The sequence below is a fragment of the Sinohyriopsis cumingii genome, chromosome 5, assembly GCF_028554795.1.
Source record: "Sinohyriopsis cumingii isolate HCF-2022 chromosome 5, ASM2855479v2, whole genome shotgun sequence".
NCBI lineage: Eukaryota > Metazoa > Mollusca > Bivalvia > Unionida > Unionidae > Sinohyriopsis > Sinohyriopsis cumingii.
In genome coordinates, this window is record NC_142965.1 from 72886804 (window position 1) to 72958892 (window position 72089).

The following is a 72089-nucleotide window of genomic DNA, read 5'->3' on the forward strand; positions in this document are numbered from 1 at the left end:
ACCCAATAATTTATCAAACAATTTATTTTACGAAATGACGACCCACATTTTCGACAATACAATTTAATTCAGTATCAATTAATATTTTAATTAGGGACAGCTTATGAGTAATGAAAGCATTTTCAGAGGCCTTTATCTGGTGGGAAATTCACACCCTGTAGCAGTTTTATTGGAGATGAGAAAGGAGTGGTGGGGAAGGCGTTGGGTATTCTGTCAAAGTCAACTTAGAAAAACAATACGAAGCGAAATAAGACATAATAGAGAAACACATTCCAGGTAAAATAACATGTATCTATTATGGATGATTATATGTAATTTTGTACTTGTCAGGTATGTTTATGTGTGGAGTTCAACCGTGTACAACATTATATGAGGTAAAGTGAAGATCACCTAATGAACGTATTCTCTTTTAATAATTACATCGTTATCATTGTCCACTTCACTCAGAGAGCGACCAAACTGAGATCAAATTTGTAAATAAATGTATTATTTGAATAATATAACAATAGTCTTTGTGACAATTACCAATTTTATTCTACGTGAAATTATAAAGAAAGAAAGTGTAAAACGAAATCGAATTATAAAAACTCGTTTGAAGTCAGATGGTTAAAATTTATTACATTCAATACTTAAAAATCACAAATCTTTACTTCATTAAAATAGACGACTGGAAGTCATCTCAAAGTTTTACCCAAAAAATTCAATTAATATGAAATATATCACACATTCTAAGATCAGAAAAGATAATGAAACACATGTTGCAGGAAGAACATTCACAAAAGGACATTTTTGGAATAATTGTAAGCAGGATAAAATCAAGTTCTGCGTTTAATATAGCGCATGTTTCGGCTCAACAAAGGCGCATAAGTTTGCATCAAGTTTATGAATTCATTGCTAATTAATAAAATATTTTCCTGGTTTAAATAAAACAATGTTATGGATATATCAGGTTTGGGGCGATTCGATCTAGTCCGTTATTTACTCTTGTCTTTATTTTCAGCAGAACATATTGATTTAAATGATAAAAAAGACATAAAACCTAAACGAAAGTGTTAAAAGGATCTCTAGTGGTGACAGTGATAGCACTCACATCACATTTGTGAATGGCACAGTGTTATTCTATATTAGATTTGACTAGGCATCTAGTTCTCAATTGCATTTGGATGCTGAATAGTAACACTATTTATTCGGGCGTCTCGTCTAACGACCAAACTTGCAAGCAAATCAATTAAGTAGCCATGCCACATTTTCTCACTTATTGATATACTGGGATTATTTTATATGATTAGACTTGCTATACTCGCTAAGAAAAGGTAGAAAGAAAATTCTCAGACGATGAGCTGAAGCTAGGAAAAGAACAAGAAATAAAATTAAAAAAGAAAACTCTGTAATAACAATTTGGTGAACATTCTATGTTTAAACCTGTTATTTGTGATTTCTTGAAAGTGATAGTCTTGTTATTTGTGGACAAGGAAATAAAAAGCTACAAATGGAGTCAGTATATTAATCCTACTTAAAAATAAAGTATTCTACAATATGTAATTCCACATCAAATGTATAAAGCACACAAAAAACCATTGCAAAAACAAAATCAAGAAAAACACACCAAAATTGAATTAGAATTGTAAAACAAGGAGCTAGTTAACGTATAATTATCGCTTGTCTACACCAATATTAGGCCACTCGGTATTAGCTGCTTTTAACCCTTCAAATTCAGATTTTGACCAGTAATATTTGGCATTCGGTGTTCCGTCTAATGACACATACACATAGTTTAAGTACAAATAAAAAATAATATAAATAAAAATTAACCAATTTCAGTATAAGAGCATTACAATGTAACATTTAAAAAGCTCAATATTTCGATTTAAAAAAAAAAAAAAAAAAAAGAAAAAAAAAAAAAAAAGCAAGTACTATTTTTATGAATTAATTACACACTAACAGCAATGAAGTTAAATGCTTCCACAACCGGAGAGAAACTTTTAGAACTTCCAAATTACATTACATGATATGTTCACTGATTCAGTTTTCTACACTGCTCTTTCTTGCAATACCTCATTTCTGTCTCCCTTTCCGAAATACACATCTTGTCCCCTTAGAAATCCTATACTGACGTGACTCCTTTTGCTGAATTCTTTTATAAAACAATTATTCACAGATGAATTTGCTTACATAATGTATACACAGTGTCTACTGAACTCGTTTGATATCAAACAGTGAACGATGAATACAAATGTCGCTTTTAATCTGCATAATGAAATGTTTGTGTTTTTAAATGTGAAAAAAAACATGTTGTCGTTTAGGACCATTGAACAGTTGTTAACAGTTTAGAAATTTTTTGTTGTATCTTATATTTGTGAAGCTTTTAAACATACGCCGAAATAAATGGAAAAAATATAAATTCTAGATATCCTCTAATTAACAAAGGTTGATATTTGACGAAGTTTTGCGATCTTGTTAATCAGTAATACTGTAATGTACACAGTAACTAAACTGAGAACAAGGGATAAAGAGATAGCACTACAGTAGACCGATTGCAACAAACAAATAAATCTTTATAATAACAAGTTTAATAGAGTCCATTGTCCGAAGTGCGACCTATAATGTGTTCTTTGTTAATGTCAGTACTTAATTACTTTTCCAGAAGACAAATAGATAAAATGAATACCGTTAACATACAACGTAACAACAGAGATGAAATTAGAAAAATATTAAATGTGCATAATACAAAATAAGCTGTGTTTCCACACAGAAAATATAAAATCCAAAGCAGTTTAGTACAAAGCAAAGATAATAAAAAACACCCTAATTAAAAGAAAATAACAAAAAACAAAAGGGGTAGTTGATTTACCGTTTTAAAAGGACGATACTGCATGAAGTCCCTCAAATCATATAAAGGATATTTAAATTTTCTTTGCTATATAGAATCTTAGAAAATATAGATGCCTTATGCGTTTAATTCCTGGCTTATAATATACACGTATCAAACGTTTCAAGATCAAACAACATATGTGGCGTGTTTCGCAAAAGAGAGAAATTACAACATATTCGCCTTCAATACGTCAAGAATAATGTGAAGAAAAGAGTCAAAAATATTTAGGACATGTCGTCATAAAATCTTTTCATCAACATGAGGTTTTAAAAGGCGCATTTAAAAAGAAGAGACAATGTATTATCTGATATTAGTTACGTTCCAAGAGGATGACATCTGCGACTTTGTAGTCATAATTTCGTCAAATGGAAATTTAACTTTCAGCAAACCTATTTTTGATACCAAACGTGTTATAAAACTGAATGCTTAATACTTTTCAGGCAACTCCATTTCTAGGAAAACCTTCTGAAAGGATAAAGATCCTGGAGTTCCTGGTCTATTGTTCCCGGTTGTATTATAGGTATAGACGTTCTTTCCATTTCTCTGAATTCCAGAATCCCGCAGGCTCTGCCGACTGCAAAATAGCAAAGTTTTGTCGAACGTCCTCGGGGCGGCTGTTGGTACTGGGACGTTAATTTCAATATGTCCAGCGATGCTGAAAAGATCAGATTCATACTCTCCTAAGTGCAACATTAAGCTAATTAAGAAGTCTGATTGATAATACAGTTTAGCAATATAAACCTATTAACTGAGTGTATTTGATAAGTATCTGCACACAAACACACCCAACCACCCACCCACACACACAAACACAAGTTAATGTTTGTTATTGCAATACTGATCTCTGAACAAATAAGAATGTTTAATTTTATAGTATATGACGTAGGTATATGCGAGAGAGGGAGATGAGAGATACAGAGAAAGACAGAGATACATATAGCGAGATCGAAAGATAGAAGAGTTACCGTTTCTCCTTTTTGAGGCAACATTTGATGATATTTATTGTTGCAATCACCAATACAATCACCAGTGTCCCGATGGAGACAGAAATTATTACAGGTGTCATATCCTTTACTGACAGAGGATCATTGGTGCTGGTACATTCTGCAAGGACCATATATACAAATACTTTATCAATAATAATGATTTTTTTTTTTTGTCGGTTTCGTGGCTAGCGTTTTAAATTACTCCATTCATGATCGAAGTATTTCCTAAATGCTATCTTCTAAATGTTGAGGAAGTCGTGGATGTGAAAATTAATTGTTATAAAACGCTTGTTACAAAGTAACATAAATTAAGATGTGATGGGTATTTTTACCGCTTGTATGACATAGTCATTCGTTACCAAATAGGTTAATACATCGACCGTTTTCTGCCATTTGTTTAGCTGTAAATGGTCATGTGATACTTGTATACAATTTTGCAACACAAATAAGTAAATGTTTGGGAATAATTTCGGTTTCCAATTGGCTTTAAGCCTCTTTTTTTTCTCAACATTTGCATTAACTACTTCCGTCATAACAATAACAAACACATCCAGCTCAACTATGAATCCAGTACAAGTTCAATTATTACATTTTCAACATCTTTCTGCAAACCAACACTTGGAATTTGTAAGCAAACAAAGCAAAACAGCATATGGCATGGCATAGTATAAAATGTACCTTGATAGAGTATTGCAATTTTGCTTGACATCGCGGGTTCAATCCGCTGACATCTAGAATGATGGACTATGACATATTGGGAACGGATCTCACTAAACACGGATGCGACTTTAAAAAGGATGGTGATCGATCTGACTAGAGAATAATCAAGCACACTAAATGCCAACAAGCAAAGTGCACTACATTTACTGATTCAAACAATTCTGGTGGCCCTTTAATTCCTGTGCTGCTTTTGTACGGACTACCCAATCTTTGCTTGCCTAGGGAAGATGATACAAGTTGCTTATTCGTGATGATTGACATACCCACCCCCTCTCGCCTAATACAATTAAAGCTAACTTTTCTGCTTCAGTATGAAGACGCTAATAGAAGGAAAACACGTGATATCCTAACGTCAATTGCTGATTTGATGAGACTCACAAAGCAAATACATTTAGAACTAGGATTTACGTTACGATTTGTGAACGACTTTTGTAAGTATTTACACGTTGACGTATGTCCAGCCATGATCATTTAAACCTGTAATAATGGCCAAATTCATAATATCCAGATTTTCCATTTACCAAACAGCTTATGGTCTAAAAATATGTTCTTTCTCTAACTATAATTTATTTATATTTCCTTTGTAAGGAGTAAATATGAAATTTGTATCTGCATTACCTCCTATTTCCTTAGTTAATTCATTCTATTTAAAATTGTATCGACCTTATTTGTGGACCGACGACCTTTGGTTAGCCAAGATGGGGCTATTTATTCTGGCGCAGTGTCAAACGTCTTATAAAGCAAACAAAACACTATATAAGATCAAATGCTTTATCATGGAAATCAGAAAGTGAGGAATAACGAGCATAATTGATTACACTGTAGAAAAGAACATGACATTATGATTATAGCTATCTATCGAAGTGTACATTTTTATCTTATCACTCTTGAAGGACACTAATATCAAAAAGATTTCAGCACACCATGTGAATGACTAAGCAACACTTGATAAGTACCCTCCCATTATCATTTAACCTAGCAGGTACCTTAGTTTTATTACAATCGCGTCATAACATATAGGTATATTCCCACAACAGTATTAGAACAATATTTACTTATTAGTCCTTCTATACTCAAAGGTGTGTCTTTCGTTAAAACCTGTAAAATTAAACTGTTATTACTCACTGTATGTCCAAGAGAAGCGATCAAGTGTGGGCTGACATTGCTGGCATCCATTGAGGGAATTTTGTTCCCTTTCACTGTAGCATGTACCACTTATGAAACATGTTCCATCCTTTCATTAATTATAAAGAAAATACATGTTACCAATGTTTTTCTTATCAATCCTTACAATTTGAAACTAATATTTAAGAATATCCAAGACCTTTACTCATTCGAGTAATGTTATTTTCTCATTTAAAACTTAGCATCGTATAATAAATGTTAATACAGCTGTTAAGTGAAACATATGGAATCATATCACCTGTTTTACTATTAATTTGCATACGTTTTCTACGGCGTTTTAATATATGCTAACTCACTTGTTTCACTAATCATAAATTATCATATATCGTTATACGGCGAAGGATAAGATATGTTTGTCTTTCAACGACATGTTATATAAAATGTAACCTAGTTAATTATATGACGAACAGTTGTTAAACGTGTTAGTAGTATATATATATATATATATATATATATATATATATATATATATATATATATATATATATATATATACCAGCAGGTAAAACGTGTATCCGTTGGTATCACTGATAATTCCCTGACATTTGGAGTCAAGAATATAGTACGATTTTGCAGGGCCGTAGTTTCGACCATCATTCGTCAAGGACACTCGTGTTCCTATTATAAACGATATAGAACTGTTGTCAGGGTCAGTTGACCTTTGACTTCTGTGGCAAGGCATATTTATATGCGCCTCGTAGGGGTTTAGAATGGAAATGACTTTGATGTTTGGTTCTTCAACTACTTTGGTTCCATTGAGATATATCTGAAAAAGACCTTAGAACAATAAATACCGTGCTAAACATTACATATGTGTCGCGTGTATAATTATTGAAGTTGTTTTCTTCAAAATATATATTAGAATTTGATAGACTGAACAAACATTCAGAAGTTACCAAGTTTACGAATACGTAATTGTTTTATAAGGTAAACTATTCCGTCCTTGCACTGGATAAATAGATACATACTGCTACTGTGTGTAAAGCAAAATTTTAATTACATGATTGACCTTTCAGGTACTGCAGTTTTGAAAAGATACAACAAATAATGGGGGTATTGTCTGTTAGCTGCACCAATGATATATCATATGTTACTTTCCACCTGTAGATCACTGAGTCAGCTAGGCGGTAATATATAACAGCAAACCAAATATTGAAAATAAACAGATTTTCTCAGTTACTTCTACATATACCCTGATATAAACTCGAATCCGATGATTTTACTACTGGAGCCAAGGTCTTTAAGAGCTTGACTATTTTACAAACAGTTACCTTGTAGTTTCACTAAGCTTAGGCCTGATTAGTTAACTATTAAAACAATTTAAAGACAATGCCTGTCCATTTGTATATGAAGACAAAGGAGTTGCAAAAAGAAATTAGAATATTTGATACATTTTGTGCCCGCGGGAGAGACCTTTCATTTAAGATGAAAATAAAAGTTGTACATTTAATGGTATTTCCCTTGATCAAAATAATTAAACATGTCGCCCAAAATAATAATTAAGGGAGTGTCTGATCATAATTATCAACATTTATGGAGTAAAACGTAAGTATAAAACAGTGATGCTTGCATTAAATATCTCAAGTCTTTGTTTGGTAATGCCCTTAACAAAGCGAGTGCCGTATATTGGTACTTCTCCGCAGCATTCATCCTTATCTTTTTGACACAGTCCTCCAGCGTACGTATCTTCCACTACAGGATAGTTGCTTAGGGACACTGAACAATCCTCCTCTATGTAATGGGCCTGACAAATACATGATCCTGTGATAAACAGCAAACATGTAAACAGCGGCATTATTTAATTAGGACTGAAGATAATGGATGAGTCGTACATGATAAGGTTCCATGCAATATTAATTTGCTTGTTATATTTGTTATTCTATATTCGCAAAAATCATGATTAATGCAGGTTTGCTTAACTTTTTAGACCCATGAGTATACGATAACATTGAAACTAAACAGGATGATGTGTGTATATATATATATATATATATATATATATATATATATATATATATATATATATATATATATATTGTGTGTGTGTGTGTGTGTTTGACTATTTATTGAAATGTAAAGAGGCATAAGATAATCAAAGCGTCTATGGAAATAGAATAAACTGTAAAATATGAATGATTCATGTGGACTGAATTTTAGTAGTACGTAACTTGAAAGAGGGGAAGAGAGACCAATATCTCCTCTTAGACATTGTTTAAAGTGATGTGCTCACTAAATACATAACACACTCTTTCAAACAATATAACAATACAACATTTTAAGGATGTGCGTTAACAAAAGACATCATTACATTCAATAAAAGTGAAAACCAAATGAAGGTGACAGAATTGAAATACGCACCGTTGACACAAACACCATGATTACTGCAGTCGTTAATGCATGCCATAGCACGAAAGGATTCAACAACTTCGGGATTGGCTTCTCTGAATGTACTGTTTCTTCCGATTTCTTCATCAACTTCGGACCTGAAGGTCTCACAGTGAAGACTGGCCAGTGACATATCCCCTGTGTACTACATTATGAACAAGAAATCATTATCATTTCCTATCAAAGTTAAGATATATAAAGATCACGTCCTCATTTAAATATTTATATGTCTACGGTTTGTCAAATCGTTTAAAATGGTATATGCATTGGCAGGTTAAGCGATACTTGCTGTATTACAATGTATGCCATACTACGCAATTTATCGGGAACAATGCAATGGACCTGCACATTGATTCAAATAGATATTACGAGTAGCTGGTCAAAATGTCATATCGTATTATCACGTTTCCCGCCCTTTTCATATCTTGCTTCGATAAAATATGACGCATTTTAGGAACAAAATGTCGGTGTTGTGGAGGAAACTTGTGGCTTTATGAGGATAACATTTCGTGGGGTTACGTTTGATTTATTGTTCAAAACATTCATTGGCCACTCAAAATTGAAACTCAATCATCAGGAAATGCTAATGATTGCAATTTATATAAATGTTTGAAACGCACCGTATTTTATGTAGCATAATTTCATTCAAATGTAAAAATATAATAATAATTTGTATGTTTATATGTTACATATTTTACAAAACAAAACTTTGACAATGTCATAAATAATTATTAGAATCATAAACATTACTATCACCTAGGTCTATTGACATAATCTTCTTTATTTGTCATCAGTGTTAAAGACGCTTATCTTACCGGGTCATGTTAATATAGTATATAATTATAAGATAATAATCCAGCGCAATACAAATTACCATAACATTTGCATACATGTTATGTACATCAGTGCAAATGGTTTTACCTTGAATTCAACACACAGACATACAGACACACACACACATACACACACACACACACACATATATATATATATATATATATATATATATATATATATATATATATATATATATGACGTTTTCTTAATCAATATTAGTTTTCATTTTCTTCATTTTTTCCGGGCGTTAGAGTAATACAAATATTTGTGAGAATAACAAGTTTGCAATGGCATTATTCAATACATATTACATTGACATATATATAAAAGTTAGCAGCAACTTGATACATGTTATGTACCTTTTATCAACACAATCTCTTCTGTTTTCTTCTTTTTCTTCAGATTCTGTATTCGGTCGTAAATGTGGGAATACATATATATGAAATACGTTCATGATACTGATTCCTATTTTAGAACGAAAATATGGATACGGTCATGTATGTAAAAACAGATAACACGCTCGGTTAAAAACATAAATCTGTTTGTTTTTTAATGGCGCATGCAATAGTAACACATACCGTATAATCCAGAGCACAGTTAGTAATGGAACTGTTCATGGAGTTTTGATTACTGTTTGGCAGCTGCGCTTCAAACGAAGCCGTGGTACAGTTGTTGGAGAAGAAACTTGTGCATTCCTCTAATGCCTCCTCTAAAGTAATATTTGTAATTGATCTCTGCAAGAAAATGAATGACTTGATGGGTCAGCATTGACTCGCTCATGAATGCGCACCTAGGTGCTTCGTGTTTTGTAGTAAAACGGTTCGTTTTAATACCATTGTTGGTTCTATATTTCCTCGGAAACACGTGATTAAAGCACGTTCATTTAGACTTACTTTTACTGAGACATATCAAATTAAAATATGTCTTGACAAGGGTAGAGTACACAGAAGACTTGACATTTTCGTGAGTTAAATACAACAAAAGTGAAAAGGTACGTTTTGCTTATTTTATTTATACTGCATAGACAGGTAGGTAGCACAAACAATAAGTCTGTGGAGGTATTAAGTTTTTGCTTTATACATAGATACCGATAAATTTAGTTCCCATTAACCGTATAGTCAAAATTTGGCGAAATTACTATAGTGTTGAACTACAATGGGCAACTCAAACTTACATCGTGCGAAAGAACAAGTAATGAGAAATACGTTAAAACTTATAAACAATATAATATATAGCTGCGTGCTCCATTTTTTTCTAGTGTGGAGTCTATTGTCTTAGATACAAGGTAATTAAGAATAATTTACCGACACTAAAGCGTCTTCTGAAAATTTAACTTTCTCTAGTGATTATTATCAGCCAATCAGCGTTCTTTAAAATATGATACTACATATACGGTCACACAATGGCTGGTTCCGTACTTAGTTACCTGTGACCTAAATTCAAGTTGTACTTGGTAATAATAATTCATAGTCAACTGCATCTTTTCCTGAAATCTCATGCATGTGCACATTTGAAGATATGGAGAAGTGTTTTTCAATTTTGTGGTCCGTGAAAGATACAGTGATAACAATTTACAATAAATATTCAATATTGCCGTCTGAAAGTACGTAACTAATCCAAAAATAAGTGGTTCGTCCATATGTGAATATGTGGTGCGTATCATAAGTGAAACGAATTTCAGTGTATATTGCATTATGATTCGTATTAAGGGAGGTCATCCTGTATTGTTATATAGGTTCTAAGAAGTTATGTGGCGGAGGGGGCAATTTTCTCAGAACACTACACAACATTAGTGAATGTGCTTACATAAAATCTAGACATTTTGCATTTCTTCCTTTTGTGGGTGATATCTGGCAAATGTGCATGTGCAAAATGAAAGTAAACCAGGATGTCGCTCTTAAGGGAAGTCCGTTTTAGGGCCAAGGGCTCTTTGTTTACAGACGTCAATGTTAACCACGTTAGTGTAACCAAGCGGTCCGTTACGATTTAGCGAAGGCTCCAATGTCTCGATTATCAACGGAAAATGTCTTCATGACCATTAGTGTAATAGTTAACTAGGCGGAGGGATATACACCCGTACTGTAATCAGTCAAACATATGATAACATAGATACGAATTTCCAAGTAAAAATAATTGGCTGATGGTGACGGTGTCAGTTGTTCGTAAGTTTTCGAAAAAACCAATTGATATTAGGGCCTGCTATGATATTAGTACGCCGTATGTTTTTATTAGTATTATTATCATTATTATTATTATTATTATTATTATTATTATTATTATTAATTTTTATTATTATTGATATGGACATGCCCCTAGCCTGCATGCATGGCAGATGCTTACGGCATATTGCTAATTTATATTACGTCAGGCAAGTAAGCAATCAATAAGTATAACAAAGAATTGCATTAAAATATCTTAAAAGTAAGCAAGCGTCTAAGTAAATCAAGAAAAATATTAACTTCCCTCATTTTACTGAAAATTTGCAATTATTTACGAATGTTGTTAATGTAGCCAAAGGAAGTGATCGAATAAATACTTTCATCATAGCTAATAACCATAACAATTAAAAAAGTTCATCATTCTCAAAACAGTCTTTGCATTGTATGAGTAACCCACCTTCTCAACATTATGAGTTTTTATGTCGTTGTCCACGGTTTCTCTTCTCAGAATCCTCTCGATCTCTTTTGAAAATGACCGTTTAGACCTTTTTGTTCGGATGTTGCAGGTTTCATATTGCGTACCCTGTACGTTATCCTTTACACTACAGGATAAAGAAAGGCTTGCTGAGCAGATTGGATCGAACTTACTTCCTGATGACGTACTGGGGAGTGTCGCCGTATTCAAAGCAGCAGGACAGACACAAAATAGCGAATTTTCATCCCACAACACAGGATCGTGATTGACGGGATCGAAGAAGGAGTCAACCTGATCTATACTTTAATAATAATAATAATAATAATAATAATAATAATAATATAACACCTTTTCACATCGAAGGGACTGTCCATATTTACATACATAATTGTTTTTTCTTTCAAGTAAGGGTAATATAGAACACATAGGCCAACACACGCATGCATATATATATATATATATATATATATATATATATATATATATATATATATATATATATATATATATATGACCTTTATATTAAGGATCTGTAACCAACTGTAAAATGAAGTATATGATTGATGTGTCCATTTTATAGATGTGAGATATGTAAAAACGCTTTAAAGAGCACTAAATTATGTAAAGAAAATTTTCCGTCCTTGGTTTATCAAGGTATGTCCATTATATGACCACAACATCCTGTTTGCCACTATTATATTTCATTTGTCACAAGACGCGTTCAAGTTTGCATAAAGTGAAATGTTGGTAACGATATAATTAACATTACAAAAAAACATGTTATACGATGATATTGGTAGATTTGGTTTGCACTGCTGATGTGGCAGTATTTTTTTGAAAAGTATTAAACATGCATACTATGAAATACAATGCAAACACACAAATACCAGTTCCTAATGCATTCGGTTATATCACCTGAAGTGTTCATACATTTTCTTGAAATAGTAATGCATCCATATGCATGATGTGCTGCAGGGATAATCTTTTTGCTTTCTGTTCACCATAAAGATGCCAATTTATAAATATAAGAGCATACATGGAACTACAGTGCCTGAAATCGGAAGGGTTTGGGAAATAGCGGATTGTTAAATTCTGCATGCGCATCGTTTAGTTTCCCTTGACCCTGTTTCATCCATTCGATATGCGATGAAAGCATATCTGAATAACGACAAAACTTGTAAAATACAATTGTACATAAGGGTTTGGTGGTGAAATTATTAGCTGTTCGAGTTTGACAGCTCAATAACTTTTAGGAATCTTAAAACGAGGTGCTTCCCGAGGATGGCAACATCTATGTATGCATCTTTGTATGTGTGCATGTACTAGAGCAAACTTGAATTCCATTCAGACGAGACAAGCGTTACTCCCTTCAATCTACGAGCGTTCAATAAATATGTTAACAATATAGTTACCTCCAAGATAGGGAGAACTCGTTATTGTCAGATACTTTGCTTCCAGACGGAGTTGTAAAATCATCTCCTTCTTTATCATTTAGCACACCACACAGCCCTTGTGTTTTCTGTACATCCTTCACAGACGGGTAGATATTCAGATTTAGAGTTGATTCGTATCCCCACCAGTTATTAATTGTAACATAGACCATGGTCCGAAGTGGCATGTAGATCTGTCAAGGAAGATACGACATAGACACACTATAACGTATTTATATTCCGGTTGAAACTATAACTCTAGGTAATTTTGCTCGATACATATGCCAATTATATAAATGAAGAAACCGCCTTAAAACGGATGTAAAACCTAAAACTATTGACACCAAGAAACGGGCTTTTTGCCAGAAACAGAATAAAATCAAGGCTTAAAGTATCGTACTTAGGCTATTCTTTTTAGATTCATATACCATTGCAGCTTGTAAATGTCGATTACAGTTAAAACGAAAATTTTATGAAGTTTGCAAATGAAATATACCAAACCTAACAACATAACAAATTGTTTGTAATAGACTTTAAAGTATTTTATTTTTTTAAAAAAAAACATTTTCTAGACCAAAATATCTTCATTGCAATTGGGATGTCGAGTATGATCCAGACGATTTGCTTTGCCTGAGATGTTGATAACAGTTTGTTATGATACAAGTGTTCTAGGAGTTGAAATTCTTTGAACATATCATGGATCAATTAAAATAAAAACTATTCATTCACACTTGCGATATGCAGGAAGTGTCTTCAAATACTTAAACAAACTGATCATACAAGATTATCCGGTGAAATTTTTCTCTAAAAATATGTACAGTTTGTAAACTATTATAGAAAGTGATACTGAAAACCACTACGAGAAAATGTTTTTAATCATCTTTGTATTTTACCTTGTTCTATGCAGGTCAACATTTATTATATTAAAACTTTAATTCATATTATACCAATAACTGAACATGCAAGAAAATAGCGTGTATCAACCAACACACTTCACAATCACAACACGATTACTACTTTGATTATGAACTAGCATACATGTTGCCTGTATATATCATTATCTCATATGCAATATTCAGGTTTGCTTTAATAATTGAATTGGCACACAAACAGGTTCGAACATAGACCTTGTACACATATGGGTTTATTTGTCTGACATCAAGAATGTTTTCCTTGCACGAGACATGCTTTATCAGTCCGGGAGTTCCGCAGAGGTCAATTAAGAATATATCACCTCCTGCACGCACAGCCACTGCACATGCACAAGTTGCAACACTATTGCATCTTCTTGTTTTCATCTGAACCTGCAAAATGGAAATGTCTATTTCAGGAACAATCTGTCTGTACTGTTTTATAAGAACAATATTTTGAAGAGCTCTGATGAAAGAAGAAATGTTACAATGTCATAATCAAGCTCAGATAAAACGATATTTCACAGCTTTAGGTAATTCGATACATATGTGTCGTATAGAACATTCTATAGTGTTAGATGTATATTGTCGATGCGACATATATTGCAATTCTTCTTTTATTATATGCTCATTTTTTCTCCATTAACATTACATTGCCAAAATCGTTCAATATGTTACGATATTGCACCAGCGCACAAATTCATATTGAACTCACGTTTGCCCGATAGTGTATTAGGAACCAGGGCCGGTGCCAGACCATCTGGCGCCCATGGCAAGGTTAGATTCTGGCGCACCCCCCCCCCCCCGCCCGAAAATATCAATATATCAATTTCAAAATTTATAAACAATAAAACAAATTAAAAACAAATTTCAACATTTGAGTACAGACCTCTCTGTGCTCAAATGTCCGGACACCCCCCCCCCCAAATAAAGCACTACTTGATACTATTTTATTTGCAAAATTAAGACAAGAATAAACAAACATAAAGATAGACATTAGTGATGAACTAACAGCATAATGGACAGTTGAACAGACACTCAATACTGATACACCTGAAACCAAATTTGGCTGAGGGATAAATGCAGACAGAAAGAAAATTCAAAATCTCACTCTGCGTGCCTTTTCCTCAGCAAAGTTTTTAACCAATTCAGCTCAGTCAAGTGATGAAGTCAATCTGTCAAATTGCCCAGTTCATGAGAAATGGGCACATTTGTCTGCCCAATTCTTTCCTTGTTTATACCATTAAAATAAGGAGTTACCCCCTCAATTTGGTTTCCACGGCAAACTGAAGGTTTCGTATACGCGTGATTCCACGGAAAAACCCGTGGCCTATAAAAACACGCGAACATAATTACGTCCTGAAAGTTTCGTATACGCGCGATTTTCACTCACTCATTTTGCTTGTTCCGGTCAGACTGGTGTTTCGGTCAGACTGAATCTAAGCGATTATTTGCCCCTGTATGAAATAAACCAGGATAAAAATCGACCTTCAATAAAAATGAAATTTATTCATTTATTTTTCAAAACTGTTGTTGATTTCGAGAAATACGCCCGCTCAAATCTGCGCCCTAGGCGGCTGCCTAGTTTGCCTATATGGTAGCGCCGGCCCTGTTAGGAACTACTTTGTAAACAACTCATATACACTCTAGTAGTACACGCTTTACGGTTTGGTTGATTAAATTTGATTCTGAATGAACGAAACGAAATGCTTCGTGGACTGCCATATACCAGCTGCTTTAGCACATTCCGCGTTAAATTTTTTGATGCAGTGTTTCAGATTTAGGCTCGCTATACACGCCAGACATGGTCTTGACAACAAATATGCAAGTGACAAAACATAAACTGTCTTCTTTAGCTGGTAATGAAAATAGAAAAAAAATATAATTACAGTTTTACATCCTGAATTTCCTCTAAATGTAATTTCTTAGTTCTGTAAGTCCGAATTACATGAGCTATGTCATGGGTTCTCAAGCTTGATCACACATTTCGAAATTATACTGTAATTTCGACTATATTCCAAGTGCAATAAAATCCTCCTTACTGCACTCAAAATGAAATAAATTTTAAATTCCATAGCGTCGTTTTGATAATTGCAATTTAAAGACTTCATATTTTCCACGCGTTATGATTTCAAACATAAAATGACAGAACAGAAACACACTTGAAAATGTCAACACGCTTTTCTCTTGCTGCTTCAATCTTTTGTATTTCATGTAGAATTGGCAGATATATCCAGTCCACAATCACGACATTTCGTAGAATCGACACAAATACCAAAGTCTATTCATTCCAGATCAAATGGAAAAGTTGTTCAATGCGCATTCATTCACAATATGATTCCACGTTTCAATTTGAAGTAGACCAAAACGCCATTTTCTTTCAACAGTTATGTCTAGCGCGAGACTAAGTTCAAATTTTCTGGGCGGAGTTATGGGCGCATTAATAATGTAGTTGTTCTGTAATGACGAATCTGCGCTTGTATATTTAGTTTGGAATACGGCATACATTCGGTTACGTTGTTTCTTATAGTGTATTTTTATTTAAATACTTAAGCCTTAAGTAGAATAAGAAAATGAACATATAATACAAAGGTTACTGCATTTGTATCTGAAAATATGAACTCGTTTTGTCGGATGAATATACTGCACTCCCAATGTCGTGCAGTATTTCCATCCGAAAAACTCGTTCATATTTTCCCATACAAATGCAGTAACCTATACATATTGGATAGCATTACTGACTAGACGATAATATATTATTAGTAATACGAAGAGATGGTTGCATTAAATCCCATTATTCAATGCAGTATAATTATAGTAGTATAACGGCAGCTTATATGATATAATAAATCTTGAATTTCTGCAAAGAACGCAAGCTGTGCAATTTTGTGGACATTTTGAAATGTAGATTTCATTACATTGCAGTGATAGACAATTGCAATAATAATGAATATAACAAGGATAATGGAGCAAATATGACCCGCCTTTCTGTAGAAAATGAGAAACCAAATATCATAAAGGAGCTAAGGTTAAACCAAACAATAAAAACACAATGCCCTAGCACTGTAAATATAGCAAACAAATAATGCTATTTCAATTCAATTTACAAGGCAGATTGTGTTATTACAAATCAATAAAGCAGTTACACTTTCCAAAACATGTTCTAACGGTAACTTCTTTAACCGTCGTTATGAATAGACAAACTATTCTTTGCTCGTTTCTCTCCACTCTTCACGCCAGTAGATCAGATGAATGTGACAGACATATGATCAAGTTCGATTTTCAAAGGAAAATGATACTCAACCAATTTGGGATTCGCCGTGCATTAGGAAAGACAATGAACTGCTGGTCTGCTTAATCGTATAATAACCATTCAAGTCCTTACGGGTTCCGCTGAAAAGAAACCCCATTAAAGGAAGACAAATAAGCAGAAGCGGAACTGACTCGTAGTGAATGAAAGATATTGGAGATATAATAGCAACTATTGAAAATTAATTGCTTTTTCAAACTGTTAACATGTTATTGAGGTAGAAGAAATCTAACGTTACGTGATCTAGTAAAAGTACATCTTACATATGTTCAGCATTACCTCTTGTTTGCTTGACCTATGGCGGTATAGGACAAAGATGCCAATGTTTTGGTTCTCATAATATCTGCAAAAGAACATCACATTTTATAGTCATCAGCTATAACATGATTGCAATATTGTACATCCTTGATTAATTTTTAGTTTCGAAGAACTATTTTAGATAACAGTTTCATCTAAATCGAAAGCTTTGATGCGATTGAAATCTTCGAAGACCTTTGTCAAACACATGATTACAGGAAACAGTACCTTGATCATTTCTCCTACATGATCTTCAAAAGGACTAAATTTTACAGAATAGAGTTCATTTCAGGTAATCTTTTAAATATTCCAGAATAATTTTAATAAGTGTCTTAGTTATAAACAATGTTAAAAATAGATTATTCAGAAGAAACCGATGTTGACGTTTTATTTCATGAAAACTAGAAATAAAATAATTTGTTCAAATTAAATTACTCTGGGAATACAAAAGTGATCACAATCGTGCAAAGAAAATAATCTTCACAATATCCTTAATCTGTTATGTATATTTCTCATATAGATCACGCGAAGAAATTGTCATCCTTTACCCGTCCTTGGTCACTGCTAGGCAGCGGCAGTTTTAAACTGAGTAATGTCACCAATAATGGTTGCATGTATGGAAAGGATGGGAAAGTTTATCGCAAGGTATCGGACACCTATTCTCCGGGGAAACAGTTTACCTTTATCCTTGAATTCATTCTCCAATCACATTACCTTTAATGGAATAAGTATTTGGAGTATGTAATTAAGTTTTCTACCAATGCAGGTGCACCTAACATGGAACGAATGGCAGAATTCACAGCATGAAGGAAGAACGATTCCTGACAACTTTGCACGATAAGAATAAAATTAAGTAACTCTTCTCACTGGTGAAATCAGATAAAGCGAGAAACTACTAATTGTAAAGTGGTTGATCCGACATCAACTGGGTTTTGTGGTCATCTAGAAAACTGCCACTGGTCTCTATATTAAATATTGTCTGTTCGAAGCTAGATCCCATACATAAACTGTCGAACAAGTTGACCGTACATGCCGGCCCGAAATCCAGGCTCACAGAGATTGCTCCAGTCTCATCAGCTGGATGTTTATTGATGCGCATCTGATTTCTTTGAAACTCCAGGCGATGTAGAATGTATAAATCACATCAACTAATATGATATGGCTTGAGAGATGATATCCTCTTTTCTTGACTTCACCGGACGAAAAAGACGCCATAGTATTCCATGACTATTAAATCTACACTTCAAGTAATGCTAGAGGGAACTGGCAAGTACTTGTAAAGTTCTTTTGACAAGATGGTACATTTTATGACCGTATGCTTGTCTGCTTACCGCAGCCTATTCTTAGCAAGAAGGCCTGGCTGCGTCATTATTATCTCGAAAACATCTAAACAGAGTTTGATACAGTTGGAGTCCATTGAAACGGCAGAATACATGACCATGTTAAGACTATCACAAAGCCCATCTTGTGTGATAGACATTTTAGCGACGTTCAATGTAAAGCCTCTATCGGAATAATGACATATTAAACCAAAGGTTACAGTTATGATACATGGTGAGAGAATTTAGCCTATTCAAGTAGAAATTGGAAAGCACATCTGATATGGTTCAGCATGACCAAAAACTCTGTGGCATAATACCTGAAAATTACCGGAATTCATGGAGCGGTGGGCTTTGATAGTTCCTGGAGGTACAAAGTCTTATTTGAAATAAGTCATCTGCGGGATCAAAGAACTCAAGTGACAATGTTGTTGACTTTGTACAAATCCCGGACAGCATGCTACGTTTCCCGTAATACTGCAAAATGTAGATTTTATCCGCAGTTAAAGGTTAGCGACATTCCGGATTCCCCCCCCCCCTTCCCCCGCGACAAGAGCCAGGCGTTACGGAGAAGCCGGTGCTGCAATGGATATTATATCTGTGACCACAGCTGTTTGTGTAGGTTCGATCTTGCCGTGATAAGTATGGGTTCACCAACCTGCAATTGGAGCAGATTCTTGAGACAGGTTCTGACACACCAAACCCATATCATATTAAGGCCGACAGCGTCCTATTATATGGATTCATGCGAATACCAGAATGACCGATCCCTCTCTTACGCCAGTGGCTGATAACCGCTTTTAATTTTCGCCACAAGCCATCCCAACCGGATGACAGCGCATCTACTGTTCGTGCTTCTGGGTACGGGACTGTAATGACAAAGGATGGCAGCTTGCACTTTCAACTTGTCGGAAAATTGTATATCATTGAACGCTCCCAAAATAGTAAAATGAAAGATGTATATTCGTCCATGTCAACCTCCCTTCCAATCCTAATGATTATTTAAACGTGTAGGCCTTGTTAGAAGTTCGAGATGGAGGGAATTCATAGTCCTTCAACACGTATTTCCTCGATCAAAACCTTTAAACTGAAATAAGTTCGTTCCACAGTGGCATACGAGTTTGTTAATTAATCTGGTTTTCCCACACTCATTATGTGGAATAAAATCATCAAGGCCCACATCGATATTTGTATGAAACATTTCCACCGGCACGGTCGGCATTACTCCAAAAGATAGGCAGTGAAACAAAATGACTCGAGTGTTGCGTTAGCTTAGCCTGTTTTGCCAGAATGGATGGTAAAGGAATATGGTATACGGCAAGCTTCAATTGCAGGCTGGACTGTATGATATCCTGTTCTGTGGATGGTCGGATGGAAGGATTAAACAACGAAGATACAGAATTTATTAAGGTTTTGTGTGACTAAATTTATCATAACAGGCTAAAAGTTCAATCTGGCTCCACCTAGGCAAAGGGACATACTGTGTAATAGTTTCATCTCTCGGACATTATATTTTATAGAAAAAAAAGCTTAAATGTGCCGCTCTTCTGTAAATCTGGATTCAGGGGTAAGATAGTAAACCATACCGCTAATGCAGTTGTGGAATGAATTTAAATGAGAAATAGACAAGCATGGCCTGTATACTTTTAATAAGCAAAGGCTGTTTTAATTTGTGATTCTCTCTTCTCGATATTGATTTTTTAGATAAAGTCATGACTTATTTACAAGCTTATACAAATAAGCTTCAAATAAGTAATCACAACTCTTGTCATTATTAGAGGGTGGTCAAGTAAACAAACTATAATGGTAGAGCTTCTGGATCTTCGCATACCTTCCATCAAACGATCTCATGTGAGGGTCTACATACGAATAGCAGGTCTTTCCTTGCCATGATGTCTCAGAGGACGTTGTCACCTGAAGATAAAACAATAAGTTGTAGACATCCAAGACTTTTGTTCACTTTCTTACTAATTTGAAGTATTGTAGAAGTGTTTGCGGAAATATTTGTGGTGAATGTGAATGATAGCTGCAGTGGAAAATAAGAACAGAAAATATTACTGTTCTTTCGTACGTTGCACCTAGTTTGCACATAGTTTGTAATGCTGAACAAATTAACATCCTATGTTATATAACACTGAAATAACACGCACCCACACACACACAGTTCGTGTTTAGGCTCAAATAAACAGTAACACAAGAAAGGGTGAAAACAACAAGCTTTGAAAAATGCAACAAATAATTTATTTCCCTGGAAAAATACTGTCATAATGAAAAAATATAAGAACTTACGTTTTCCAGTATCAAATCCAAATATAATAAAAAAATAATCCACGAATAAAATTTTTGAAGTAATCATATTGAAATGTTCTAATGATTCCAAGTTCGAGACCCGATGAAGAATCCAAGATGGAAGGCGATGACGTATGAAGTAGCCTGTACTGTGTTGACATATACATTTCCTTGTAGAAACAAATAATTAATCCTCCGGTCATGGAAATCCAAAATAAAAGTTTCAAGAAAACTCCTTGTTCAAGAGTTTTTTATGAAAACAATAATATTTCCAGAGAAACGAATTAATTTTCTGGAGTCCAAATACTCTTAAGAAAAATTAACATATAACTCAAAAACTAAAAATTTCAATGCTGGTCACAACATAAGAAAACAACTTGACGTCAAGTGTTTAAAAGCCCCGGACTGTGATATCTCTCTCTCTCTCTCTCTCTCTCTCTCTCTCTAAATATTACTATTAATACTAAGTATTTCGCAAATTCGGTAATGTCTAATTGCGAAATAGAGGATGACATGATCATGTTTACATGTAAAAGTGACATATCTCATGTATTTCCTTGATAAGAACCAATAATTTTACTCCGTGAAAATTTTGTTTACTTGACCCGCAGTCAAGGCCAGATACTATGTCTAAAATAGAAACAAGTGTTGCTATTATTAGGTACCTAAGGAAAACTCAGGTCAAACTGAATTTTCTGGAAAATATCAAATTTACATTACATTGACATATAAGCAAAATAAAAAGATTCCAAATCCCACAAACAATCAAATCAAATCAAACACAAATTAAATCAAATATAAATTAAATCAAATATATGTCACAACACATACATACATACATACATGCATACATACATACATACATACATAACTACACATACACACACACACACATATATATATATATATATATATATATATATATATATATATATATATATATATATATATATATATATATAAATGTGTGTGTGTGTGTGTGTGTGTGTGTGTATGTGTGTGGTTATTTGTAGGCTGTATGTGGTCATTCTCGGCAGGGACATGTATGTAAATACAGTTTAACAGTTAGTACGATACCATCAGCTTGGATACAATGATTAGTTAATACGATCAGTAACTATGTGGAGACAAAATACAGCGTTACCATCTAGATGACACCTTGTACAGAAATTCAAACATGGTTCGTTTGGTTGAAGGACCTATTGCCAGACTGAATGGAAAAGACCAAAACAAATGAGACTTAAAATGTCATAGAATGCAGACTATAATTATATCTATCCAAACATAAATGAGGTCAATAGGAATTAATTATTTCGCTTGGACAGAATATAATTACAAAGTAACCCTGGTTAATAATTTAGAATTACCCAGTTTTCACCACGAAAGAGAGAGAGAGAGAGAGACAGACAGACAGACAGACAGACATAGACAGGGAGAGCGAGTGAGAGACTTTATATATGCATACATACATAGAGAGTGAGACAAACATACAGACAGAGAGACAGACAGAGACAGGGAGAGCGAGTGAGAGACTTATAAGTTTTGGCTTTGTTTTTCAAACATACTTACGACAATATCGCTGATGTAGCTGCCCTGTATAATATCATTCAATCCAGTGCCTTCCGTCAGAAGTTTCAACACGAATCTATTTTGTCCTTCACGATAATCGTTTGGATCTCTAGTAGTAATAGTCATTTCGGTCACATTATCGTAACTAACTCCATCTCCCCATTGATGATAATAGAAACCAGGGATTTGAACACCACATTTCTGACTTCCTGTAACCGATATGCTGCTACTTTTGCAATCATTAAAATCTTTCGGATCAAACATATGGACTGACAACAAACAATTGGTCTGTGGATTTAGGTCGTCAACCCTCGAGGAACATCCAAATGGAAAGGTTGGCTGCAGTTGTATAGTAGTCGATGATCCTTGTATCATGTTCACGGTTGGAGTCAGGACCTGGAAAAAAGAGCATCGGTGATAGTGTTGTATGCATGTTCTTGTCGGAATTTTCTCTTCATATTCGGGACATCGCAGGTTTTCTTTTGACTTAAAAACTGTTTTAATTTTATTTTGTGACATTCTGGTAAATAATTATCAAAATGTAATGATAATAATAATAATATTATTATTATTATTATTATTATTATTATTATTATTATTATTATTTAATAATATTCAAGGATATTTTAATCATGACGACAATAACCAACCGACTGAATCAACATCATTATTTTGATAAGATACAAATCTACTACCTAAATATATGCATTTATGGATAGGAAATAATTGAGGATTTATACAGTAATATAGCATTATAATGTGTTTAAATAAAATGGATAGTTGCGATAAAGGTAAAGTAAACACTTATAATATGGTAATAGGCTTCTCCTCTATCGAAGACATAGAGCATAGTATAAACCAAGAAGTCTATATAACTGTTACATTAAATCTCGTATTTTTTATATTTTTTATTGTGTTTTCCATGTTTTCGTTTAAAGCAAATATTGTATGACAATTTCGTAAAACTAACGCTGCTAATTATATTTGATTTGTATGAAAAGTGTGAGTAAATTTTACCTGACCTTTGAAAACTGTATTTTATGTTGTATAATCTTTAGACACCCCACGAACCTTTAAGGAACGGACTGTTCAAAGAAATACTGTAGATTATGACACAAACAAGTATTTTGTGTTATGTCTGAATTTATTCAAGTTATTTTGCATGAATACAATAGTCCAGTGTTTGGAATCTTCCTAATTTGGAATCTTCCTAATCAAGTTTGCTCTTTTAGATTTATAAACGTTCTTGTCAGCTGTTAAATTTCCTATGTCGTACAAAGCGACACACTATATAAAGTATATACTTACTCGAATTCCAAGCCAGTACTGTGGACTTGTTGTGGAATTGCCGGGAGCACCATCACTACTGTTGCTAGTGTTGATAATGCATTTAATCTTCAAAGAGAGAATATACTAAAATTAGATCATTCTCATACTTTGAGGTCACACAATAATTCGGTGAAAAATGAGCATGCAAGAAAGCAAATGATCACATGACTATTGATAATATGCTATTATTTTTATGTCCGGTCCTGCATTGTTTTGACAATTTTACAAAGAAATGATAAATATTTGTTATCAATAAATGAGATTCGAGTCATAGTCATTTTTACTTGATATCTCATTATAATTGGATTAATTTATGTTGGTAAAGTAACAGTGCATTTTTCTAAACGGGAAGTTAAAACTATACGTTAATTTGCTTCCTTAATCCAGAAATCAGCGTTCCAAATAGGGAACACGAGCGTTGAATTCCTATCAAAATTTTCACGACAATCCGAAATTAATCTGTCCTGAAATATAAAAATTCGTAGAATCTTATATGAAAGTACAGTCAGTTTAATAGCAATTTCACCAGCGCAAATCTGGAGGTTTCTCACCTTTCAATCTCTAAGTGGTCAAATTCTTCTGGCACATTAAAGTTCTACATTGATCACGTGAACATGTGTGTGGAAACACTTCCATCAGCGTTACTGTATTTCAAACAGTGATTGCTTAAGCAATTTCTGTTTTTGCGACGGGGGATGTTAATTATTATATACCCACACTAGAATGAAATCGTCCACGCTTTGCACAGAAAGATATGGTTAATAAATCAAGTGCTTCATACAGTATTTGTGCTGCTTACAAATTGTACGCAACAATCACAGGTTAGTGATGGCTGTAGAAATAACGTTCGTTGAATTAAGTTTTGGACAGTATAAGGCTCCATTTCGGATTAGAAAGCGACGTCATTTACAAATATGACTAATAAAAATGACTGCATACTATTAATTTACGATAAAGCATTTTACTGCGACATATAAGTTTGTATTCCTTGTACTTTTTGCATTATTATTTAGAAACTATCAATCAAGTGAGGACGGAAAGAGATACATGTCCCTATAAAACATATTTGATAGCACAAAGGAGATCACTGAATAGCTACTATTATAGATAGACATTAGACGTTAACAAGTTGACAAATGCAGACATCATAAAAACAATGGCATATGAGTGTCCTTACCTGCTAACTCATCCGCGTATGCCACGCCAATTATCAGCCCGTCGATGTTGTCGTATTCATGCGGTTCTTATATTTGTACACATATGTTTAAGTGCATGTTATAATAAAGCGAAATAGACAAAAGCCAATAGATGCATTCGTTAATTTAATTCAACCATTATTGGATATACAGTAATGTATATGTACAATAGGGTATGTTGACATCTTAAAATAAAAATGTGCATAATTCAATTACCCGAAAAAACATTTTTGCTGCCAATACTACTACTACTACTGCTACTAATATTTATACTACTACTACTACTACTAATAATAATAATAATAATATCACTAATGGAACATGAGAAAAGCAGTCTTGGTTTTACTATTGTGATGTGCTTCTTACAATTTGAACCTTTATTTATCAAGTAGTTATGAATCGTTTTCCTTGTTCAATTCGGAGACGCAGTTATTCTTATTTAAAAAGAAATGTTAATGATTTATGGGGTTATAAATGCATACTTAATTATCAAATTAATTGAACTTAAAAGTTGACACATTGCTTTATTTAAGCTTAATAGCTTTAAGTTTAATTATTTAAATATTAATAAAACATTTACAATCACTGGAAAGTAAGTGGAATTGTCAATGCATTTAAGACCATATTCGAAGCTATGTAAATGCAAAGTCTTCACCTTCACTGTTGTCAATTCACGGCGTAAATCCCAGCCTTTGTATATGTAATCTTTATGTTTTATATTTGCATAAAAAATAAACGAAACTTGTTTAACTAGAGTACCTGAAAGAAATGTGTCTACGTTTTGATATAGGTAAGCACAATACATAATATAGTTATATGTATATCCTCTCACATAAATAATATCTAAGCGATCATAGGTAGTGTACATTTCTTCATTTTTTTAAACACTTAATAAGATAGTATTGTTCATCAAAAATCTTAGTACACTTCGTTCTAGCTTTTAATGTCTACTTGCTTAAACTTTGTCATTTTTTTGACGACGTTCGACCAACATTATTCATCCAGACATTACACAGCGAATTTTTTTAGATATTCATTTTAAAACATTTGTACTTTCGAAAGTCAAATATCGACTGTACAGAGAAAGTTATCGTGTGCCTTATATATGTGTGCCTTTTCTACTATTGAGAACCAGTTGTCTGACCATCGGCATATATATATATATATATATATATATATATATATATATATATATATATATATATATATATATATATATGATAATACTCACGTTAATGTCCAGTTTGTAGCCACCTTCCATTAGTTCAGACTCATACAAGTTTGTGTCATTTATATCAGAATGTAGCACAGGGCCTTTGCTAAGAAAGATCACGTCGTTGACATACCTGACATAAAATTATAATGAGAAAAGTAGAACATGTATCTCATTGATAATATGAGATTAAATATGAATAACTGAAATTCAGCCTGTCTGCAAATCTAAAATATGGAGCTACTGTATGCAGTGAAGAAGATGGATGGGGAGATGACATTTTCACTATCCCTTTGAGGTAAGGAACAAGTCCCTATCAATATGCATATATTATATATTGTATACCTATAGCCCCGCTTTTCTCTCTCTCTCTCTCTCTCTCTCTCTCTCTCTCTCTCTCTCTGAATCTGAGATGGAGAGATCGGAGAATAAAAGAGGAATTGGTTGGTCAGGTGCAATTCATGGGTAAGCATATTAATGCCATGTATCAACTGTATAGCAATTCCAATGGTTCCGTTAACTACTGTTGGACATTCATCTCGTTTGAATTATTTCCCACTAGGTTCACCGTACATGCCGGGGGTTGAATAATAACTAATGGACGGTCTTTCTGTGTTCAGAACACCATAGTTGGTTACTATATTTGCACATTATTGAAAGCATCTTTTAGGTATGAGTCTCATACATCTATGGTATTCATTTAGTCGACGCAAACGTAAGTAAGGGTTCATTGTAAATTTGTAACGCCATAGCAAATGCAATTTTTGGGATTTTTCTGTGGTATTAATACAATATATCTATGTAATGTATATTATATCTTTGATGTAATGTACATTATATCTTTGATACACCAATTGTGGTATCAATTACAATTTGTCATTAAAAGTAACTTTGGTAAGCATCGCTCCTTTTAATAAAAACAAATTTTACTTATCGCGTATCTCAGCGTGCATAGCACACATACTCGCATCTTTATTTTGTGTTCAAGGTTAGAGACACATAGTGAATGTCAAAGGTCAGATCATAACATTGAATTAAATTTGAATTTAATAGCTTGATATATCATGGATATTGTATGTATTTGTGTTTGTATATATCAGTTTAAAATTTGATTGTCTTCCGAAACTATGAATGTTTTTAATTACAAAGTATGCAGTTGCTTAGCAACGATGTTTGCATGTGCCTCGAAGTGAGCCAGCAAATATCCACGATTCTTAAGGAGCTACACAGAGGTGTTCTTGGTTTCTGGCATACATACCAGTTCAATAAGCTTTCGTAGCATACGCGCGAGGCTGCAGACATTCTCAACGACCTTGTGACGAATATTAGGCAAGCCGATGGCCAAATAGCTTGTTGATAAAGTCTTGAGACGAGCTGATCTTGAACGGTGTTATAGTTGCCCTATGTTCGTGTCATGATGATGACAAGAGCTATCCGTTTGTTTCTGTCAAGTGGTGGAGGCTCATTTTATTTATAATCTAGACCCCCATGTTGTGGCGATCGTTTTTTATGACGGTCATTACGTGCCAAAATATTTTCTCCGGAAGGTGCTAAATATATAAACATTATGTCTTCAAAGCCGACTGGGATGAGATATATCTTAACTGGAAAACCAAACAAACGAGTTAATATTCAGTCAGCAGAACTCATCCTTGAACTTTTCCAAGACTTTCCTGTTACGTCACTGTTGGGGAGTGGGTTTTCGCATAGTAGCTGTTGTCGTAGAGATGCGTATCTTATATCATGTCTAGCTTAAAAGAAGACTTAATATCTCGTCATACCTGATTTTAAAGCAGTTATAGCAAAAGCCATACATCGTTCTCTTGCTGCGATCAATGATCAAAGTCTCAGTGCATATTGGCCAGTTGGGCTTTAGGCTCAACTGTTTACTCTAAACGACAGCGATTTGTCGGGTCGAAAAAGTTGGTTCGGAAACCAGGCGATAAAGCTTGTCTACCTCGCCCTCCGGCCTAACCAAGAAAACCTAGACCTGCTTGCTCTGTGTGTCAGTGATCATTCCAAAGACAACGTTATTCTGGAATTTGAAGAAGTCTTTAGCAAACTCATTTTTAGACAGTATCCACAAGCCAGTGTTGAGATGTATTTATGGCAAAATTTACTTTCTCTGGTTAAACCTCACAACCAAGAATACCTTTTGACTCTAATCACGACAGTGGTATACATCTGGAACGAGCGAATTGTTTGCAGTGAGCTTACTCCCTCCCTCGAGTTCTTTCACTAAATGAAGATTATTGCCACTCAACCAGATCTCTAGTACAATGAGCAGAGTCACACGCTGTGTCTTTTCCTCATTGCTGCGTCAATCTTTAGTATTACCTTCCAACGGGTCGACGTGGCAGATGTGCTTCTTCTATTGCAAATATTGTGATGCCACGCCATACGGCCTAAATGATTAGTATTCATCATAGCTTGGTGCTTTTTGCTCTCTCCATTGGTGCATTTTTTGACCAACGAGTCTACATCTCTTGATTCTTACTCGCTAAAACCGTGCGAGCAGAGGTTCTTTTCTAACCCAAATCGCTAACTGCGATGTCCTAGTTGATGTGCATGGTGACGTTGTTTATCTTTACTGAAAAATCCATCTATCCTCTCAAAGTTTAGATCTCCGATGTGTTGGCAATAATTGATAAGACTCCTCGATGATCGTATCGCTTGCTTAGTATACAGTCGACAGAATAGCCAACTTGAATTAGGGAACGTCGTTGTTTTCACTTTGATCACGGATCAAGACGGCGGGCACGTCTGCGATAGAAGGCAGCTCCAACCTCGGAACGAGTGGCACTGCTACATGCCTACGTCGGGTGTCTTACGTCAAGGTAAACGTCACTAGGATTGCCGCCTCATTTACTCTTCCATTCGCGATTAAATTTTAGCGTAGGGTTGGGCGACAAACAACTTAGCCTCATCGATTTGAATCGCTCAGGTGACTGTACTTCTGAAATAGATGTACACAAAGATATTTCGATACTCTCAACTAGTGCAGCTTTCTCTGGCGACGTCAACATGAGGCTGAACTTAAGGCCGCTTTGTTCCCTGAATTTCATGCTGTGAGAATCATGCACAGTATGAGCCTAGACATTACGCAACGTCAAGTTATCTGTTTCAAACAGTGATTTCCTGGCACATTGGTTCAGTAGTCTTTCACAGTCGCTCCGGCTTTATCATGCTGCTCAACAAAATATAACAAGGCCGAAGGCTCCGACCTGTGCATGGAAGCCGAAACTGGCATTTCGGCTTAAACAGGGGGCTGGCTCAATCTTATTTGCAAGCTCGTGCAGGACCTGCATCCAACCCCTTCAAAGGCTACGAACTCTGATAATCAGGTCCTGCGACGTAAACACAGATGAGAACTACGACTCTGCGCCTAGGATACGGTATTGGCCACCGAGCCGTAACTAGTGGTGACGTTGGCTTTTGTTGTTGCATTATTGCAAACACAACCCGCACATATTCTGTAATCAGTCCTCAAACCAGTGCCACATTTCCAGTACGGGTGGACTCTATATCACTTCTAATCCCCGGGATATGCATATCACAATACTCAACATCACACACATATCTCATCCCAGTTTGAAGGACAAAAAACCCAGTTGTTTATACTCTCTCGAGTATCTTAAATTTTAAATAAATAATTCTGTTTGTGCCGACTTCGGGGGTTGGAGGATCACTGGGGGCATAGCAACGGACAAGCTCGAAAATATATCAGATTGTAAAAAGGAGTGTTTGCTTCAAGTTCTTGCCGCACATACCCGAATAGGTTCCAAACATTTGTGAACTCTGAATTGTTGTAAATATTCGCATCAACCATTGATAAATAGGTCTTGTATTTTAACAATGTCAACCAGAGCCCTGCGGGAGCTATATCACGGACCTTGGTGCTGATCTACTATTCACATCTACTTGATAATAGGTCGAATTCGCTTTCTGAACAAAGTCAGTGACGGTGATTAACATAATGCATATTGGAAGAAGAACAAACATACAACTGCGCGACATAAAATTAATTGTGTAGCTGGTAGGCAGAAAATAATGTGATAACTATTCTGTATGATTATGAAGAAGGTCCAGCAAATATAGTATTCTTCAACACTTTACTTATTTTCATACACCTAACATCACATTGAATTTCTATATCTGTTTAACTTTCCAGTTCTTTCTTTTTGACATCAATTAAGTGAAACCAATTGCTTTTTCCCCAGTTAAATGGTCGAAATTTAAGAAGAAGCAGTCGGCCCCTTACCTAGCCTTCCAATCAGGTCTGATCTGGATTTTGGGTTATGTTGAACTTTTGTTGGTTATTTTTTCTTCCACAAAGGATGCAAAATCATTTGAATTTAAAGTGTAAGATAACCTTGAAGGGGTTGAATTCGTTTCGTTATATGTTCGCAATTTAGAATTTAGATTATTCCAAGGTGCCAAGTATTGATGTAAGTCTACGAGTGTTTCTCTCCCGTGCTTTTACTATTTAAAATGTACGACTGTTAGTCTCGTGTCCTTTTACTATCTATATGACAATACATAAATATATAAAGACTTCTATATCAGAGTTAACAGTAAAATGACATGGCCAACAAACATTTTCTGAACGAAATTCTTGAATTTTGTGGTCGAAAAACGTAAATAAATAATGCTTTGTGATTAAAGCTGTATGTAATTACGTAAGGTAAAATGAACAATTTCACATGTGTATCAACTCTCACAATCATTGTTTAGAAAGTGACTGCATTCATATTGCTGGTGTAAAAACAATTGGCTTCATTTCACTGATGTCAGTTTGAAAACGGTGAACACATCAAAATTATTTTAAAACGTTAGAAAAACATAGAGTGAAAGAGAAAGAGGGAAAATGTTAAAGATAGTTGAATGATTAACAAAAGTTTGAAGAATTATACCAATAAATGTATACCAAGCTTATCGTCTTACCACGTTACTGAGTAGTAGAGATCATCAGAAATATTTTCATTTATCTGACAACGAAACAATAATTTTGGCTTTTTAAATATTTTCCCGTGTACACCTTTTTCATCAGCGAAGAAAAGCCACGGCTGCACCTTAATAGATTCTGATAGGTCCGAAGGGTCTAGAATGAAAACAATAATTCTTAATTTCGTGTTGTTGCGTTTTCGATGACTGATACGCTTTACTGAAGATAAAAGATGACTGAAATGAATATAGAAATTGAGCATTAATTATATATATTGTTTCATAAACAGTATTACACATCGAAGCTAAACGTATATGGGTCATATTTTATTTTGAAGACAAATGATTTAGGCCGACTAAGCACAAGCTATATAAACATTATTACAACTGAAACTACCGTTTCGCGAATTATTTACACACACACACACACATACACACACACACACACACACACACACACACAGATATATATATATATATATATATATATATATATATATATATATATATATATATATATATATATATATATATATATATATATATATCGGGGTGTCACTCTGATATCGAAGAGCTGTGCATGTTTATATCCACGCCTGTCACAAAAGCATGACCATTTAAAATTGTGTTGGGTATTATTAGAACGTATGTGTTATCATTTTTCTCTTTTATATTTTTTATTGTTTTTGGAAACATTCCATGCCTTTCAATAAATGAATCTTCACTTTACATGATCAACAAAAACTTAGTGAAGAGATTGGCAGTTAGGAGAGTTTTGCAATGCAATCATAATACAAAGGAAGGCAAACACATAATATGTTCCTCACCAAAATGTTCAAATCCGTCTGTTAACGTTATAAAGTTGAATAAATGCAAGTTGATAGAAACGGACGTCATCGACACTAAACAAAACCCATCTCAGTATAGTTTTCAAAAGTGCGCTGTGCGGCAGCTTCGTTTGCCTGATTCGATTATATACTGTCAAATGTTATTGACATATTTTATATAGGTTTCTTTTTTGTGAAATAAATTATGTATTTACACAGTTTGCAACAGAGAGCACATATAATGTAAAGTGCGAAGGAAAGCTTATCATGATTGTTTGCGTAAGAAGGTGCTTGTCGACAGCAGAATAGTTGTATGGATTGTGTTTATTGAAGCGACACACACTTGGGTGTACATACTCACTGACAATGAAGAATATAGTCTTATTAGCTGCTATTTTAGATTTATTTGTGGTCATCAATGGTATGTCCTGATAACAAAGTTAATAGTTTTAAAGGTTTATTGAATTAACTCTGAAATTAACGTCGCCTGGATTAGTGAATTACATCATTTATGACACTGTGGGAAATGTGCTTTGCTGGTGATTGTTGCGCTAATTGCAATATCCATCCTTTACTCATATTAATATATTCAAGCCTATATAAAACAAGGATATGCTCTCGTGTTACCAACGGCCTGGCTAGTATTTAAAATGAATGACATTACCTAAGCTTACCTAAACTTGACTGAATTCTCACTCACATACACATATGTCCTCAATGAAACTAGTTCACCCTCAATTCCAAAAGTAGATGACTACTTTGTTTGACGTTGCACTCATTTTATTGGTCGCAAGGTGAGGAATATTGCTTTGGTATTTATCCAGTGTAACATGCAGTTATTCTGTTTAGCCGGATAGGATATATATGTTATAGGAGGAAAGGATTAAAGCTTCATTGTATAAATTGCGCGTTCACTGTCGTTGTTGGTCTTCATATAGTGCCACCTCGCATTAAAAATATCTTATTTACCAAGAGTGTGAACTCGATCGTAGTAATATTATTAACTATGTTGCATGATTTGTATCTTAATCTCGTATTTGTAAGAAATTATATGTCATAAAATTTTGTTACAATTGTTATGAGATACCCGTACAGTGTTTGCTGCGACTTGTTAAGACGCATAGCAATTAAATCTCTCCATATACACTAATATAGTTAAACGGCACACATAGAGTCACAATTATCATGCTACGGCTAAAATAAATATTGAATTTCACGTCAGGAAAACTGGACTCTATATTGACATTGTTATGACAATATATCCAGAGTTTTCTCGAGAAGTAGAAGGAACTCTACTTGATAATTAACCATTATAATACAGTCCATGTCAGCCATGGGATTTACATCTGCAAACTATTAATATTAGCCATCAACTCTGTCCTTTCAAGGCACAAACAGTTAGGACCCATTAACATTAAAATACATATCCTGCAAGCACACACTTGTCATACATCTACATGTATATAACTATGTAAACGCTGGGGCAATGAAGATTTTGCCGATTATTTCCACTGCGCATTTAGAAGAAAAGTGTTAAGGTGGTCCCTACAAATTGAATCTTGAAACTTTCACGACACATATGCCACGTACGTACTAGGGACGATGACATAAATGTCATAAATGCAACTGAAATTTATAATTCAATGACTTGAACCTAAGGACATACATTTTGGGTGGGTCCGTGGGACAAAATGGATAGCATACAAGTACGATTCTTTTATAAATTCACGAATTTCTGTTTTCTATATCCCATGTCAATTATCAATGCAATGTTTCAGTAAAATTTAGATAAGTGATTTCACCAATGACCTTTATGAACCGACCAAAAGGAGGACAAATGTAAAGTGAAGTCAATTTTGCATATATTAAATACTTACCAAAGCAGTAGACAGTCCGATAATGCCAATGATAATAATACCAATAATAATAATAATAATAATATAATGGCCGTAGATTGTATAGCATAAGCGTCCCACAATTAATAACTTCGATATCAACAGCGTAGTCACATAAACTAGTTTCACCCTTCACACAAGCTGTGCGGGTAACTTTTCCTTCGCTGGCACGGGGTATTGTACCTTTGTGAAAGAAAAAGGAAACAAAGAAACGAACGATAACATAATTTTTTATTTTGTTGAAAAATGAATAGTGTTAAGCATTATCTTAATAGTGTATAAGCAACTCAAATATTTTTGTTTGTTTTGCACTATAAATTAAAATAAAAATGTTTCAACTATAGATATGTTGTGTTGTATTTTGTGTCATTCTCATCGGCAATGCTATACATAATTACTAATCACTGTTTTGAGCAATTGCAAAGTAGACTACATTAGAACACATTGAACTGATAGCATTACACTTTGGGCAAAGACTCACATCAGCAGAAAATTAGAGCATTACGTATGAGCAATGTGACCACTATTAATCAAAGTTGTTAAGTAAATTGTGCAATTTTATGACATGAATTCTTCTTGGATTGATATGTAACAAACATCCAGGAATACTAATTTAAAACAATTGCTTTCGTAAAACTTTGATTGCTGTTGTTTAATTAGTTATTAATTTGCATTTTAGCCAAGAATACACCATTTATAAAGTCAACAGCTTTGAACACGAAAGTACATTTCATACCTCAGCAAACTATGATCATATTTGAAGCAAATCTTTAAAAAAAACGACGAAATTATCATATCTCCAATCTAACAAAATGTTACGCTAGGATAATGTAAGGCGACAGCTCTCTCTCTCTCTCTCTCTCTCTCTGTGTGAGTGTGTGTGTGTGTGTGTGTGTGTGTGATCTGGATTTTTAATGTAGCTTTATGAATATTTCAGTTATATCGCTACGATGTCTGCAATGTGGCAGTTTATAGTGATGACCCGCACTATTGCTTCATGCCAGATACTTGTAGCATGATGTTCCACCCGGTCACATTATCCTGACACCAGGACGACCAGTCCTAACACTAACATCTTAATGCCGAGAGCCTACTGGTTAGAGCGTACTCCTCGGATGAGGGAGGTCGTGAGTTCGATCCCCGGCCAAGTCATACCAAAGACTTATAAAACTGGTACTAATGCTACAAATATTGAAACTCAGCTTACTACATCCAAAGATCGGCATGCAAAATAAATACTATGATACACAAACACAAATTTATTTTATGTTGATATCCAAAGTTAATTGCTATTTGGATTGTTTTCTCTTTCATATGCGCTTTTTCATAGATCATATATAGCATTCTGAAAGATCGTGTTTAGAACTAATTACAAAAATAGTATGAATAAATTGTCCAACAATATTAGAGAGGTATGCTTGATATGGTTGCAAATGTAGTTGTCCAATCCGTAACACCTGGTCTTAAAACCTGACTTAGTTTGAAGCTCTCAATCAATTTTATTTAAAAGATAAATTCGAAATAATTCACCATTCATCCAAACTGGAAAATATCCTCCGCATGAATAGCCACCGACACGTAGGCGACTGGGATCAGTTGGCATGTTTCTTCTACCAACGTCATACCACCCACTAGCTAAATTCCAATCATCTATGTAGTACCCTAATAGATTTGCTGAGTAATTTGAGGATCTTCGGTCAAGTTCATGCAGAGTCGTATGGGTTCCGTCACAGTTTTCTCCTGTATATAGTGATTATTTAAAGACATTGTTTTAAATACGAAACGCAATATGTCTGTCTGTCTGTATGTATATAATATATATATATATATATATATATATATATATATATATATATATATATATATATATATATATATATATATATATATATATATATATATATGTGTGTGTGTGTGTGTGTGTGTTTATATAATCCGATAGGTACAGTCTAACTTAAACTAAAGGTATTCCATTCTCCAAGTCCAACGGACATAATATAAATAAATAACGATTTCCTCAGACGACTCTTATAAAAGCTATTTTTAACTGAAGATTCATAATATGGTGCTTTACATTTCTTTTAATGGGTGAACATGCGTACCAAATTAACAGGGACCCCGAGAGGCCGAGTGGTCTAAAGTGCTCTCCGTTATGGATCACTGCCATCTCACCTATGTATGCGTGGGTTCGAGTCTCGGATTCAGCCAATGTGGGTATGTGAGAAAGCTTGCCAGTAGCTTCTCGTTGGGTAGGTGATTCTTTCCGGGGTTTTCCTGGGTTCTTCCTCCACCATTAATACTGGCCGCCATGTATAGCGTATCGTGTGCTGAAAAATGGCGTTAAACCCTACAACAACAACATCAAATTAACAAATTCTACATCATGAAAACCAGTCTCGAACATTTAAAGTATTACATTGTGAAAAAAATAGCAGTCATGTTTTGACCTTCTAAAAGTATTGAAGTTATCAGCAACTATGGCATGCGTGACGTCTCCAGTAACAGATACCCTTCTAGTTTCGTTTGATGTTCTCATAGTCTCAAATCAATCTAAAGCGAGGCATACTTGACCGGAATGCTTGCTAACTTGACCTTAGGAATCAAACATGCATATATTCTTTTTTATTTGGATTTCAATGAGACTGCTGACACTGTTTCCACCTAAACTGTGTCGATTACTCGCTATTTATTTTCACAACAAATGCTGGAATGGACGCGATATAACTAAGCAGCATTATAGTTGTTGGACACGTGAAGAAATGATTATTGGATGCAGTAATTGCACCAAATATAAAGAACTTTGCTAGTATGGTAATCCCAGATTTACGTTCGTTGTGATCAGGTATTTGCACTATTTCATTTGGAAGAATATTATGACTGAATAACTTCTGTCGGACGGGAGACCGGGATTTGTCGACATTATTTTCAAAATATACGTTAGTTTATTTACTCATATAGGGTGAAATTTTTGACACGTTTATCGTTGGGTTGGGGTGCAAAAAATAGATTTTGACCACCAAACCTCTGTGCATTGACCGATACTCTTACTTTCATTAATAACGATCTCCATTGGAGTATTTTGGACATATTTCCACATCGGTCTTCTTTTAACACAATAGCTGCCACATTATCCGTAGCTATACCAAAATGAAAAAGGGTTTCAGAACTGTGACAAGGAAAATTCCAATAGTGCAGCCAGTCAATAAAGAGAATGTTGTGCAAAAAATATATGCGCCTATTTGGACCAAACTTATTTGCATAAAATAACATCTTAACATGTTGACAAAACAAACATATTAAACTGCACTCACTGTATGTCAAGTGTATTAATTATGTGATAATGTATTTTCTGTTTGCAGTTTTCCATTCGAAATAAAGAGGAAAGAAAACGTAACAGATAATGTAACTTTTTAATTTTTCTCTGACATAAGTTGCGTATTTAAGGTATTAATGCTGCTTTAGTAGACAGTCTATTCATAATAGATAATGTTATGGTTTCCAATCTAATTGACTGATTTATTGCAAATTTAGTCTTTAATACAAGAAAACGATCAAATATTTACATGACAATCTTAACGTTCATATGCGGGAAGGCTTTAAACAAATTTCGCACAACATAACAAAATATTTCATTTTGTTCAAAGTCTATATAGGATCAGAAAAATTTCACCAAATAATTTCTCCTGAAAGTACCTTTAGAAACCTCCAGTAAGCCACATAGACATATTAGCAAGGCACGCATCATGTTTGTCTCATCTTTACATCCTGAAAAGATATATTTTCAAAGACATAATATCAAATAATTTTTTCTGGTATTATCTTAAAACAAATCATGGATTTATAATGCTTTATTAATCACAATACGTGATTAAATAATAATAAATATATTTCGATAAGTACATGTAAACCAGCTCATCGCGAAAACAATCAGTAGCATGATTGCTTGTCACTAAAATATTCTTCTCCGTGATATTATTAATGCTGCTACTGCTAAAACATCTGTTACTAGCACCACTACAACTCATATATATATATATATATATATATATATATATATATATATATATGTTTCAGTATGTATCCTCGTACATGCTACATGTGATTCGGGTTTACAAAAGGCCAATTTAGTCATTCCACCATAAAACAGAGCCAGTTTTTAAGGCATTTTTCTTTATTAATAGATGAATGCTTGTAGGTAAGACATTTAATATGACTTTTATTCTGTTGAGTATCTAATTATGACTGATGCCATTCAGTGGTATGCATGATAAAGAGGAATTATGTGTGTTTGGTTATTAAATGAAATATATCTTTATTAACCAGGCACGTGGAGTACCTTCTGATGCTTTTCCAAAGGACAATGAAAGAACAGTATTTACAATCTTAGAGATATAACTTAGGCAAAAATCAATATATGCATTTATATAAGTCACGCCTGTGTCGCGTGTCTTTCAAATTGGTACCGTATACCACGATGTCGAATTTCTAGCATCTTAACTAGGGCACCATAAGTGATTTCAAAGACGGATATTCCGCATACGGAGGAATTCCACCGCTGTTTCTATTTCGAATGTTAATCGATTCATAGTACAGTGTAAATCTCAGTGATAGGAAGCATGGCAAGAGAGATAGACAGACAGACAGACAGACAGAGACAGAGAAAGAGAGACAGAGAGAGAAACAGATAGAGACAGAGAAAGAGAGACAGAGATATAGAGATTACGGAACTCCTCTCTCTCCACCAATTGATCAACAGACAAATTGTAAAAGAAAAGCAGAGATTCACAACTACTTAATCTAATTAATCAAAACGTGCATTAAACATTTTGATTTTTGACATTAATGGTCTTTTTTTAAACAAACTTAGCTTTGCGTTGTTTTGTTTTAGCAGAGCGATTTGTTGAGCATACCACAAGAATATATATATATATATATATATATATATATATATATATATATATATATGGTAATAAAAGCGTCCACACTGAATAAAATATTTAATTGCACTCTCATTGGATCCAATTTTCGTCGAGTGTGTGGATTTCTACTCTGAAGACGGAAGTATTTTGACATCAGCTGTATTTGGATGAACCACCCGAGATAATAAAAGACTTTGTCAGGGAAGGCGTTTGATACAAGAAATTTTAAGAACATTTTATCTTTTTTAAGTACGATGATGAATCTAGAAAATTAATCACATTTTGGAATTACACGAGGACCATCCAGATCGACCAGAATGCTCCAGAAGAAATTCAGAGATAAATTTGAATTGATTCATGGTGTGAATGTAATTGATGATGACTTTCTACTTTGGGCACGTGGTGAAGATGATGCAAAGACCACATACAATACCAACAGAATGCTTACAACACATTTTGCGATGTGGTAAATTGAACTCAGATAAAATGAAATTGAGGCAGAAGGTAGTAACATTCATTGCATAGGAGATCCCTGCAGAATGGTTGGATGTTTGTTTTGCTAACGTTGCGGGTATCAGCGAAATGATTCAACCAGTGGATAAGCATGCATTCCAGCGTATGTTAAGAGAGGTGAGCTATGAGCAGACGTTTGCAAAACGTTATCAGCAGCGATAGAGCCATTGCCAATTGATAAAGAAGGGCACTGGTTTTATTGAGATCAAATTCATGATAAATGTCAGCATGAAATTAGAACAATACTGGCATCGTCGGAAGTGGCAACGTATTCGACCGTGAAAATACACTCTTCTTCAACGTGATGAATGTGAAACAGGGCTAAGTTCTAGAGTTCTACATGTCTCATGCGCACTCACAGGAACTGATGTAACCTTTGCACATGTCGAGAAAATGATGCAATCGATGGTCTGTGGAATATACATGTTTGTGAGCTAAATATATGAGAGGTTATGCACACATCGAGAAAGAGCTGTATTCGATAGTCTGTGGAATGAAAATGCATGCGAGTTACGTCTGTGTGAGACTTTTGTCCATATAAATTGACCAAAAACCAACTACACTTTTCTACAAGGAAACTTTAGTTAGCACAGTGAAGTCAAGCGTATGCATCTTTAATAGCCGTCTATGCATATACGTGTCTTTCATTGTTCCAATAGCACTATGGTACAGACATAAAATTATCTCATTAATTAGATGCTTCTTTTAGCATTTTAGCATCGGGTGTCTTTATCTGTGAAGCAACTGCATCTATCAACGTGTCAGAAAATGACTTATAGTAGGAACTTGTCTGTTCAGTAATTTTTCAGTAATACGTGTAATTAAAACACAACAATTAAAATGTAATAGCATTCTTAATTGTTATAATCTAGTACTTATATTCTCTCTCTCTCTCTCTCTCTCTCTCTCTCTCTCTCTCTCTCGTCACATAAGAACTTGAAAGAAAAGATGTTTTAATAGCTGGAAAATCTCAGGAACCGAAAAGTTTGCAAAACCGAGAATGTTGGGGTCCCATGGGTTTTGATTCTGATCGGGTTCAGTGTATATTAAGAAATGAACCAGAAGGCAAGGAACCTTCCGAATTAAATTATAACGTCATCGTAGAAATCTCACGTCATATAAAAGGATGGTTCGAAGTTTGTTTCAAAATGTCACAACGTTAACGATTTATCCTTGGAAATGTCTGCTTCTCCTTTAGCAAAACCCAATCATAAGACACAAAAGGCTCATCTGCAACCGTTTCCTCCATTTTACGAACCATTTAGCAGAATAAAAGTGGAATGCGTCGGCCCATTACTTAACACAAAGTTAGGCATCAATACGTGGTACAAATTGTGTGTGCGCCGACATAAACTCAGCAGGCTACTTTGAGGAATAATAAAATATAAACATAGTAAAATCCTTGGTAAAGTTATCTTTCCACATTTTTGTCATGTGCCCACTGAATGTTTTAAGTATGTTCAACATGTCAATGTTTATGTAACTTCAATAGATTTGGAAAAGACGATATAATTATAAAATCTGTCATTGTCCATAAGGAAAAGGACGAAAACATACTTATTCAATATCAAATGGCTTTTTACGTACCTAATCAAATTAAGTCATGTATTTAACATTTTCATGCATTTTACGGATAAGATAAATTATTCAATGAATTAAGTAAAAACGTTCTAGAATTACGCTCATATAATTAGGTTCCAACTCACCAAAGGACCAAACAAGTATCTATTATCTTAGAATACAAACACAAAGGAAAGAGCTAAAGATATACATACATACATACATACATACGTGCGTGCGTGCGTGCCTGCCTGCGTGCCTGCATACATACATACATACATACATACAAGCACGCACGCACGCACACACACACACACATGCACAATCGCATACATACATATATGCATACGTGCATACATACATACATACATACATACATACATCCATGCATGCATACATACATACATACATACATACACACATACAGGGGATATATATATGTATATCTAAATTAGAATCTTGCTGAATTGTAAGAACGAAGAATTATTAGATATCTATGCAAATATCTTACTTATTTCCGTCTCGAAGTTAATTAGTTAATTACCTGTTTTGGGATATATATATATATATATATATATATATATATATATATATATATATATAGAGAGAGAGAGAGAGAGAGAGAGAGAGAGAGAGAGAGAGAGAGAGAGAGAAGGAGTAGCAATGATGTTTTATAAAGCATACATTTATACATTTATATCGGTCTCCCTATTTCAGCTATATCTAAAACTACCGTATGACACAGGAAGGCACTGACGGGCAATATACAGTCAAATGGGTATTCGCGAAATTGTACCAACATTTTTGAAATAATTGTGACGTATACTATATATACTTGCAAATTAAAGAGCATGGTGATAAGAAAAATCTTTTCATACAATGTTATCTTGGTTACGTTATTTTGTTTCTCTAATTTCCAGATAAATCGACAAAAAACAAAGCTCATCAGAGGGATCCCTATAAATAGGTAGGTTAAATATGTGTTTTTCTGTGAACTCGCACCTTCACATACACACCACAACATAATCTACTTAAGTTATTTTGACTATGACCTCTTATTTTGCCACTGGACGTTTGTGATGTGTATGTGCCCTATAACAACTGGTTACATCATTTGTCTTGTGGATTGACCATAAGATAAGAGCGGCTAAATCCATTTTGATACTAAATAAATAAAATATTGTGTTAATAAGTAAGTCTTTCATTAACCATTATGTGCATAGATGCTTTGTAACCACTAATATAAGCTGAGATCATCATTTAAATGGAAAGCATGACGTCCTTATGGGTTGGCTATGATGATGATAAATGTGTCTCTTTAAGTAGAGGCCGACCGAAACTAAATTTCTGGTTTCGGCGGAAAAAGAAACCAGACCGAAAGTTATAAATTGACTTTCGGCCAAAACCTGATCCGAAACCGATAGTTTAACTACACCTACGGCCGAAACCAAAAGATAAACCGAAGTTGCCGAACACAAGATTTATTAAATATGCCCGGGTCACTTCAACCAATGAGCTCCACAGCTTAAAGTTATGTGATTTAATCTCATTATGGATATCGTATAATCATTGATCTGCTCAATTGCTGAGAAAAATTCATCGAGCGAGATCCAGGAATAAAATAAGGGTGTTTAATAAGGATAATCTGCTTAATAATAATAATAATAATAATAATAGGTTTTCTGCTACGTGTTTAGGTTCTAAAAGACAATAACAAATGAAAGAGTGAAAACAACAAGCTTTCAAAAATTTTAACAAATAATTTATTTCCCTGGAAAAACACTGTAAAATTGAAAAAAGAACTTGTTTTAAGAATCAAATCCAAAAATAATCAAAGAATTTTCCACGATTGAAGTTTTAGAAGTTCTAATAATGAAATGTTCGAATAAATTCAAATTCGAAACTGAAGGAAAAATCAAAAATGGAAGGCGATGACGTATACTGTAGCCTTTATGATGCTGCATCGTCTACAGTTCTTTGTTATTCCACAGTCAGTAATATTCCGGTGTTTGAATTTCCAAATAAAATTTAAATAAATGTCTTTGTCCGAGAATTCTGTATATGAGCACTCAAATATTTCCAGGAAAAAGAATTATGTTGTAGAATCCAAATAATTTGAATAAAGATTTAAAATACAACACCAAACTGGTCACAAACACACACTTTCCTGGGTAAAAATCCAGCTAATTAATTTCTCTATAGACATCGGTATAAAACCTGAATATTGTGCAATTTCGGAAAACCCAGATTTGTGAAGGAAAGGCTATTTACATATAAATCATATACTTCCAGTATGTGCTTGATAAAAACGAAAAATGTTACTCCTAGAATAAAATAAAAATAAAACGTTGTTAACTTGTCTCAGTGATTTCTGAATCAAAATCGGGGACTAAGTTAAAAATAGAAACAGTGCTTATATTATTGGGTGTTTATGAAAAGAGTCAGGTCAAACTGAACTTTCTGGACAATATCAAATTCCTAGTAAACAAGGAATAAGAAGAAGAACATAAATTAGAAACGGATTGCTTATGAGTTTAGCTCACCGATTCAAGCAAGACAAGCTTTTCATCAGTGGGACAGCACGCCTGCAAGAACAATTGAAATGTGTAAGACGCATATGTCATGAGTGCAGAATACTTACTATAAGGTTACAACGAAATCGAAAGATATCACCAGAGATGAATAATTCTTTAAATGTTTGCTTTAGCCGAAAACATTTGACGTAAATGTCCTGTTATGCTATATTTTGTTTACCTATACTGATGTCATTTGGATAAACCAAAGCACACTAGTGTATATTTTGGGTGCACGTCTTCGCCAAACATGCAGCTACTAAAACTCATTCTACTCTTGCTTCTGTGTTGACCATTAAAGTGTATTCATAAAGGACCGTACTCTATAGTGATCAAAAAAGCACCTGCGTACATGCTACTTGCGAATAAATATATTTTAACTTTCAGATTTAACCCTGACATTAAATACTAGTGGTATGAAAGTAATTATAAAAATTCAGGATCGACACGAAACTGCGATTTGTTTAAAAATAAGTTAACAAAAAAAAATAAGACTTTTGAAAATCTAAATTTATTTGCTAATTGAAACAATATGATTAATAACGGTTCAAGCCCTTGAATAGATCATTGTGCCGTTATCATTTGTTTTAAAAATCAGTATATATTAACTTGGTCCGAACCCAGAAGCCGTAATGAAGATTTTGTATTACTTACCTGAGACTGCAGCTGTTGGGGAGTATATAATGGAAAGCGACTTGGTTTTCTTTTGTAAGTTTCACGACATTCATTTTCGCACATGATAGTGTCAATACGGCGGACAGTATATTTCGTTTATGGAAAACCCGGTGACCTCCCCCTTGCCCCTATGAGCGGGCGCCCATCTATCGATTGGTGGTAAATTACTGCGAACTTTCTCAAACACCCGCCATTTGATTACGATCCAAACGCACCAAATATGCAACCAATCATATGTATTTTATTACAATCTACTGCAACACATGTACAATCCATAACTGCTTTTTGACTACTTTCATACATTTACGAGGGTCTACAAGAAATTAACATGGGAATGCTATCTTCTTACACTGTCAAAAAATAACTTACTGACTTAAAGATACTATTGTTGTTCACTATTTTTGAGGATGGTACTATTTGTGTGTTTCCACCCAGAATAGACAACTATGCAAAAGAAAAAAAGTGATGAATATCGTGTTATCATCCAAAAAAATCCAATGGAAACGATGAAATACTTTACACATTTCTCAAATTTGTCACGGGCTCTGCCAAACTCGTCGTTGAAAAGAGCGCCAATCGTTTACACCAGCTGTTGATTGAATTCAATTGCGGATTTAATCGGAATGAAGACATAGTTTCCTAATAACCATGGTCATTTTTATCAACGTGTAATTGACTGTAAACGTAGCTTGATTTATATTTACAATCAGGACTTGCGTGGGATGAATTATATATATTAAAACTACTTCCAAATGAGTCTCATGACACCATTGTACGGCTGGAGTAAACTTGGTCGGGAAACAGAGTATGGTGTTGTTGGGAATCACATCCATAGAGCTGTCGGTAGCGTTAAACCAAATATGATATTCGTAATTCGACGGTTTTGATTTCCGAGGAGTCACTCGATGCCAATTGAGAATGATTTTCTAAATGTTCCAAAATGAAACTGATGTTGGTCTGACTTCTTGCACATGTTCATAGAATGGATTTGTGTAACGTGCACTTTCTTTGCTCTTGTAACCGTGATCTCACCTCTGGTGAACATACAAGTATAAGTTTGGTTTTAGCAGCACAACCCAATTATTGAACTCTTCTTTACCGTTTGGTTTGTTCTTCATGATCGTCTTGAAATCTCTCAGAGTAGGTTGATTGTTTCGTTTACGGCATTGTGAAGAATGATTCGAAGACGCTGCAATGCTTGATCGTACTGTTGCTATTTTACGAGTCCTGACAAATAGATTCAATTTTTCTAAACAACGATGGAATCTCTTTCTTGTTTCTTTCTTGGAGAAAGATCATGACTTGAGAGGATGATGAACATAATAAAGTGCACTTCGTTGGGGCGAGTGGTGACAGATTTTGTTTCAGTAGTCAAAAAACACTGAAATGAATAGCGACACACACGCCAGTGTAATACTGGGTTTCGTTTCCGCTGCTTGTCGGCAAGTCATATCAACTATACTACGGGCACCATCTCGGCGTTAATGTGTTTTCAGAGGACTACATCGAGACAATTCCTGTATGTATAAATCCACTACACGTTGTAACACTCCTGTTCTGACTTAGACTTTGGACTTGTTTGAAGCCACGTTTCTCGCGGCAGTTGTTTCAACTAATAAGATAAGGAACTGTCGTTGCTGCAGCGGCAGCCCTTTCAGAAATGCGTTTCCAATTTTTCATTAAATTTGGAAACACGTATGCTAAATCAGGTTATTTCCCCTTAATCACCTGGAATCGACTTTCAAAGTCAAACTTGTTAGGCAGGGCCAGAGGAAACGTGTATTCCTTGATAGTCACATCTTGATGATCTACCAGAGTGTTTTGCTCGTGCAGGGATGGGTACAGGCATAGCATCCATCTTACCAATAAATCAGATATGAGTTTTCTGTATCCATTTCGCTGGTAGATCGATAAGGTATAAAAATGGCATAAATGTTTATGGTAGTCTTGGAGCGTCACGGCCGTGCTTCATCAATGACATCGCAGCGTACAGCATCGATCTAGTCGCATGGCAAAGCAGCACCGCAGTTCATTTTATGACTTGACTTGATATATGTAGGTTGCCGCTTCGTCGAATTCACCAGTATCGATAAAAGTGTACTGGGCTAAAAATTTCCCAAGGTGTTTTTGACTAGTCCCTCATTTGGTTGTTGTTGCTTTTTGAACTGTGTATCGTGTTATACGTCGTTGTTTGTACTCACTATGAAGTGTTGGTCATGGAAGCTTTCCATATTTTGTAATGTAGCTCTGCGTGTATGCACGGTAAAATTTTGTGGTCATCTCACTCGTACCTGGAACACAACCTAAAAAAAAACTTTTTTTAAAGTGCGACTGCTGATTTGGTGGTCCTGTAATCTAAATGGTTATTTGACACTACCGAAGACACGTGGAGCGAAGAGGGCATTTAGCATTACGGGGACTCTCGTCGATATACTACAGGGATGGCTCACTGATAATGTTGAACCTATAATACCAGTCTCTTGTCAAACTTGTGGACCCATTTAATACTAGATTTTCCCTATGATTTCCAGAACACTTTTGACCCTCTAATACCTTCCTCATGCTAGACCTATATGTGTACGTACGTACGTTCGTATGCATGCATGCATGCAAGTATGCATGCAAGTATGTATGTATGTATGTACGGATGTATGTATGTATGTATGTATGTATGTATGTATGTATGTATGCATGCATTCTAACAATGTTATTATGTCACCCCAACGAGGTCAGCTAATATCATTGCTTGACCCTGTAAACACTATTGTCCCTGTATTAACATCCCTGATTAATATATATATATATATATATATATATATATATATATATATAGAAGATTCCTATATAAGATCATATGACCCAACAGAAGCCCACATATATTAATATATCGTTGTTTATTTAATTATGCTATGACAGCCAAGAGACCCATACATATATGTCCACTTTGAAATTTGTCGTTTTACACCTTTGTGAACAGCTATCAAACAGGACATGTGTTCTATATTGTTAGTATCTAATAAGTGGTATGCACACATTTAAATTGTACAATACTGATCTTATTTAATAACTAACTTAAACATCTGATGCGTTGAATGCTTAATGGATGTTACTCATACATTTATTTTACACTTTTGACAGCACTTCTTATTACGTTTATTTGCAACTTCGCATAACATCAAATATGTATTATTCTTCTGCATAACGTACATTAGGAACCAAACTAAAGGCAATTAGTTTAAATAATTATAATTGATTGTTTAAATATATAATTTGTCCAACCTGTTTTGAATCTCTAGTAGCTGCTATGAAGTTCATATTTGCTACCTTTAATGTCGGACAGTGGAAGAAAACTTTATGCGAAAATAATTGTGATTTATATTTTAGATCTTCCATAAAGTCCATAGAGAATATCTTGATTGTGCTCCTATTACACACCGAGAATGTATTTTAAAGATAGGCAAGGTGCAAAACGTCGGCTTTGTTTGTGTTAAATAATGAGTAACACAAATGTCCTGACTAATAACCAGCTCAAAGCATGAGGTATTTGAAATGTACTAAACTTCACGTTGCGTTACAGCAAGTAAGGTTCAAATCAGTATCGACTGAGCATTTATGTAATATCAATGTATCTAACATTACGGAGTTTTGATTGACGACGATAAAAGCAATGTCATTTTGAGTTTTCGATTTACCAGTCCGATTACAGTGTTCACACTTTCACACTTTTTAAAATAATTTGTTTTGTTTTATTTTTTATTGGGACATTTTTACATCGGTAACTCTCTCTAAAAACAATTGAAATACTTTAGTTTATATTTCACTACTACCAAATGAACTAGAACACCAAGTACCTGTATGCTATATGTAGTTATCGGTGCCAGTAAGATCCGTGTATCATACATTGATCTATATCGTGATAAGATTCCATCGGATAGAGGTTAAATACTTTTAAAAAATCCAATGTACATTCCGTAGAAACATCAATGTTCCCCGTGTGACAATGATATTATATGATCTATTATTTGTATTGGCAAACAAGTGAGGTAGATCACAGACGGATATCAAAGAATCCGTACCGCTTTTAAAATGCATGTACTTTCGAATATTTCTGCATGGTATGAGGTGGGTCGGAAAGTATGTTGCAGCACATCCAATTTTCTTCTTCCTCTTCCTAGTCATCATCCTACTCATCATCATCATCATCAACTTATACTTTTTCTCCTTCTTCTTCTTCTTCTTCTTCTTGTATTAAATTAATTTCCTTGTTTCAGTTATAGTAAGCCACGTATTTGTCCTACAATGATTTGGTCTTATACGAGAAAGAAAAAATATTTGTTTAATCTTGCCATTTAACATTTCGACAAGTAACATGCACATGTTTTTTAACATAAATAAATATCGATACTTTTATTTTCAGTCAATATCTACCAATAATAAGCTATGTCTGTGAGGATTTGGGAAGTTAATTTATACTTGTTTGCATAGCATGCGCGCTGTTTCATACAATAAATTATAAAGATCTTTTTCTCAATCGGTAACTATCAAACAAGTCACGCAATGTTAAGCAATGTTGGTCTACCATATATTATATAGGATTTATTAACTATTTTTTGACAAAGTACAAAGATATTCATGATCAAAATAATTTAAATTTCATGGATTTCATATGTTTCGTATTGTAGCAAAAAGACTGAATTGGAAATAGTATCGAATTTTTGTTTTAAGTAAAATAATTATATGTATCGCTCTTATTTTGAAATGTTAACTTATTATAACAAATATCATATTGTCGTTGATCTATTATGCACGCATACATATTAGTCGCTAGATTGTGTTTACTTTTTCTCTCCAGATAATTCTTCCGTAAAATGGCACGTCGCTTTCTTGTTGACGAGGTTTATTTTGCGATCCACATTTAAAATAATAATTGACGGTTTTTAATCATAAACTTCTAAGAAATAATTAGTAGACTATATTACTGGCCTGTTAGATGGCATATTAGTGATGCAAACACTTTAGCATCCTTGATTCATAACAACTCAAGAAGCGGATCTTCAAGTAACATTCTATAACTTCCAGCTAGTGGAAGTAAGAGTATAGATAAGGTGCAACCCTTCTCCAGAAATCCGCTATTTCTACAACAATTATAGTTTGACCCCTCCAAGGTCAACAAGATCATGCACATTAGGAATGGGCGAAGGATGCGAACATCATTATTACCGAATGAATTCAGCAAGATAATATTTGCATAATAATAAATCACTTCCATTTCGTTACTTTAATCAATCAAACTTATAATAATATATTTTAGTTGATATTTATTGTGTTGTGGAAAATGGATTTACTAATAGAAAACAGTGAAGAGAACCTGGACGGATTTGCTAATGTTTTATAAAATAACGTCATCAAAATAATTAAGCCTGTATTCTTTTCATGTCCTCCGTATGCGAGTACGAAAGAATTACAACAACGAAAAAACGCTTTGTACTACACGAACTATTGTAATGCCTCAGATGAAACAAATCGGTCGCAGATTATTCAATAATGGTAACTATAGTTTGTATATTGAGTGATAATCCCTCATTCGTTTGAGATGAAACCTTCTCCTCCATGCGTTCATCACGTTTGTGACATGGTTTCCATGATAAACTCTTAGATAAAGTGTTGAAAGTGATACCGATGGTCTTTTCTTATAAATCACCCCTCCCCAATACCTAAAACAATCTCGTTGATTAGTTAAGCATAGCATCGTGATTTTCTGTCAAATATTTAATAGATCGCTGAATCTTTCACCACATCGAATAAGGCAGACCTCACAACGGAGATACCAAAATAATAGCCGCTTATGTCTCAAAACTCCATTTTAATTGTACGGAAAGGTCACATTACAAAGTCAAATTAAAGATGCAGTTAACTACATTAAATAATGCAATTGCCTTTGTCGGTACTTAAATGTACCAATTAGAAAAATGTTATCCATTAACAATCCATAGCAAATAATATTGCACAACGTCCTAGATGCAGTATAAGTATATTTAATCGTCGGGTGAAAATAATTTAGGCGTTCAATGAGTTTGTTTGAATTCATTGATAACCTAATTCATTTTCTTATAATGCATCTAGTATGCATGTTTCATTTTTAGATGTAAGCGTAATAAAAATATTGATAACACTATCTCTACAAAAATTAATTAATATCAAGGAAACTAATATCCTCCAATATGTGGAATATTCTTCAGGTCATCCCATGTCAAGTAAACACGGTATACCATATAACCAGTCCAAAATATACCGACGCATTATTTCAGATGATAGACAATTACGAAATTCTTTGAATAAATTAAAAACATATTTTCAAACAAGACATTATCCTACACAATTAATTGACTCTGCGCTGAGAAAAGCCAGTGAGCTTACTCAACATGAGGCTTTTATCACAGCTAAATGTAGAATAGAGAATAAAATAATTCCTTTCACAATACAATATAGTCATTCAATACCTATCATAGGCATTATAATTAATAAATATTGGAGTCTCCTAAATTTATCAAAACAAGCTAGCATAAAATCACTTTACAAAAATAAACCAATTCTCGCTTATAGAAGACCCAGGAATTTGCAAGATTTTCTAAATAGAACTGAACAGACAGAAATTTTAATAAAAAAAAAAGTTTTTGTCATCTAAATGTAACAGAAACCTGTGCTTTCAATCTGCAAATATAAGAGAAAGCATTTCTTTCATTAGCTCGAATACAAAAAAGATGTTATTGTCTCCACGTGATAACACTAGCCGAATATCAACTAATGTGATTGTGTTGATAACCTGTGAAAAATTTACCATGCAATATGTTGGACAAACACTTCAACGAGTTTCTAAGAATATGAATAATCATCGCTTTCACATAAAAACAATTATCGAGATGCTCAGTTTTCCTCTAATATTTTAACACACTTTAACAACAATAATCACTCTCCAGTCCATTTTTGTTTCATGCCAATGGATATTGTGCGAGGCGACATGAATATTCTCATAAAAGAAACTTATTGGTTTCATAAGTTAGAAACTTTCTATCCTGAAGTCTTAATGCCAGTGCACTGTATAAAATGTCATAACTATTTTATTAATTGATAAATTGTGTATCCTTCATAGCAATATAATTATTTGTATGACCTGTTTGTGTCTATGTAATTGAATCACATAGTAGGTATACTTTTTATATGGTATGTGCAGTTTCACATTTTTGATATTATATCATGTGAGCATATCAATTTATGTCATTCTGATTGGTCCGAATAAGCCCATGAATTTATTGTGCAATAATCTCTTTAATGATTAATTGCGACCGTGGGGAAATTTCTTAGTCCCAGCCCACTGGAACTACTTTATTTTACAACTGTGTACTAAAACAAAATGGACGCTGTATATCCATTAGGTACCAGAGTAAACATAGGCAATTCAAATGATATGGCGATAGAAACACACAGCAGAGTTGATCTAGTTTTCTTTTATAGAGTGAGATTTGATAACGACAAAGAATCAATGATTCCAGCAGATCTGACTCACGTAATGTTTCCTGTAACAACACCCGCGACAGAGCCAAAACAGCAGACGATGACGACTCAACCGGCAACTGTCCAGAAAGCGAACAAAGAAAATGCAGGCAAGAATATATCAAGATGACATAGATGACATAATCAAATAGCACTTTAACAAGAATACTGCTAAATGTCTTCTTCAAAGAACCCAATATAAATGAAAATATTGAGATTCATCAAGTCCCTCCAAGTGAACAATGTAACATCCTGTGCAAACTCTTCATTTGTGTAAAAAGGAACGATGCGTTAAATTATGAGCCAAATTCAATCAGGTTTTTGTGTCTAGTTTTGAAACTCAACTTCGCAAGTACGATTATCCCACCAGTTTACACAATGGACTATAATTTTTTTAAATGAGATAGATTGTCAAAAGTAAATCAATGCAACTGAAGCGTGAAGGAAAAGGAAACTTGCCTTAAAAAGCGGAGTCAATTTCCGATGATGAAATACAAACTTTATTGGCATGTGGCCAGCTAGGTGATGCAATACAAAAACGACTCATCAACACACTATGGTTTCTTAATACAATACACTTCGATCTGAGAAGGTCGGCATAACATAGAGATATGTGTTGGGGGAATGTGCAGGAAAAACAGGACTCAAATCGTCTGAGATACCTGGCATTTTCGGAAAGACAAACTAAAACAAGAACTGGTTTAAACCCTCGATATGCTAGAGTGATTCAACTCAAAATGTTGCAAAAGCCAGAAAATCCAGCACGCTGCCATGTAAGAATATATGGTTTATACGCGGAGAAACGACCTATGGCGTACAGCGATGCATATTCGCCCTTCTACATCGCAAGTAATGCAAGATATGGATCATAAACCCCACCTCCCAGACAGTCATGGTTCAAATATAACCAGTAGGAATAAATAAAATTGCCTCTCTCATGAAGAAAATGTCTGCAAATGCTGATCTCCCTACTGACAAGAAATTATCAAACCACAGTGCCATAAAACGCTTTATCCAAAGGATGAATAACCACTGCATTCTTCCAAATCAAATTATGCAAATATCTGGTAACAAAAACATCCAATCAGTGAATAACTACAACCAAATGAAAGCAAATCAGCACCGGCAAATCACCGCAATTCTCAGCAATACGTCTACATCCAGTAAGTTTCTGCAGCCAGTAATGCTCCCTCCAGAGAAATATCAAACAACTCTGCCAGATCCAATACATCGTCTGTGGTGAATGTTTGTGGTGGAATAAACACACTTTTTCCAAAGAAACTTTATGAACAGCCACATACAAACTCATGTATATGGCGTGTCACTAACCCAGCAGACGTAACCAAGTGAACTATGTAACAACACCTTGGAATTTCTAGCGGCGGTCCAGTTTTGAAAAAGCATCCTCTCTGCGACAAAAGGTCTATTGATTAGAAGGAGAGTTGCTCTTTTAATTGTTATTTGTTTAAAAAATAAACTTTTAAATGTTATTTTTTTTTAAATTGTTGAACACAGCTACAATTCCTTCTGGGACTATTTTCACGCACACTAGATCAAATTTGCCCCAAATAAGGTAGAATCTAATGCCGAAAATTATTTGTTCCTCCTTTCCTTTCTTTCCACTATAAATGAAAACGATGTGATAAAATAAATCTCAATTGGGTAACGATTTAATATTGAATATGTGAAACTCGCTGAATAATGTTCAGCTACTGCTCGCCAAGGCTTGCAATAGTTGAACATTATTCAACTCTTTTCATAAATTCAATATTAAACCATTACCCATTTGAGATCCTCTATTTATCATTTTACTGATTCAGGTTTCATTAGAGACTCATGTATCTTTAGATCCTGGCATATATATATATATATATATATATATATATATATATATATATATATATATATATATATATATATATATATATATGACGATGCATATCATTTGTGATTTTTCCAAATGACGTAATTGTTATTTTAAAATAAAAAGACGTCATCCGTTCCTTTCAAAACATTTATTGCCTGAAGAAACAAATATTAAATACGAAATTAGGTGCACATAATTTTCTGCGTTTGTGTTGTTTTTTTTTTTAATTTATCCCAATGATGCATTAAGGGCATTGGTTTCAATGTGCGGCGCGAGATGGAATGTTGTTGAGGAGAAATTTAATGTCCTCGGAAGGGAATGGTAATTAGTGGGACAAGACTAAACAGCAACAAATACAATAATAGTAACAACAAAAATACTAGTACCACTGACAAGACTATTGCTTCTACTACTACTACTACTACTACTACTACTACGTCTACCACTATTACTACTCGCAATAACAAACTGTTCCTGAACTACTAATATTATTGAAGAAAAATAAGCGGAAGAAGGAGCAGAAAATGATGATATTACTAAAACGGACTCACGCAAGTATTCCTTCTTGAAACTCTTTATGAAGATTTCAGTACTCTTCTACTGTTTGAAAATATCAAGACGATTATTTACCGATTGTTTCGAGTGTTCGCTTTATATTCTCAGGAGTGTCTCTGATTGCTTGATCGTACTTCGCATGACAATGAACCATGGAAACCGACCAAGACTTCCTTGTCAATATAGAACTGTATGGTGAAATACAAGTCTATCACCATAATTAACTGGTCATGTCTAACGGTTGCCTTAATAGCATCGGTTTTGGCAAGCAAAACCGTTATGACAATAGAAATTAGAAGAAAAAGATTTACCCTGGTGAAGACCGCACTTGAAGAAAATTTGAATGCTTGATAAGTGTGTATTACAAAAATAGACAATAATTACTATAATACATCATTATTTCATCAAAACGTAAATGTGTAGTGTACTTGTTTATATTACTCGTGTATGTTAATATTCTTCCATTGTTGTGATGTGATGTATTTGCTTTTTATATGCATGGTTGTCAAATTCATTATGTGTTATCATCTGTAAATCTTAACTTTCAACTGTCGCTGGAGATTGAAATGTGTGGTAAAGTTTCCTCCGCAACAAGCACTCTATCTAGAGTATATACTACAGGAAAATAGAAACATGGTATATCAAAACTCTACCACATATATATATATATATATATATATATATATATATATATATATATATATATATATATATATATATATATACGCATGCTTCGATATTTCAACTGATAATAAGTACGTATTCTTTCTCTGCTATCGGGTACATAGGTTAATCCATATGAAGGAAAGAGGCGTCATGCACAGACATATGGTATGTATGTAGGTCGGTGTGTCGGTATGTATATATGTAAGTACGTAGGTAGGTAGATAGGTAAGTATGTATGTATGTATTCACTTAATTTCCCAGTATGAATTAGATTGGACTGTTGAATATACCTTTGTTCTCATAAAGTTTCGGCGTTTCTTTTACAGAAATAAAAATGATTATAGCGCCAATAACCCTTCTTTTCCTGGTGGCTAAACGTCCATTTATCCGCACAGTAGTATGCAATACACTTAAACATAAGCACTGGTTGAATTGCGTTATTATAATTTAGAGATCATTCCCTGAACATTGAACAATTTGTATATAATAAGCAATCGAATATTCGTGATTGATCGAAAATGCGAAAAGTATTTTGTCGTTTTTATCATTGAAATTCAAAAATATCTCATAAGTTATCAATACACCGGATGATCACTTCCACCTTTGTTCGATTCAGTTAACACATATGTCAATGATTTGTATATTCATAAAGTGATTTGACAATTTATTTCATCAATGTAAAAATCATCTTCGAAAATCAGACTAAACGTAAGTCTGGATTTCTTAATTAAGGTATCTTTCTCTATATGTATCTTCTAATTTCCAGCTAGTCAAATGTCAATCAAATTATATTCTGTACATACAGCTGGAACCACATATCTTCTGCCTTGGATTACGTAGCAGATACTAAATATAAATATCACATTCTTGATATATGAGTTAGTTACAATTACCTCAAATAATCACCGAATCACTGCTGAAGAGAGAGAGAGAGAGAGATAACTTATCAGTGGTTCAGTGCGTGTGCGTGGTAGAGGAGAGTAAAACGTTACTGTTAATACTTGTGCTACGAAAGCAACTGTGCTAGAATATCATACAAATAGAGCCATATTGAGTTTTAATTTATTAGTGCATCATTTTGGTTTTATGTATTTGGCAATCCGACTTATTCAATTAACAATTATAACGCCTGAGGAGGCTTAATTGAGGAACTAGGAAGATATTATTTGCATTGTTTTCCTGGCGTTTTGATTACACAGTATAAGGAAGTAAACAGCGCCCCTTTGTGTTCAATCATCCATTCCGAGTTTTAATCCATATTGCTGTACTTCGTGGTTACATTTATTTGTGAGGCTTTATCTTTGCACGTTTTGGTTCATTCAATTTTACAGTTGTCGAACTTTGCTTTAAATTGACACTGTATGAGCCATTATTGTGCGTAGATACCGTGAAACGCAACTAGATGCATACATGCACAGTTTTATATACCATAATGTTCTGACATCCCCCAATGCACACAATATCCAATATCAAATACCTACTCCTTACTACTGCTCTGTTTTGTTTTCTCATTTGTACTATATATAAAATATGTATAAATCTTCCGAAACTACTAAATCAACAAGAAAATAATAAGAACACATGGTACTACAATTTACTTTTCGACTACTACTACTACCACCACTACTACTACTAAGATGAACGCTTCTCCATTTAAGGTTTAAGGTTTTATTATCATTTGATTATCAGTTGTTGCACCAGATGTTGAATGATTGCCAGAAGTTTCTTCAGACAAGGAAGACTGTGAATTAAAATGACGATTACAATATGAAGTTTTGCAAATATTTATTTATCAAGGGGTTAATCTTTGTGTTTTGTATGACAATACATGGAGTTGATTTAAGTTGAGGGTGGATACACAGGACGTTCACAATACCTTTAGAGAGCATAATATGTTTGATTAGGATAATTAAGATAACGTATATCATTAGATTACAGCAGATTAGTTGATCGGTATGTGTTATTCACATGACTGTCAAGATAAATAGGTATTCCATATGACTGAAATAAATTTCCACCAATCTGCAAAGAACTGTATTTTTTTAAGCACAATGCTTGCGTCCGGAATTGCGTAGGTTGCAGGAGTCACCTGAAGAGGTAAAGTTTACAACGAACCTGCCTTCATTTTGTATTATACAATGATTATCCAATACATACTTTTTTGTAAACGTAATGGGTACCTGTGAATAAGTTTTATGCGAATTTCTGATCGCGTTGCTCGTAAGCAGAATTAGCTAATTAAAGCTTTCATGGCTCAGTATTAATACATATGTTGACCAGTGCAACAACCACAAAGAAGATATGGCGACATTTCTCTATTGGCAATATCATGCCCTAATGTTTGATATGACAAATGTAGTTTTAGAGAGAGAAAAGTAAACGATTTAGTTGATGTATATAATCATCTTCAAAAATCTTGATCAGGTTTGTATCATTAATCTGACTAGATCGGGTACATAAGGGGGGTATTCTGCCCGTGAGTGAATACATGATACAGTGGCAGTGGACGGATACACACTATAAACGAACCTACATTGTGTCTCACTCACGTATTGTATTGAAAAATTTCCTAAGGACCTAATGCCAAATATAATCATTATTACTGATACGTAAGATGTAAGGTCAGAGTGACATCACTATGGAGTTTCTGGTAGGTACTCACCAGCTGTAAGTTTAACGTTACCTTCAAGACAGTATTGGTAATGTTGTTTTGAAATGGACTTGAACATAAAATGTTTTACACTTGATGAAGCCAACTCAGAAAAAAACACTGCTTCTTCCACCAGAGACAAATTTGTCCAGAAGCGTTACAATCAATATTTTGTAATTACACCTAATGAAAAATATATGTATTTTTCCCTCATTTTTATGGTCCTAAGTCAGCAATATAGCTACAATTGATTATTTGGTAAATGCGTACACATAAATCAAACTTGATAATTCCTATCCACCCATCTGCTTTCTCTCGCCTCAACACAAAACCGGTTTAAATAATAGTATTGACATGTTTCATCGGCTAAATATAACTTTCGCTCCTTTATTAAAATTAACTGGATATTTCATTTGAAATACTAAACATATGTGTACTTAACTGTATAATTGTATCACGACTCTTCGGAAGTTGATGACCACACGTGGTTTATTTCACTTAGAAATACCTCTACTAATCGGTGACCTCATCAACAACCGTAATACAATTTTTTTCGGAATTTGTCGAACCTTGAATACTCGTCAATGCCCATGCATTGTGGGGACATGATTCACAATAAGAATATAGTTCTCACGACATTGTAATCATTCTCAAATGAGAAGAGTACATAGATTACAGGTTTTCAATTGCCATTTAATAGCCAATTTACTGCGGAGTGTATAAACTTTCATCAGAAATGACAAGAAAACTAATTTCTGAACCATGTTTGGCAAATGCTCTATAAATGTACAGACTGCACACACATATGCACAGGAGTATTCACAAAATAGCGTTCAAATCTTTTCATTTTTGTTCATAATGATCACTGTTGTGGATGAGTATGCAACTAGTATGTGCATAGTTAATTGGTGTAAGCTCTTTTTATATACGTGGATGAATACCTGTCATACTCACCGTCATTAGTCATGTTATACAATCAATCGTCACAATTAGTGGCAACGGTGACAGCTACCAGAACTGAAAGAATTGCCATCTAGTAAAGTCTACAACTAGTGATATTTCTTGCCTGGTCATTTTGCAACTTTGTCATAGTTATCGTTCCTCAGTTTGATATATGATCTCTTTCTTTTTTTTTGGGGGGGGGCACCAGACAGATGCCCAACCCCCTTCACTTAGCCAAAGCTTATAAAAGGTTTATTTGTGTTTGTTACCCCCAAAGGTGTGTTGTTTGTGTTGTTATTTTAGAAATTTTGGAAAGTCGCTTCGTTAGAAATTTTGATTGGGGTATTTCTAAGTTCCCTAGTGTATCTATAGGGTTGTTCATACAAAAGTGGTTTCTATTACCCTTTCGGAGTTCCTTCCCTTTTTATTTGTCGACCTTGCTAGGGTCGCCTATGTCCCGTGTTTGCTATGTGTATGTGCTATATGTATGTGGCTGTTATATTGTGTTTCCGTGTAGGGACAGCAGTTATTCCAAATTAAATAATCCCCAGTTGTCCTGACTTTCTCCTTGTTTATTTATATCACATCAGAAGAAAAATATTCAATTTTGAAATTTGGGCGAAAAGTGTTTTTTCATAGAAACTATTTGAAACCTTGGTGGTTTCTATATGTGTGCTGAAACACTTTCGCAGATAGGAAGGGATAGGCTTTGTAACGAGGTGGGGTTTATACTTCATTTATTTGTTGTATATCTCCCATCTGGAGCATGTCCACCCATTTTAAATATGCCAAAGGGTCGAATAACGTTTCTCAATAGTCTTCCCTTTCAGGGTATTGGCGCAGTTTGCAGCTGCACTATGTTAGTATGTGTAAAGAAAGAAGAAATAAAGGGAGGGGTACAGATAATCTAATGGTGGTATACAGATAATCTAATGGTGGTATATCTATAAGTTATTTTGTCCATTCCTTGAGGGTTCTTTTTCCAGACTCTTTTATGGGTCTGTTCACTTCGCGTAGCACCATGTGGCATAGCCCCATAACGTCCTTGTCTGTACTTTCCTCATCGAGGACTCCTATATTACTTTTCTATTATAATTAGTTGACCACACGCTTTCATTGTGGTAACTATAAACTCTGTGATCTTGTATAATGTGTTTTTATTAAAATTTCCATCTAAAAATAGTATATTCTGAGGTTTATATGTGTCATATTTCCTGATTTCTGCTATTACTCTTTCTGTATCTTCTTTTGTCTGTGTGCGTTGTATTAATGTGTGTCGTTTGCTAAAGGGTCATATTTTACACAACGGACATTTGGGCGGTACTCTGACAATGCGCCGTCTCGCTGCAGCCTCTCCCGTCAACCATGCATCATGCATGTATTTGAAGGAGAGGCTTTCAATCTTTACGGAGCCTAGTTTAGACCAGTGCCCCCATGTTCTCTTCCAATTGACATACATGTGCTCTTTTTCAATTTTGCATGGTAGTTTCCCTGTTATATCATGTCTAATCCAATCGTAAGTAAGTTTCTCTTCTATTTCCCACAATTCCTTCCTATCCCTATATTTTAATAATAAATCTTTGATATTTTTAAACTTCCTCGGACTTTCTAACAATTTGGTAAGTTTGTTATTTTTGTATATATCCACCCTATTTCTCAAAGTAAACCCGAACCAATATATATATATATATATATATATATATATATATATATATATATATATATATATATATATATATATATATATATATATATATATGTATATATATATATATATATATATATATTCCTTCCCACGGTAGCTTGGGGTCCGCATTTAATTTTTTAAATCTATTAATAATATTGGTTATTTTCATAAGTATAGGGCTAGGTAGACCAATCCCCCCCCCATTTCTTTAGCTCTGTATAGGGTTTCCTTATTAATATAATGCAATTTAAAGTTCCATATGTATTTAATAATCTGATCATCTATATTGTTCAATGTAGCGTTACTTATATCAGTGGACTTCATAATATAATTTACATTAGTATACATATATGTTTTGGCCACTTGGGCCCGTTCCATGATGCATAGTGGCGTTAGTGCCCAGATATCAACGTTTCTTTTAATTTCAATTTCCATTTTTTTTACACTTTTCTTTTCCTGATTTGCTCCAAAATATATCCATAATGCTTTGACTGTCTTTTTGAACAAGTGTGCCGGCAAGTCTGAGTGCTTAGAATCCTCCCCCCCCCCCATAATTACATTTATTTTCCATGGAAAACTTTTCCAGGTAGTTTGACAATTTTTCTGAAAATATATTCTTGTGATTTCTCTTAGTTGGCATATATATATATATATATATATATATATATATATATATATATATATATATATATATATATATATAGTGAGTTTTTCTATAACTGTATGTAGGAGCCTTCCTTTGAAAATTTTTCCTTCTTCTACTCTTTCCCAATTCAATCCCCTTTTATTTTTTATTTGAGTCGCTACTCCCCCTTTAACATCATTTCCTTCGTAATCGTTCATCAAGAGTATGCCATCAAAGAAACTTTCACACAATATTCTGTTTTCATTATTAAAACCATTGTGCGTTTCTTGAATAAAGATTAAATCATACTTTAGATCTTTTGGAAACTTTAGTATTTTATCTTTATTAATCCCATTAACATTAATAGACAGTAGCAGTAAGTTTATTCCTTCCATTCCTGTCTCTTACCAGGGTGTCGCATGAAGGTTACACCTTAAAATTTTGTTTATATTTAAATAATTTTGTTTAATTTGGATTATTTTTAAATTTTCGGGATGGGGGCCCTGACTTCCCCACCCCCTTCAGATGAACGGGGTGTTATTTCATTTTCTGATGTTAGTGTGTTTGTTGGAGTTGTTTCTTGTAGTGTACTGTTTGTTCCACCCGTTGTTTCGGTCCTAATTGTTTCTTTTTTCTGATCCTTTGTAGCGTGTTCTTCTGTATCCATCTCCGTTCCTGTTTCATATTCCGATTCATCTTCTTGGTTATTTCCATGGTCAGTTTCCTCATCCTCTTCAGAAGCATTTGTTTCCTCTCACTCTTGTGATATGTTTACTCATTTGTTTCTTCTTCTCTTATCTTTTTTGGTTTGGTTTGGGTCTTTTGACTGGCTTCTTTTATGAGTGATGTAGCCCTCTCTTGGCGGGATATAGAATCCGCTTTCCTTCTTTTCCTATTTCTCCTAGGTAGAGGTGTGGATGTTAAGGGTGTGGCTGCTATGTTTTCAATTTCTTCTTCCTTTTGGGTTGATTCAATCGCAAGACCCTCAAATTTGTTTTTGGTGTTTACATCTGTTTCCATTGCCCGTGTGGGAACCCTTCCGGTTTTGTTGGGACTTAGAAACTGCTCCCACTCTAAGGTTTTCTGTCCTTCTATGTGGGTTATGTCGAGTTCCGATAGTGTTTGAATCACTTCTTTGTTTCTTTTCCTTCCGTCACCTGCTTTACGAGCTTGAGTATCTCCAAAATTTCTTCTAGGTTCCCCATTTGTTGTTGTTGATCTGGGTTTAATTTCTCTGATGAAAGAAGATGTCTAATTAACCATAACTGGCATCCCTTTTTATCTCGATTGTGTCAGTTTCAATCAGAGGTATGTTTCGTTTTGGACAAATAACTGAGTATTACGAATAAATACGATCCCGTCTCTCGCACCGTTGAGGTGTGAGAATAAAGTTCATTAAAATAATTCGACAATTTGCCATTATATTACTATCAGTTTTCTTTTCTCTCCTTCAATTTTTCAAGAGTTTTACGTATTGTGTCAACTAATTTACTACACCTGGTGCTGCTGGTATATTTGCGATATTTGCATCCACGTGACAAGTTCTATAATATTAACGTACTTCATTGTGAAAGAAAGAAGTGCCTGCCTGGTTGGACTTAAAGAAGTTTTGCTTCTCGAAAGTGCATGCAAAGCTTTTACAAAATTATGTCCGCATATTAGCTGGTCTAACCAAGTTTGTGTAGTACAATAAAACAGTGATCGCCGACGGCGCAAGCGCACCGAGATAAATGATCAACACCATCACGTAGTGGTACAAGTCTATATGAGTCAAATTATAGAAGATAATTGGGTCATTACGCATGCGACCAAATACGTTCCAGATCTTATCAATGAATTCAGGTTTAGGACGCCGTTTTCCATGTCTTTGAAGTCAGGGCTCTGATTTTATTCCGTATAAAGACAACTCCGAAATGTGTGTGCAGTACACAAGATCCATTTCCGATCGACTAATATAAAATGAATCTGCAGCGAACTCTGACGAATCACCATCGTAATAACTGAATATCTTGTTAATATTTATTCCACCTCGTCTGATTGCACTTTGCCGCGACATCAATGCTCCTCTCGACGTTCTATATGCGATCACTAAATCAAGTTCTGCTTGACCCATGATTGATATTGTGCAGCATGCTTTTATAAACATGATAACACAGTGAATGTAAACTTACTGATAATGTTTCTGCAAATATATTTATCATTTTGACGAAGACATACAGATTTTTGTGGCCTGTATAAAATTATAACAGAAGTTACAGTCAGCGATGTAAGGATCTTGGCGTCAAACATATATCGTAATAGCTCTATTGAAGTTTTGCACAACAGATGTTGAGATTTATTTTTGTGTCCGATTTATTAAAACGACGACCAAACCATACGGGTACAACCGAACGAATAATCTATGACTCCTCCAATGATTCAATTTCGGCAAATCCAGCTAGATCATAGTAGACAGACAGAGGACATTTATTGCTACACTGGTCATTCATCACTGCAATCGTTATATTTTACCGCAATCTGTTTCGTCGCACGTTGGAGAGATTCCTTCTGACAAAGTGTACCAGACGGTAACACAAACTGATCAAATGTTGATTCATCTTTGACATATGTATTTGGTACAGATAAATCTGCAATATATAAATCTGCGTCGTCACCGTAAAACAGCTAGACAGATAGAAGGTCACAAGCACAAATGATGCAAATCTCCTCAGAAATAGTATCGTCATAAAAGCTAATTGTTTTGTCTCGAGGAAAATGTTACTCATTCAGTCCAGGCGTGACTGACCTGATCAACTATTGCTGGGGGTGGGGCGGGGGCGGGGGCTTTACTAAAATATTTGCCGGAATTATACAAAATATCGTTGGTTGTCCTTTTAACTATGATTGGAAGTTTTAATTGTTTTTCTAATAAAGCTATGTCATTTATTTTAGTACCGATGATAAAAGAGCTTTCCCACTCGTCTATTTTTAATTTGTTATTCTCTTGGTCCAATTCCATGACTCGAGTAAATAAAATCACGCACAATTTAATATGCCTGTTCTACGTGTAGCACGATCATTAACATCGGGATCATTTAAATCGTATAGTGCATAAACAACTGCGAACACTGAATACGCACTTGAACACTGTTTTTTTTATTTCGGTAAACGCTTTTCTATTCCGGTAAACGTGCCTGGTTTTAATTTTTTGTCCACGTTAACGACATTGTTTTCTCATCGCGATTATATAACAGTGTCGAGTTTATCGCGAATTAAACATGTTTGACCATCTAGACTGACATGTTTGACAATAAATTGAATTTAAATGTGTGTGTTTGTGTGTGTGATTTGGATTTTTAACATAGCTTTGAACAATTTTTCAGTCATATCGCTACGATGTCTGCAGTGTAACATTTGATAGCGATGTCTAGCACTGGGGCATTATGTCGCAGACATGTAGCAAGATGTCCCACCCAGTCACACTATCCTGACGCCAGGCCGACCAGTCCTAACACTAACCTCCTAATGCTGAGTGCCAAGCGAGGCAGCTGTTAGTACCATCTTTGTAAGTCTTTGGTATGACTTGGCCGGGGATAGAACCCACGACCTCCCTCATCCAGTAGGCCAAAGTAGTTTAAATATGTACTTGCTGTGATCCACACTATTATTAATAATAACCGAAGATTGTTTGTTTTTCATTGTGGAATTAACGAAAATATCATGGTGATCTATACGGAATGTTGAAACAACATGACAAGCACTATATTTTAATAAATTCATGTAACAGTAAATCAAATGGTGGACGTTTTATTGTCACCTGGTAATCTATCAAAATTAGGTCTAGTGGTGTGTTATGTTTCAATCTTGATTAACGTTTCACATTCCCTCTCGGTAATTCATTAATCGGATTTCGTAAATTGTTGTGCAAATGTTGACCTAGGAAACGTTGGTGTTATACCAGTTAGATTAAAATACTGTTCTCGCTGTTGCATTGCCACAGTAGAAATACTTATTGCAGTATTATACGATATACGTTATGTAAGATAATATAACTTTCTTCTAATTAGAACGAATATTATGTTATAATCATGCCAACAGCAAAAACACATGCAGGTGGCTAAAGATATATTCAGTGAATCCTTGCGGAAACAAACACTCGCAGATATTATTGAAGTGTTCATATGATAAATATCAGACGGCTAAAAACAATGTCTGATATATGGGTGTTGATACAAGGAAGAACTGAACTATGTGTCGCTAGTGGTGGACGAAACAATCGCGCGTTTAAAAGATAATTCGAAATAATGAACGCTGATGATAATGTTAAAATAAAGGACACGCGAGATCACACAGAAAGATAAATCGAAAACGATATCGTTTTATTAGAAAAAGTAAAATCTCAGCTCAAATAGAGAAGAACAACGCATTGCAAATCTTAAAAGGATCACATCGAGCTTGAATAGTAAGCGGGGCAAAACTGGCAAATGTATTTTTTTAAAATCCTCCTTGATTAAATTAATTCCTCTGGAAAGCGGACACTAATGGAATGTTCTTCAATGTCAGCTGCAGGAAAATATTTTGATATTAATATTGCAGCTTTAAAGTCTTAGCAAAATGTCTACATGACTAGGTTACAAGGATTGGGCCATTGACATCGAGTAAAATAATACTTGCTGGAAAGATGACAAAACAAAATAGAGGCCTCATAATTGATAAATGGGTCAAATATCATTGTTTATGTCACAAAAACAGGTCTTTGTACACTTTGTCTAGTAGATATGTCGTTAGGTTACCCCCTTATGGTATGCTGCCCCACACCCCGCTAAAGTTATTCATTAGATATTTAAGTTCAATCAACAGTGTCTCAGTCATTCCCTTTGGCTCTGTTTTACAATGCTTGGATTGGCCTTTGGAGATTAAAATATCAGCGTTCTTAAAGATACATTCTTACACGGCTGAGTGTTTCCAATGTCTGGCTGGTCATTTTAACATTGCTTAAAACTTCTTATATCGATGTTGTCGTTACTTATTCGTATGTAGAAGAATGGATTACAATTGTACAAAACTGATCATACATATATAATCAATTATCTTATCAAGAATATAAGTAGCTTAATTAGATCATATCAATGCTTAGAAACACATATCTACGAACATGCAGACGTGCGCATGTATGTACCATAGCATGGTGCTCTAAACCTACGAGTATATGTATGTAAGCACGGTGGATAGTTCTGTATGTATGTGTCTATGTATGGATATGTGTATCTGTATGTCTGTCTGCATGTCTGTATGTCTGTCTGCATGCCTGTATGTATGTAAGAATGTATGTATGTACGTATGTATGTATCTATGTATGCATTCATGTATGTATGTATGTATGTATGTATGTATGTATGTATGTATGTGTTCTAACAATGTTATCATGTCACCCCAACGAGGTCAGCTATTATCATTGCTTGACCCTGTAAACACTATTGTCCGTGTATTAACATCCCTGTGCTATATATATATATATATATATATATATATATATATATATATATATATATATATATATATATATGGGTTTTTATATAAAAGCATATGACCCAACAGAAGCCCCCATATATTAATATATCGGTACTTATTTAATTATGCTATGACAGCCAAGAGGCCCATACATATATCCACTTTAATATTTGTCGTTTTACACCTTTGTAAACAGCTACCAAATAGGATATATGTTCAATATTGATAATATCTAAGACGGGGTATGCACACATTTAAATTGTACACTACTGATCTTTTTTAATAACTAACCTAAACATCTGATGCGTTGAATGCTTAATGGATGTTACTCATACATTTATTTTACACTTTTGACAGCACTTCTGATTAGGTTAATTTGCAACTTCGCATAACATCAAATATGTATTATTCTTCTGCATAACGTACACTAAGAACCAAACTAAAGGCAATTAGTTTAAATAATTATAATTGATTGTTTAAATATTTAATTTGTCCAACCTGTTTTGAATCTCTAGTAGCTACTATGAAGTTCATATTTGCTTCTTTTAATATCGGACAGTGGAAGCAAATATGATGCGAAAGCAATTGTGATTAATATTTTAGATCTTCCATAAAATGCATAGAGAATATCTTGATTGCGCTCCTATTACACACCGAGAATGTATTTTAAAGATAGGCAAGGTGCAAAAAGTCGGCTTTGTTTGTCTTATATAATGAGTGACACAAATGGTCTTGACTAATAACCAGCTCAAAGCATGAAGTATTTGAAATGTACTAAACTTCACGTTGCATTAGAGCAAGTAAGGTTCAAATCAGTATCGATTGAGATTTTATTTAATATCAATGTATCTAACATTACGGAGTTTTGACTGACGACGATAAAAGCAATGTCATTTTGAGTTTTCGATTCACCAGTCCGATTACAGTGTTCACACTTTCACACTTTTTAAAATAATTTGTTTTGTTTTATTTTTTATTGGGACATATTATTTACATCGGTAACTCTCTCTAAAAACAATTGAAATACTTTATTTTATATTTCACTACTACCAAATGAACTAGAACACCATGTAATTGTATGATATACATAGTTATCGGTGCCAGTAAGATCCGTGTATCATTCGTTGATCTATATTGTGATAAGATTCCATCGGACAGAGGTTAAATACTTTTAGAAATTCCAATGTACATCTCGTAGAAACATCAATGTTCCACGTGTCATAATGATCAGATATGATCCATTATTTTTATTGGCAAACAAGTGAGGTAGATCACAGAAGGATATCAAAGAATCGGTACCTCTAGTAAAATGCATGTACTTTCGAATATTTCTGCAAGGAAGTAGGTGGGTTGGAAAGTATGTTGCAGCACATCAAATTTTCTTCTTCCTCTTCCTAGACATCATCCTACTCATCATCATCATCATCATCATCATCATCTTATACTTTTTCTTCCTCCTCCTCTTCTTCTTCTTCTTCTTGTATTGAATTTATTTCCTTGTTTCAGTTATAGTAAGCCACGTATTTGTCCTACAATGATTTGGTCTTATACCAGAAAGAAACAATATTTGTTTAATCTTGCCATTTAACATTTCGACAAGTAACATGCGCATAATTTTTAACATACTACACATCGATAATGCTAGCGTTAGTAAATATCTACCAATAATAAGCTATGTATGTGTGGATATGGGAAGTTAACTTATATTTGTTTGCATAGCATGCGCGCTGTTTCATACAATAAATTATAAACATCTTTTTCTCAATCGGTAACTATCAAACAAATCACGCAATGTTAAGCAATGTTGGTCTACCATATATTATATAGGTTTTATTAACTATTTTTTGACAAAATACAAAAATATTCATTATCAAAAGAATTTATATTTCATGGAATTCATATGTTTCGTATTGTCGCAGAAACAATTAATAAGAATTAGTATCGAATTTTTGTTTTAAGTAAAATAATTATATGTATCGCTCTTATTTTAAAAGTGCTGCAGATAAAATGTTAACTTATTATAACAAATATCATACTGTCGTTGATCTATTATGTACGCATACATATTAGACACTAGATTGTGTTTATTTTTCTCACCAGATGATTCTTCCGTAAAATGGCACGTCGCTTTCTTGTTGACGAGGTTTATTTTGCGATCCAAGTTTAAAATAATAATTGACGGTTTTTAATCATAAACTTCTAAGAAATAATTAGTAGCCTTATATTACGGGCCTGTTAGATGGCATATTAATGATGCAAGCGCTTTAACATCCTTGATTCATAATAACTCAAGAAGCGGATCTTCAAGTAACATTCTATAACTTCCATCTATTGGAAGTAAGAGTATAATAAGGTGCAACCCTTCTCCAGAAATCCGCTATTTCTACAATAATTATAGTTTGACCCCTCCAAGGTCAACATGATCATGCATATTAGGCATGGACGAAGGATACGAACATCAATATTACTGAATGAATGCAGCAAGATACTATTTGCATAATAATAATTCACCTCCATTTCGTTACTTAAATCAATCAACCTTATAATAATTTATTTTAGCTGATATTTGTTGGGTTGTGGAAAATGGATTTACTAATAGAAAACAGTGAAGAGAACCTGGACGGATTTGCTAATGTTTTATACAATAACGTCATCAAAATAATTAAATCTGTATTCTTTTCAGGTCCTCCGTATGCGAGTACGAAAGAATTACAACAACCAAAAAAAAAACACTTTGTACTACACGAACTATTGTAATGCATCAGATAAAACAAATCTGTCGCAGATTATTCAATAATGGTAACTAAAGTTTGTATATTGAGTGATAATCCCTCATTCGTTTGAGATGAAAACTTCTCCTCCATGCGTTCATCACGTTTATCACATGGTTTCCATGGTAAACTCTTAGATAAAGTGTTGAAAGTGATACCGATGGTCTTTTCTTATAAATCACCCCTCCTCAATCCCTAAAACAATCTCGTTGATTAGTTAAGCATAGTATCGTGATTTTCTGTAAAATATTTAGTAGATCGCTGAATCTTTCACCACATCGAATAAGGCAGTCCTCACAAGGGAGATACAAAACAAAAATAGCAACTTATGTCGCAAAAGCCAATTTTAATTGTACGGAAAGGTCACATAAAAAAGTCAAATTAAAGATGCAGTTAACTACATTAAATAATACAATTGCCTTTGTCGGTACTTAAATGTACCAGTTAGAAAAATGTTATCCATTAACAATCCATAGCAAATAATATTGCACAACGTCCTAGATGCAATATAAGTATATTTAATCGTCGGGTGAAAATAATTTAGGCTTTCAATGAGTTTGTTTGAATTCATTGATCGCCTAAATCATTTTCACCCAATGATTAAGTTTACTTATAATGCATCTAGTATGCATGTTTCATTTTTAGATGTAAATGTAATAAAAATATTGATACCTCTATCTTTACAAATATTCATGTCAAGAAAACTAATATCCTCCAATTTGTGGAATATTCTTCATGTCATCCCATGTCAAGTAAACATGGTATACCATATAGCCAGGTCAAAATATACCGACGCATTATTTCAGATGATAGTCAATTACAAAATTCGTTGAATAAATTAAAAACATATTTACAAACAAGACATTATCATACACAATTAATTGATACTGCGCTGAAAAAAGCCAGTGAGCTTACTCAACATGAGGCTTTTATCACAGCTAAATGTAGAATAGAGAATGACATAATTCATTTCGCAATACAATATAGTCATTCAGTGCCTATTATAGGCATTACAATTAATAAATATTGGAGTTTCCTAAATTTAAATATCTAAATATAACAGACACCTGTGCTTTCAGTCTGCAAATATAAAAAAAAAGTATTTCTGTCCGTAGCTCTAATACACAAAAGATGTATTGTCTCCACGTGATAACACTAGCCGCATATCAACTGATGTGATGATGTTGATAACCTGTGAAAAATTTACCATGCAATATGTAGGACAAACACTTCAACAAGTTTCTAAGAATATGAATAATCATCGCTTTCATATAAAAACAATTATTGAGATGCGCAGTTTTCCTCTAATATTTCAATACACTTTAACACCAATAATCACTCTCTACTCCATTTTTTTTGTTTCATGCCCATGGATATTGTGCCAGGCGACATGAAAATTCTCATAAAAGAAACTTATTGGTTTCATAAGTTAGAAACTTTATATCCTGAAGGCTTAATGCCAGTGCACTATATACAGTGTCATAATTATTTTTTAATTGATAAATTGTATATCCTTTATAGCAATATGATTATATGTATGACCTGTTTGTGTCTATGTAATTGAATCACATAGGTTTACTTTTTCTATGGTATGTGCAGTTTCATATTTTTGATATTATATCATGTGATCATATCCCTTTATCATATCCCTTTATGTGATTCTGATTGGTCCTGATCAGACCATTAATTTATTGTGCATTAATCTCTTTAATGATTATTTGCGACCGTGGGGAAATTTCTTAGTCCCCGCCCACTGGAACTACTTTATTTTACAATTGTTTACTAAAACAAAATGGACGCTGTATATCCATTAGGTGCCAGAGTAAACATAGGCAATTCAAATGATATGGCGCTAGAAACACACAGCAGAGGTGATCTGGTTTTATCCTATACAGTGAGATTTGATAACAACAAAGAATCAATGATTCCAGGAGATTTGACTCACGTAATGCTTCCTGTAACAACACCCGCGACAGAGCCACAACAGCAGACCATGACGACTCAACCGGCCACTGTCAAGAAAGCGAACAAAGAAAATGCGGGCAAGAATATATCAAGATGACATAGATGACATTATCAAAAAAACAGTCTAACAAGAATACTTTCAGCAAAACCTTCTATGATCCAAAGCTGCTAAATGTCTTCTTGAAATAAACCAATATAAATAAAAATATTGACATTCATCAAATCCCCCCTAGAGTACCATGTAACATCCCGTGCAAACTCTTTATTTATGTAAAAACGAACGATGGGTTAAATTATGAGCCAATTCAACCAGGTTTTTGTGTCTAGTTTTGAAAATCAACTTCGCAAATACGACTATCCCACCAGTTTGCAATATGGACTAGAATTAGTTAAATTGCGACAGGTTGTCAAAAGTAAACAAATGCAACTGAAGCGTGAAGGAAAAGGAAACTTGCCTTAAAAAGCGGACCCAATTTCCGATGATGAAATGGAAACTGTATGGGCATCTGGCCAGCTAGGTGATGCAATACCAAAAAGACTCATCAACACACTATATTTTCTTATTAAAATACACTTCGATCTGAGAAGGTCGGCATAACACAAAGATATGTGTTGGTGGAATGTGCAGGAAAAACAATACTCAAATGGTCTGAGATACCTGGCATTTTCGGAAAGACAAACTAAAACAAGAACTGGTTTAAACCCTCGATATGCTAGAATGATTAAACCCAAAATGTTGCAAAACCCAGAAAATCCAGCACGCAGCCATATAAGAATATATGGTTTATACGCAGAGAAACGACCTATGGCTTACCGCGTTGCACATTCGCCCTTCTACATCGCAAGTAACGCAAGGTATGGATCATACACCATACCTCCCGGGTCTATTGATTAGAAGGAGAGTTGCTCTTTTAATTGTTATTTGTTTAAAA

The 72089-nt window shown here is 34.2% G+C and overlaps 1 protein-coding gene across 1 annotated transcript; it reads right to left on the reverse strand.

Annotated features, from left to right (window-relative positions):
• Window positions 1–598: 598 nt before the first annotated feature.
• On the reverse strand, window positions 599–43725 carry LOC149799437 (von Willebrand factor D and EGF domain-containing protein-like). The gene is made up of 20 exons (XM_089958780.1): window positions 43684–43725; window positions 37842–37913; window positions 35679–35888; window positions 34131–34331; window positions 31427–31583; window positions 26501–26615; window positions 24053–24139; window positions 22745–23140; window positions 20718–20800; window positions 17550–17613; window positions 14177–14353; window positions 13032–13243; window positions 11602–11920; window positions 9564–9719; window positions 8122–8293; window positions 7334–7524; window positions 6260–6529; window positions 5704–5812; window positions 3838–3976; window positions 599–3527 (listed from the first exon to the last, which is right to left on the reverse strand). The coding sequence occupies exons 2-20, from the start codon at window positions 37891–37893 to the stop codon at window positions 3299–3301; spliced, it is 3339 nt and encodes a 1112-aa protein (XP_089814906.1). The 5' UTR covers window positions 37894–37913; window positions 43684–43725; the 3' UTR covers window positions 599–3298.
• Window positions 43726–72089: the final 28364 nt, after the last annotated feature.

What these genes read in the sequence shown, in the direction of transcription:
- LOC149799437 (XM_089958780.1), bottom strand. Translation starts at nt 37,893, where the DNA reads ATGATGCGTGCCTTGCTAATATGTCTATGTGGCTTACTGGAGGTTTCT. An exon ending in CTCTACTACTCAGTAACGTG is followed by an intron (nt 26,616 to 31,426) that starts GTAAGACGATAA and finishes ATTTTATGTCAG; the next exon opens with GTATGTCAACGACGTGATCT. An exon ending in GAGTTCTCCCTATCTTGGAG is followed by an intron (nt 11,921 to 13,031) that starts GTAACTATATTG and finishes TTATTATTAAAG; the next exon opens with TATAGATCAGGTTGACTCCT.